The 64,095-nt window shown below is 47.6% G+C and overlaps 2 protein-coding genes across 2 annotated transcripts; one reads left to right on the top strand and one right to left on the bottom strand.

The window, feature by feature from the left end:
- Positions 1–8,093: 8,093 nt before the first annotated feature.
- On the bottom strand, positions 8,094–42,202 carry LOC142369442 (uncharacterized). The gene is made up of 8 exons (XM_075451803.1): positions 41,947–42,202; positions 37,204–37,551; positions 37,029–37,124; positions 36,612–36,938; positions 31,481–31,813; positions 31,066–31,380; positions 11,745–12,080; positions 8,094–10,168 (listed from the first exon to the last, which is right to left on the bottom strand). Exons 1-8 carry the CDS (start codon positions 42,200–42,202, stop codon positions 10,074–10,076), a joined length of 2,106 nt encoding a protein of 701 aa, XP_075307918.1. The 3' UTR covers positions 8,094–10,073.
- Positions 42,203–46,753: 4,551 nt separating this feature from the next.
- LOC142369441 (uncharacterized) lies at positions 46,754–59,181 on the top strand. Its single transcript, XM_075451802.1, has 8 exons — positions 46,754–46,988; positions 47,720–47,752; positions 47,835–48,089; positions 49,198–49,437; positions 49,607–49,798; positions 57,714–57,862; positions 58,250–58,322; positions 58,835–59,181. The coding sequence occupies exons 1-8, from the start codon at positions 46,754–46,756 to the stop codon at positions 59,179–59,181; spliced, it is 1,524 nt and encodes a 507-aa protein (XP_075307917.1).
- Positions 59,182–64,095: the final 4,914 nt, after the last annotated feature.

Raw genomic sequence — 64,095 nt, 5'->3', positions numbered from 1 at the left:
TCCATTGACAGGAGGTAACAGGAGGTAACAGCAGTAACAGCAGGTAACAGCAGGTAACAGCAGGTAACAGCAGGTAACAGCAGGTAACAGCAGGTAACAGGAGGTAACAGGAGGTAACAGCAGGTAACAGGAGGTAACAGCAGGTAACAGGAGGTAACAGCAGGTAACAGCAGGTAACAGGAGGTAACAGCAGGTAACAGGAGGTAACAGCAGGTAACAGCAGGTAACAGCAGGTAACAGGAGGTAACAGGAGGTAACAGAGGTAACAGGAGGTAACAGCAGGTAACAGCAGGTAACAGGAGGTAACAGCAGGTAACAGGAGGTAACAGGAGGTAACAGCAGGTAACAGCAGGTAACAGCAGGTAACAGCAGGTAACAGGAGGTAACAGCAGGTAACAGCAGGTAACAGCAGGTAACAGCAGGTAACAGGAGGTAACAGCAGGTAACAGCAGGTAACAGCAGGTAACAGGAGGTAACAGCAGGTAACAGGAGGTAACAGCAGGTAACAGCAGGTAACAGCAGGTAACAGCAGGTAACAGCAGGTAACAGAGGTAACAGCAGGTAACAGGAGGTAACAGGAGGTAACAGCAGGTAACAGCAGGTAACAGCAGGTAACAGCAGGTAACAGGAGGTAACAGCAGGTAACAGCAGGTAACAGCAGGTAACAGCAGGTAACAGGAGGTAACAGGAGGTAACAGCAGGTAACAGCAGGTAACAGCAGGTAACAGCAGGTAACAGCAGGTAACAGCAGGTAACAGGAGGTAACAGCAGGTAACAGGAGGTAACAGCAGGTAACAGCAGGTAACAGCAGGTAACAGCAGGTAACAGCAGGTAACAGCAGGTAACAGAGGTAACAGGAGGTAACAGCAGGTAACAGGAGGTAACAGCAGGTAACAGCAGGTAACAGCAGGTAACAGGAGGTAACAGCAGGTAACAGGAGGTAACAGCAGGTAACAGCAGGTAACAGCAGGTAACAGCAGGTAACAGGAGGTAACAGCAGGTAACAGCAGGTAACAGCAGGTAACAGCAGGTAACAGCAGGTAACAGCAGGTAACAGCAGGTAACAGCAGGTAACAGCAGGTAACAGCAGGTAACAGGAGGTAACAGAGGTAACAGCAGGTAACAGGAGGTAACAGCAGGTAACAGGAGGTAACAGCAGGTAACAGCAGGTAACAGCAGGTAACAGGAGGTAACAGCAGGTAACAGCAGGTAACAGGAGGTAACAGCAGGTAACAGCAGGTAACAGCAGGTAACAGGAGGTAACAGCAGGTAACAGCAGGTAACAGGAGGTAACAGGAGGTAACAGCAGGTAACAGGAGGTAACAGCAGGTAACAGCAGGTAACAGCAGGTAACAGCAGGTAACAGCAGGTAACAGCAGGTAACAGCAGGTAACAGGAGGTAACAGCAGGTAACAGCAGGTAACAGCAGGTAACAGCAGGTAACAGCAGGTAACAGCAGGTAACAGCAGGTAACAGCAGGTAACAGCAGGTAACAGAGGTAACAGCAGGTAACAGCAGGTAACAGCAGGTAACAGCAGGTAACAGCAGGTAACAGGAGGTAACAGCAGGTAACAGCAGGTAACAGGAGGTAACAGCAGGTAACAGGAGGTAACAGCAGGTAACAGCAGGTAACAGCAGGTAACAGCAGGTAACAGGAGGTAACAGGAGGTAACAGCAGGTAACAGGAGGTAACAGCAGGTAACAGCAGGTAACAGCAGGTAACAGGAGGTAACAGCAGGTAACAGGAGGTAACAGGAGGTAACAGCAGGTAACAGCAGGTAACAGCAGGTAACAGCAGGTAACAGGAGGTAACAGCAGGTAACAGCAGGTAACAGGAGGTAACAGCAGGTAACAGCAGGTAACAGCAGGTAACAGCAGGTAACAGCAGGTAACAGGAGGTAACAGGAGGTAACAGCAGGTAACAGCAGGTAACAGCAGGTAACAGGAGGTAACAGCAGGTAACAGCAGGTAACAGCAGGTAACAGCAGGTAACAGCAGGTAACAGCAGGTAACAGCAGGTAACAGCAGGTAACAGGAGGTAACAGCAGGTAACAGGAGGTAACAGCAGGTAACAGCAGGTAACAGCAGGTAACAGCAGGTAACAGCAGGTAACAGCAGGTAACAGCAGGTAACAGCAGGTAACAGCAGGTAACAGCAGGTAACAGGAGGTAACAGGAGGTAACAGCAGGTAACAGCAGGTAACAGCAGGTAACAGGAGGTAACAGGAGGTAACAGCAGGTAACAGCAGGTAACAGCAGGTAACAGCAGGTAACAGCAGGTAACAGGAGGTAACAGCAGGTAACAGCAGGTATCAGCAGGTAACAGGAGGTAACAGGAGGTAACAGCAGGTAACAGGAGGTAACAGCAGGTAACAGCAGGTAACAGGAGGTAACAGCAGGTAACAGCAGGTAACAGCAGGTAACAGGAGGTAACAGCAGGTAACAGCAGGTAACAGCAGGTAACAGCAGGTAACAGCAGGTAACAGCAGGTAACAGGAGGTAACAGCAGGTAACAGCAGGTAACAGCAGGTAACAGCAGGTAACAGCAGGTAACAGCAGGTAACAGCAGGTAACAGGAGGTAACAGCAGGTAACAGCAGGTAACAGCAGGTAACAGCAGGTAACAGCAGGTAACAGCAGGTAACAGCAGGTAACAGCAGGTAACAGGAGGTAACAGCAGGTAACAGCAGGTAACAGGAGGTAACAGCAGGTAACAGCAGGTAACAGGAGGTAACAGGAGGTAACAGGAGGTAACAGCAGGTAACAGCAGGTAACAGCAGGTAACAGCAGGTAACAGCAGGTAACAGCAGGTAACAGGAGGTAACAGCAGGTAACAGCAGGTATCAGCAGGTAACAGGAGGTAACAGGAGGTAACAGCAGGTAACAGGAGGTAACAGCAGGTAACAGCAGGTAACAGGAGGTAACAGCAGGTAACAGCAGGTAACAGCAGGTAACAGGAGGTAACAGCAGGTAACAGCAGGTAACAGCAGGTAACAGCAGGTAACAGAGGTAACAGCAGGTAACAGCAGGTAACAGCAGGTAACAGCAGGTAACAGGAGGTAACAGCAGGTAACAGGAGGTAACAGCAGGTAACAGGAGGTAACAGCAGGTAACAGCAGGTAACAGCAGGTAACAGCAGGTAACAGCAGGTAACAGCAGGTAACAGGAGGTAACAGCAGGTAACAGCAGGTAACAGCAGGTAACAGCAGGTAACAGCAGGTAACAGGAGGTAACAGCAGGTAACAGGAGGTAACAGCAGGTAACAGCAGGTAACAGGAGGTAACAGCAGGTAACAGCAGGTAACAGCAGGTAACAGCAGGTAACAGCAGGTAACAGGAGGTAACAGCAGGTAACAGCAGGTAACAGCAGGTAACAGCAGGTAACAGGAGGTAACAGGAGGTAACAGCAGGTAACAGGAGGTAACAGCAGGTAACAGGAGGTAACAGGAGGTAACAGCAGGTAACAGCAGGTAACAGCAGGTAACAGCAGGTAACAGCAGGTAACAGGAGGTAACAGCAGGTAACAGCAGGTAACAGCAGGTAACAGCAGGTAACAGCAGGTAACAGGAGGTAACAGCAGGTAACAGGAGGTAACAGCAGGTAACAGCAGGTAACAGGAGGTAACAGCAGGTAACAGCAGGTAACAGCAGGTAACAGCAGGTAACAGGAGGTAACAGCAGGTAACAGGAGGTAACAGCAGGTAACAGCAGGTAACAGGAGGTAACAGGAGGTAACAGCAGGTAACAGGAGGTAACAGCAGGTAACAGCAGGTAACAGGAGGTAACAGCAGGTAACAGCAGGTAACAGCAGGTAACAGCAGGTAACAGCAGGTAACAGCAGGTAACAGCAGGTAACAGCAGGTAACAGCAGGTAACAGGAGGTAACAGCAGGTAACAGGAGGTAACAGCAGGTAACAGCAGGTAACAGGAGGTAACAGCAGGTAACAGCAGGTAACAGGAGGTAACAGGAGGTAACAGCAGGTAACAGCAGGTAACAGCAGGTAACAGGAGGTAACAGGAGGTAACAGCAGGTAACAGGAGGTAACAGCAGGTAACAGCAGGTAACAGGAGGTAACAGCAGGTAACAGCAGGTAACAGCAGGTAACAGGAGGTAACAGCAGGTAACAGCAGGTAACAGCAGGTAACAGCAGGTAACAGCAGGTAACAGCAGGTAACAGGAGGTAACAGCAGGTAACAGCAGGTAACAGCAGGTAACAGCAGGTAACAGCAGGTAACAGGAGGTAACAGCAGGTAACAGCAGGTAACAGGAGGTAACAGCAGGTAACAGCAGGTAACAGCAGGTAACAGCAGGTAACAGCAGGTAACAGGAGGTAACAGCAGGTAACAGGAGGTAACAGCAGGTAACAGCAGGTAACAGGAGGTAACAGCAGGTAACAGCAGGTAACAGCAGGTAACAGCAGGTAACAGCAGGTAACAGGAGGTAACAGCAGGTAACAGCAGGTAACAGGAGGTAACAGCAGGTAACAGCAGGTAACAGCAGGTAACAGGAGGTAACAGCAGGTAACAGCAGGTAACAGCAGGTAACAGCAGGTAACAGCAGGTAACAGGAGGTAACAGGAGGTAACAGCAGGTAACAGGAGGTAACAGGAGGTAACAGGAGGTAACAGCAGGTAACAGCAGGTAACAGGAGGTAACAGCAGGTAACAGGAGGAAACAGGAGGTAACAGGAGGTAACAGCAGGTAACAGGAGGTAACAGCAGGTAACAGGAGGTAACAGGAGGTAACAGCAGGTAACAGGAGGTAACAGCAGGTAACAGCAGGTAACAGCAGGTAACAGCAGGTAACAGGAGGTAACAGCAGGTAACAGCAGGTAACAGCAGGTAACAGGAGGTAACAGCAGGTAACAGCAGGTAACAGCAGGTAACAGCAGGTAACAGGAGGTAACAGCAGGTAACAGCAGGTAACAGCAGGTAACAGCAGGTAACAGCAGGTAACAGCAGGTAACAGCAGGTAACAGCAGGTAACAGGAGGTAACAGGAGGTAACAGCAGGTAACAGGAGGTAACAGCAGGTAACAGCAGGTAACAGCAGGTAACAGCAGGTAACAGGAGGTAACAGCAGGTAACAGCAGGTAACAGCAGGTAACAGCAGGTAACAGCAGGTAACAGCAGGTAACAGCAGGTAACAGCAGGTAACAGGAGGTAACAGCAGGTAGCTTGTCCAGAGACTACCTGTCACAAAAAGGACTGTCAGAAAGTGGTCACAGGAAGCTGAAGAAGCCTTACAGGGTTGTTTTGATGCAACCGATTGGATTTCTCTTTGTAAGCCACATGGAGAGGACATTAATGCCATGACTGAGTGTGTGACTGACTATATAAACTTCTGTGTGGACAACACCATCCCACCAGAACAGTGAGATGCTTCCCTAATAACAAACCCTGGATCACCAGTGAGCTAAAGGAACTATTGAACAGGAAAAAAAGAGCCTTTAGGGAGCGAGACAGGGAGTTACTGAGGAGTATACAGAAGCAGCTCAAAGTCAAGATCAGAGAGAGCAAGGAGGTGTATAGAAAGAAGCTTGAGAGTAAACTGCAGAGGAACAATATCAGAGATGTGTGGTCAGGAATGAAGAAGATCACAGGCCTCAAGCAGAGGGAGGATCGGATGGATGGAAGTCTGGACAGAGCAAATGAGCTGAACACATTCTTCAACAGGTTCAGTTCAGGAACAAGCTCACCATCCTCCCCTCCTGTTCCCAGCCAAAGAGACATCCCACCCTCCTCTGACCCACAGCTTTCCTGTAACATCTCCACCTCCACCTCAGTCATGGATTCTTCTGCTTCCACTAGTTTGTCTTCAACCCAATCAGGAGATGCTGCTGTCCCCTTTGCCTCCCCCTCCCACTTTTCTGTTTCTAGAAGTCAGGTAAAGAGGCAGTTGGAGAGACTGAACCGGAACAAGGCTGCAGGTCCAGATGGTGTCAGCCCCCGAGTCCTGAAGGCCTGTGCAGAGCAGCTCTGTGGGATTCTGCAACACCTTTTCAACCTTAGCTTGACCCAAGAGAAGGTACCACTGTTGTGGAAGACATCCTGTCTGGTTCCGGTACCAAAGAAAACTCACCCCTCAGACATCAATGATTACAGACCTGTTGCCCTGACATCCCACAGTTGCAATGACAATCATTCATCTTTATTTGTATTACTTCATAATTCGCATCCTTTCCCAAAAGATCATCAATCTGATTTAATTTTAAGGTGAGTGGTGAGGTGTATGGACCCACAGGCAAAATGGGGCCCAAAGGCACATGAGGAAATCTGAACTGAGTTCATTGAGTCCACAGACAAAATGGACGAACCAGAGTTTAATGAGTCCACAGCTGGTTAATTTCAAGACGCCTCCGCGCGTCTCCGTGCAAGACACTGAGATACACTGAAAAACAAACTCTTAAATAGTTTTACCCAAATAAGATAGATTTGATATGGGACCTTACAGTCAGACCATATCTCTTGGCTTTACGCCTGGACCAGTGGCCTTGAATCTTCTTTAAAAGTAAGGGACTTTCTCTCCCCAGCAGAGAGTTTTCACATTTGACCACAGGCTCTCCCGGGAAATGCATTTTCTGTAACTGAGACGGACCTGATGACAGAAATAAAGATTTCTTTTGTTCGACTACGTCCGTTTCAGCAGCTTTCTTCATCACTCATTTTTTACACCGGTTTTTGAAGACGACCTCTCTCAGAATTTACTACAGCGGCCTTAGTTTCGTTCTCCTTGCACCAATGTCTTGAAACAATTTATCATCCTCGCTTTTCTCCGCGAGTCCAATACTGGCAGTTTCCTTTCCATTATATTTTTTCATGTCATATTTTTATTTCATCGGGGGGGTTTGAAGTTGTTACTTTGTGTCTTTACAACATCCTTAGATCCATTCATTCATACGCGGAAGCGGCGATCCCGGCTTCCACACATGAGTGTCCAAAATACTCCTCGGCAGCAGTTAATTAATTCTCACTCAATCTTTTCGATTTATCGTAGTAGCACTTTCCACAATCAATAGTTAAGTGGTACTTATCTGGGGGGGCTCAGTAGGGTTTCGATGCGTGTCCACGAAAACATCAATCACTGCATGCCGTCATCTTTATGCTTGTTTATTCCAAGGGCTCAAGGTTTCATTTAACTCAAAACAAACATTTCATTTTCTCACAACTCACGACTCACGGCCGAAAAGATTGCTGCGTGAGGCTCCCCCGGATTCTCAAAAAACTGAACTAAATCACCCACCAACATATATCACCTGTGCCTCTGCCTGGCTCACCGTGGCCAAACCCACCTCCCTCCTACTCCGCCCACGAGCGCAGGAAACACACCTAGGCAGCAATGCAGTCTATACAGTGAGGAGGTGCGTTTGTACAGCAGCTGTACGAAACTGCAGGGAAACAGCACAGGGAGCACGTAAACTCCCCAAAACTGGTGGACAGAGATGGGCAGAACTTTGGGGAAAGAGGGAGAGTTCTGTAAGAATGTGTGGAAGAAGCTACGGGAGAGATACGTGAAGGCAAAGAAGAGGGCAGAGACTCTGTTGATGCCGGGGGCTTCAAACCTTCACCTCTATTAACTGAATTAAAAAATTAAAATGATCCGAAAACTGCAGCAGCATCATTAATTACAGTATTCCTGCTCTTGACAGCGGCATTGTTTTCTTCTCCACTTTCGTGGTTGTAGAGTAGCGCTAACCTTCACGTAGCAGCGCCCCCTCTGTGACGGAGAAAATTGCAACTACTGGCACATCGACTTGCGCCACTATATCATCAACACCGCTTACGCTAGCAGACGCGGCAACCATGCTAGAGCCTTTGCACACTACCTGGGCTGACTAAAAAGAACTTGGGTCATGCAGACCCCTCCCACAGATTAACAGGCAAACTGGCCACTCTTGGCTGAAACTAGTTCCAATGGGGGCTGTTATCACTCAGTGAAACTAAACCAGCAGCAAGCCTACTTAGCAGCCAAAGTATAGCAAAAAGCATCCTGGTACATAAGAAAAACTTTACGTATTTATTCTGGATGAATCAAGGAGTTCACAGTCCCTCTAAAGATTAAAACACAAAACACACACTGAGCTAACACACTACCTGGGCTGACTACAAAGAGCTTTTAGTGATAAAGGCCCCTCCCACAGTTGGCCACTCTTGGCTGAAACTAGTTTCAGGCTACAGCTACACAAAAATTAAACGAGGGTTTTTTTTTTAAACCGAGTACGAAAATTATTGCGACCACACATGGCAATGCCCCGCTTGCTGAAAACGATGCAGTACACACGCCATACCTCCAGGTGCGCTGTAAGCCACCCCCACCGGTTACACCAGAACAATAGAAGAAGCAATGCGCATGCGTGTTCGCCCCTACTTCTACCATCGAATCACCTGTAAATGTTCCTTCAACAACTCCGCTGTAGTTAGCAGTGTCTGCAGCAGTGCTGCTATCAATAGCCCCTTTCACACTGCCGAATAACCCGCGTTTAATTCGCGAATTTAGCGTGTCCGCTGTTGCGTTCACACTGCCGACCCGGGCTGCCGCGTCAACTCGACTCGCCTTTCGACCCGCGTCGGACCCTAGTCTTTTTGCCGAGCCGAGTTTGGTGTGAACACAATCGACGCGGGTCGGACGTGGGCGTGACGTGAGGAGTTTAAAAGACAGAATGGACAGCTGATTCAGAACAACAGCGACAGGTGAGGACAAGTTTTACTCTGTTTTAGCCTACATCAAGTTCGAGACATTTTTTAATATGGCCAACTGGGGAGACAAGGAGGTCCGCGAGCTCCTCAGCCTCCGAGCAGAGGACGTTATTTACCGCCACATGTCGGGGACGGTGAAAGATGGACCTCTGCTGGAAGGGCTGGCGAGAAAGATGGGAGAGCGCGGTTTCCCACGCAGCAAGACGCACCGCAAAGTAACATCTCCATGAACTGCATTGCAAAAATGAGTTCTCAAGGTGTCCCGCCATCGTTTGTTTGAAAAATTTGATGCAGACAGGTGTATTTAACTCTACCTCCGACGCATGGCTTGTGCCTACGTCATTGTACACGCCCAGCATTTTATGTGTTTCGTGTGACGCTCTGCCACTAGGCCACGCCCCCTGAACTCGGCTTCAGGCGACACGGGTCACCCTGACACGCCAAGCGTTCACATTGCTCGACGCGGGTCGAAGGTGCAATTTGGACCCGCTAAGATAGCGGGTCGCAGTGTGAAAGGGGCTAATGTTGTGGGGTCCATGATGATCGCTGTCTGTCCTTGCTGTGTTGTCTTCTTCTTCCGGATTTTGTATGTGTATACGTCACGTGCGTTGGCCATGTGGCTGTGACGCAGATGTAAACAAATCCGTTCTGGCTGTAACAATGAAAACCTAGATCTTGCTTATTCTGGATGAATCTGGATGGATCAAGGTGTTCACAGTCCCTCCAAAAGATAAAACACACACTGAGCTGCAGCCAGATGTTTGAGGCAGATCATCAGATCATCATTACAAACACAGAACTGATTTCACAGCAGTTAAACATGTTTTTATCTGAATCAGGAGTATCAGAGCAGACACACACAATGCTTCGATGTGTTTAAGCTTTTCACAAAAACACTTTCAGCTCATTCTTTTGATAAGTTAATGAATCAGACCGACTCGTGTTTTAATGACATGACAGTTCTATTGATCAGATTAAAGTACACGTTCCACACAGTCAGCCTCCCGTCATGCTTTGTCCAGGCAGACGGACACCCGTCCTGGTTCTGGTTCTGATGGAGGTTTTTTCCTGGTTCTGGTTCTGATGGAGGTTTCTTCCTGGTTCTGGTTCTGATGGAGGTTTCCTCCTGGTTCTGGTTCTGATGGAGATTTCTTACTGGTGCTGGTTCTGATGGAGGTTTTTTCCTGGTTCTGGTTCTGATGGAGGTTTCATCCTGGTTCTGGTTCTGATGGAGGTTTCTTCTTGGTTCTGGTTCTGATGGAGGTTTCATCCTGTTCAAAGGGAGTTTTTCCTCTCCACAGTCGCCTCGTGCACGATCAGGACGGGGGATTGGATCAGAGAGAAGTTTCAGTTGGTTTATAATAATCAAAGCAACAAACTGATCAGACTGATTGATCAGCTATCAGAGGAGTCGGATCAATGGAGCTGCTTCTGTTCCTGATGTCCTCTGTTTGACCCTGGACCTGAACTCTCCCTGCTGAGGAGACAGAAGACAGTCAGACAGACATTTAACCCTTTATGCGGTCTTAACATTGTGTTTACTCTCTTTGTCCTACGGGTCAGAAATGAGCCGCCCTACCAAAGCCCCAAAACAAAGCAACTCAATTGAATTTTAAATCCCAAATCTATTTTGTGTGATGAAACCACCTGTTATTGATCTATTCAGCTCAATGGGCATCCCCACCCCGCTGTGACTGGTGTGCAGTTGGTGAGAGGCTGAGGTAGCTTGTGGCTGTAAAAAGATGGTTGTTGTGGTGTGAGGAGCAGATCTATATAGGGAGTATAGGGAATTACTCACTGAGTCTGGTCCTTTATTTTATTATTTATTTTTTCGTTAGCACAAGTTTCTTGTGTTTACCTTGAATAGGGATGGCTCATGTGATTCTGAAACATCCCATAGTTAAGCTGCTATAGGCCTAGACTGCTGGGGGGGCTCATCTGTCACACCTTTCCTCACTTTACTCTCTTTATGTATATGTGACATTATTGTGGTCATTAACTCGTGTTTCCCTGTTCCAACAGATATCCTTTGAATGGTGTTACAGTGCCGCCGCCGCGGCCCCCCCCCTTTCTGTCCTCTCAAACCCCAGCTGGTGGAGGCGGATGGCCACCCTTCCTGAGTCTGGTTCTGATGGCCACCCTTCCTGAGTCTGGTTCTGATGGCCACCCTTCCTGGTTCTGGTTCTGATGGCCACCCTTCCTGGTTCTGGTTCTGATGGCCACCCTTCCTGAGTCTGGTTCTGCCAGAGGTTTCTTCCTGTTAAAAGGGAGTCGTTTCTCTCCACAGTCGCCTCAGGCACGCTCAGGCCGGGAGATTGGACCGAAAAACAAAAAGTTTTCAGTGCAATCTGTTGGTTTCCTTAGCTAGGAAATTGTTTTTGAATTGGCTCCATATGAACGAATTGGATTATTTTATGAATTATGATTATTATTAATTATTTTAATTCCAATTGGCTTGAATTGGACTTACTATCTAAGTGCCTTGAGATGACATTTGTTGTATTTGGCGCTATATAAATAAAAATGAATTGAATTGAATTGAATTGAACTCAATTCAATACATTTTTTATCATGTATTTTTTGTTACACAATACAAAAAGACCATCATCAGTTTTCAGGATTACACTTTTTTTTTTTTTTTACTGTCAGTTGGACCAACAGTGTTCTTGTTTTCTCAGTTTTCTTTTACATAATAAAGGTTTATTATTGCTATTATATAAATGTGAAGTAATTACTTCTGAATTAATTACATTGAATGGAAAACAAACTGAACTTTTTTCTGGTGTTTAAATGTTTTTATAACTCACGGGTCAAAAATGACCCATAAGACAATCTTTGTAGCCTAGTGGTGTACAGCCCACATGGAAACATAAACACAAATAAAGTCTGACTTTTTCTAATGATGGGGTCCCTTTAGGAAAAGTCAAAACATTTCATAACAGTTGTAAAAAGATAGTTTAAGGTGTTTTTCTACAGCTAAACATGGTGGTGGCTCACTTTGGACCCGCAGGACAGTAGGAAGGGTTTAGTTAGACAGACAGAACAGAACTCACCGCTGACTTTCAGCCTCACTGTTGTTTCTCTTCTGATGTCTTCCTGCTTGCTGATGACTTCACATCTGAACTCTCCACCGTCTCCAGCTGTGGGCCGTCTCAGAGTCAGACTGAGGTCTCCGGTTCTCAGCAGGTCTTCTTTCATCTCTGTTCTGTTTCTGTAAAGCTGGTTCTGTTCCTCAGGCCGGTCGGAGCCGCTCTGATACACGTGGACCACCATGGGTGGTTCCGGTTCAAGGCGCCTCCACAGCACCTCAGCATCTTCAGGCAGGTCAGCTGTTGTTCTGAAGGGCAGCAGGACAGACTCCGCCTCCTCCTCCACCTCCACCTGAGAGTCTGAGAGAACAACAAAACACCATCAGCTGAAGGACAGAAGCAGCCTTTCTGATCATAGGAGCTTGAATCAGGGCAACCTCTTCTTGGATCTCATTACTGAGCAGAAGCAGAACAGCTAACAGCAGCCGTCTTCAGAGCTAAAGCTCCTCCTCCAACCTCACACCTCAGGAAAGGAAGGTTCTCCTTCTACCACAGACTTTACCCTGAGCGGGCACACCGAGTAATATTGCACGCCCCACTTTTCAGTTCTTTATTTGGTAAAAAAGTTTGACACATCCAATAAATTTCATTCCACTCCACGATTGTGCCCCACTTGTTGTTGATTCTTCACAAAAAAAATAAAATTCTACATCTTTATGTAGGAAGCATGAAATGTGGCAAAGATTGAAAAGTTCAAGGGGGGCCGAGTACTTTCGCAAAGCGCTGTACATACGACTGTTTCCACGGCACATCGACTCTGTGAACAGCAACATCGAGCTCAGATCAGAGCTGAAACGTCTTAAGCCTGATTCTTACTCGGCGCAACCGCGCAACTATTCTGGCTCGAGAACCATTAATGACGTCATCGAAAGCGCCAGCCCCTTCACAGTTCCTTCAGCTCATAAGCGCAGTTTGCGCCGAGTATGCGTCACATTTGCAGTTCTTTTCATTTAACAGGGAGCCAATGAAGAGAAGCTAAAACTGGAGAAATATGATCTCTGCTGTTAGTTCTCATCAGAACTCTGGCTGCAGCATTTTGGATCAGCTGAAGGCTTTTCAGAGAATATGTGGGACAGCCCAATAATAAAGAATTACAATAGTCCAATCCTGAAGTAACAGATGCATGGACTAGTTTTTCTGCATCACTCTGAGACAAGATGTTCCTGATTTTAACAATATTACGAAGGTGAAAGAAGGCAGTCCTAGAAACCCGTTTTATATGCGAGTCAAATGATAAGTTCTGGTCAAAAATAACTCCAAGGTTCCTCACTGTAGAACTAGAAGCCAAGGAAATACCATCTAGAGTAACTATATAGCTAGACAATTTCTCCCTGAAGCGCTCAGGTCCAAAGATAACGACTTCAGTTTTGTCTGAATTTAGCAGCAGACAGTTCTGAGTCATCCAGGTCTTTATGTCTTTAAGACATGCTTGTAGTCTGACCAACCTATTGGGTTCATCTGGTTTTATAGATAAGTACAGCTGAGTATTATCAGCATAGCAATGGAAATTTATGCCATGCTGTCTAATAATGTTACCTAATGGAAGCATGTATAAAGTAAAAAGAATCGGTCCAAGCACAGAACCCTGAGGAACTCCATGACTTACTCTGGTGTGTGAGGAAGATTCTTCATTTACAAGAACAAACTGAAATCTATCAGATAAATATGACTTAAACCAGCCTAATGCAGTTCCTTTAATCCCAATAACATGTTCAAGTCTGTGTAATGAGATACTGTGATCGACCGTATCAAATGCAGCACTGAGATCCAACAGGACAAGCACAGACACAAGTCCGCTATCAGAGGCTAAGAGGAGATCATTGGTAACTTTCAGCAGTGCAGTTTCTGTGCTATGATGCACTCTGAATCCTGACTGAAACTCTTCAAACAGATTATTTCTGTGTAAGTGATCACAAAGCTGAGCTGCAACTATTTTTTCAAGAACTTTAGGCATAAAAGGGAGATTGGATATAGGTCTATAATGAGCCAACACTTCTGAATCAAGAGTAGGTTTTTTAAGTAAAGGTTTAATTACAGCAACCTTAAAAGTCTGAGGTACATATCCTGTCAACAAAGACAGATTGATCAAATCCAATATGGAAGTGTCAATTAATGGGAAAACCTCCTTGAACAGTCTGGTTGGGATTGGGTCTAAAACACAAGTTGATGGTTTAGAAGAGACTATTGCTGTTGTTAGTTCAGAGAGATCAACTGGGCAGAAGCCGTCTAAATACAAATCAGGTTCTAAAGATACTTCTAAAGCTGCTGTACTTGATGATACATCACTGATAATAGTGGGAAGGACTCCATCAATCTTCTCTCTGATAGAAACAATTTTATTAATAAAGAAGCTCATGAAATCATCACTGCTGAGAGTTAAAGGAATACCTGGCTCAGCAGAGCTCGGACTCTTAGTCAGACTAGCTACAGTGCTGAAAAGAAACCTGGGATTGTTCTTATTCTCTTCTATCAATGATGAATAATAAGCAGTTCTAGCTTTACGAAGGGCTTTCTTATACGTTATTAAACTATCTTTCCAGACTAACTGAGACTCTTCTAAGTTAGAGGAACGCCACTGTCTCTCCAGCTTTCTTGCAGTCTGCTTTAAAGCACGCAGCTGTGAATTATACCAAGGAGCCAGCCTCTTCTGACTGATTACCTTCCTTTTCAGAGGGGCAACATTGTCCAGTGCTGTACGCATTGAAACTATAGTGCTGTCAACAAGAGAGTCAAGTGCTGCTGGAGTAAAGTTTAGGTAGTCGTCCTCTGTCATATCTGCACATGGCAGTGAAGAAAAGGATGATGGAATTAATTCTTTAAATCTGGTTACAGCATCCTCTGATAAACACCTTCTATACGTAAATTTCTTCTCAGAAACTGTATAGTCAAGTAATGTAAACTCAAAGGTTATCAGAAAATGGTCAGATAAGACAGGGTTATGAGGGAACACTGTTAACTGTTCACTCTCAATGCCATAAGTCAGCACAAGATCAAGGGTGTGATTAGACAGTGAGTCGGTCTGTGAACACTCTGAGAAAATCCAATAGAGTCCAATATAGAATTAAAGTTCATATTCAGGCTGTCATTTTCAACATCTACATGAATATTAAAGTCACCCACTACAATGACTTTATCTGTACTCAGCACTAACTGGGATAAAAACTCTGAGAATTCAGACAGAAACTCAGAATAAGGGCCAGGTGGACGATACACAACAACAAACACAAGAGGTTTCTGGGATTTCCACTTTGCGTGGGAAAAACTGAGAATCAGAGATTCAAAAGAGCTCAAACTAATCTTGGGTCTGGGACTGATGAGTAACCCTGATCTGAAGATAGCTGCCACTCCTCCTCCTCTGCCTGTGGTTCCAGGAACGTGAACATTTAAACAGTCAGAGGGAGTTGCTTCATTAATGCTAACATGATGCTAACATGATGCTAACATGATCCTCCTGCTGCAGCCAGGTTTCTGTAAGACAAAATATATCAATATGATGATCACACATCAACTCATTCACTAACAGAGACTTGGAAAGGAGAGATCTGATATTCAGCAAACCACATTTAATAGTTTGATGTTTATGTTCAGTTAAAGTTTTTTTTTTAATAATTTCTTTTTGCACAAGAGGATTTGCTCCTTTTGTGTTAATCGATTGGGTGGGTAGCAGCAGGTGGGAAGCTGCAGAGAAGTGTGTAAGACTACAACTCTGCATCCTGGTCTGAGCCCTGGGTTGTCATGTTTTAGGGTGGCAAATAAATTCATCCATATTTCTAGAAATGAGAGCTGCTCCTTCCAAAGTGGGATGGATGCCGTCTCTCCTCATCAGACCAGGTTTCCTCCAGAAAGATTGCCAATTATCTCTGTAGCCCACGTTGTTTGCTGGACACCATCTAGACAACCAGCGATTGTAAGACGACATGCGGCTAAACATGTCGTCGCTGGTCAGATTTGGCAGGGGTCCAGAGAAAACTACGGAGTCCCACATTGTTCTGGCAAAATCACACACCGATGCAACATTAATTTTAGTGACCTCCGATTGGCGTAACCAGGTGTCATTAACGCCGACGTGAATAACTATTTTACCATATTTACGTTTATCCTTAGCCAGCAGTTTTAAATAGGATTCTATGTCGCCCGCTCTGGCCCCTGGAATGCATTTGACTATGGCCGCTGGTGCCTCTAATGCCACGTTTCTGACTATGGAGCTGCCAGTTACCAGGGTTTTGTCCTCAGCGGGTGTGTCGCTGAGTGGGGAAAATCTGTTTGAAGCGTGGACAGGTCGATGGTGAACAACGGGCTTGACTTTAGAGCTATGCCTCTTCCTGACAGTCACCCAGCCACGTTGTAATCCTGGCTGCTCAGGTTCTGCTAGGGGGAGGCTAATGGAGCTAGCTACGCTAGGTGGCTCCACACTGGCTAAAGGGGCCTGGCTCGCTATCGGTTGATTTTCAACAGTGCAGAGCCGAGCTTCCAATTCAGATAACCTCGCCTCCAAAACTACAAAAAGACTACATTTGTTACATGTACCATTATCGCTAAAGGAGGAAGAGGAGTAACTAAACATCTGACACACGGAGCAGGTGAAAGCAGGAGAAGGAGGAAGAGAACCGGTAGCCATGCTACGCTAGAGAACCAAACACACCGTTAAAAAGTGAGATTAAAGATCTGTAGGAGTGTGTTAGAACAGAACGGTAAGCTATAGAGTTTAACTATGCAAAATTGTGTAAGTTATAGATCGAAATAAAGTGATTATCAGTACACAAGCAAGGTAACAGGAAGTGATGTAACACGTCTTACCGCAAAGCGTCACAGCGTCATCCTGATCTCTATGATGACTGAGAACCTTCATCAACACACGCCCCTCTGGCTGGTATCTCCAGACTGATCTCTATGATGACTGAGAACCTTCATCAACACACGCCCCTCTGGCTGGTATCTCCAGACTGACCACCATGATGACTGAGAACCTTCATCAACACACGCCTCTCTGGCTGGTATCTCCAGACTGATCACCATGATGACTGAGAACCTTCATCAACACATGCCCCTCTGGCTGGGATCTCCAGACTGATCACCATGATGACTGAGAACCTTCATCAACACACGCCCCTCTGGCTGGTATCTCCAGACTGATCTCTATGATGACTGAGAACCTTCATCAACACACGCCCCTCTGGCTGGTATCTCCAGACTGATCTCTATGATGACTGAGAACCTTCATCAACACACACCCCTCTAGCTGGTATCTCCAAACTGACCACCATGATGACTGAGAACCTTCATCAACACACGCCCCTCTGGCTGGTATCTCCAGACTGACCACCATGATGACTGAGAGCCTTTATCAACACACGCCCCTCTGGCTGGTATCTCCAAACTGACCACCATGATGACTGAGAACCTTCATCAACACACGCCCCTCTGGCTGGTATCTCCAGACTGATCTCCATGATGAGTGAGAACCTTCATCAACACACGCCCCTCTGGCTGGTATCTCCAGACTGACCACCATGATGACTGAGAACCTTCATCAACACACGCCCCTCTGGCTGGTATCTCCAGACTGATCACCATGATGACTGAGAACCTTCATCAACACACGCCCCTCTGGCTGGTATCTCCAGACTGATCTCTATGATGACTGAGAACCTTCATCAACACACGCCCCTCTGGCTGGTATCTCCAGACTGATCACCATGATGACTGAGAACCTTCATCAACACACGCCTCTCTGGCTGGTATCTCCAGACTGATCTCTATGATGACTGAGAACCTTCGTCAACACACGCCCCTCTGGCTGGGATCTCCAGACTGACCACCATGATGACTGAGAACCTTCATCAACACACGCCCCTCTGGCTGGTATCTCCAGACTGACCACCATGATGACTGAGAGCCTTCATCAACACACGCCCCTCTGGCTGGTATCTCCAGACTGATCTCTATGATGACTGAGAACCTTCATCAACACACGCCCCTCTGGCTGGTATCTCCAGACTGATCTCTATGATGACTGAGAACCTTCATCAACACACGCCCCTCTAGCTGGTATCTCCAAACTGACCACCATGATGACTGAGAACCTTCATCAACACACGCCCCTCTGGCTGGTATCTCCAGACTGATCTCTATGATGACTGAGAACCTTCATCAACACATGCCCCTCTGGCTGGTATCTCCAGACTGATCTCTATGATGACTGAGAACCTTCATCAACACACGCCCCTCTGGCTGGTATCTCCAGACTGATATCTATGATGACTGAGAACCTTCATCAACACACGCCCCTCTGGCTGGTATCTCCAGACTGATCTCTATGATGACTGAGAACCTTCATCAACACATGCCCCTCTGGCTGGTATCTCCAGACTGATCTCTATGATGACTGAGAACCTTCATCAACACATGCCCCTCTGGCTGGTATCTCCAGACTGATCTCTATGATGACTGAGAACCTTCATCAACACACGCCCCTCTGGCTGGTATCTCCAGACTGATCTCTATGATGACTGAGAACCTTCATCAACACACGCCCCTCTGGCTGGTATCTCCAGACTGACCACCATGATGACTGAGAACCTTCATCAACACACGCCCCTCTGGCTGGTATCTCCAGACTGATCTCTATGATGACTGAGAAACTTCATCAACACACGCCCCTCTGGCTGGGATCTCCAGACTGATCACCATGATGACTGAGAGCCTTCATCAACACACGCCCCTCTGGCTGGTATCTCCAGACTGATCTCTATGATGACTGAGAACCTTCATCAACACACGCCTCTCTGGCTGGTATCTCCAGACTGATCACCATGATGACTGAGAACCTTCATCAACACACGCCCCTCTGGCTGGTATCTCCAGACTGATCTCTATGATGACTGAGAACCTTCATCAACACACGCCCCTCTGGCTGGTATCTCCAGACTGATCTCTATGATGACTGAGAACCTTCATCAACACACGCCCCTCTGGCTGGTATCTCCAGACTGATCTCTATGATGACTGAGAACCTTTATCAACACATGCCCCTCTGGCTGGTATCTCCAGACTGATCACCATGATGACTGAGAACCTTCATCACCACACGCCCCTCTGGCTGGTATCTCCAGACTGACCACCATGATGACTGAGAACCTTCATCAACACACGCCCCTCTGGCTGGTATCTCCAGACTGACCACCATGATGACTGAGAACCTTCATCAACACATGCCCCTCTGGCTGGTATCTCCAGACTGATCTCCATGATGAGTGAGAACCTTCATCAACACACGCCCCTCTGGCTGGGATCTCCAGACTGACCACCATGATGACTGAGAGCCTTCATCACCACACGCCCCTCTGGCTGGGATCTCCAGACTGACCACCATGATGACTGAGAACCTTCATCAACACACGCCCCTCTAGATGGTATCTCCAGACTGACCACCATGATGACTGAGAGCCTTCATCAACACACGCCCCTCTGGCTGGTATCTCCAGACTGATCTCTATGATGACTGAGAAACTTCATCAACACATGCCCCTCTGGCTGGGATCTCCAGACTGATCACCATGATGACTGAGAACCTTCATCAACACACGCCCCTCTGGCTGGTATCTCCAGACTGATCTCTATGATGACTGAGAACCTTCGTCAACACACGCCCCTCTGGCTGGTATCTCCAGACTGATCTCTATGATGACTGAGAACCTTCATCAACACACGCCCCTCTGGCTGGTATCTCCAGACTGATCTCTATGATGACTGAGAACCTTCATCAACACACGCCCCTCTGGCTGGTATCTCCAGACTGATCACCATGATGACTGAGAACCTTCATCACCACACGCCCCTCTGGCTGGTATCTCCAGACTGACCACCATGATGACTGAGTACCTTCATCAACACACGCCTCTCTGGCTGGTATCTCCAGACTGACCACCATGATGACTGAGAACCTTCATCAACACACGCCCCTCTGGCTGGTATCTCCAGACTGACCACCATGATGACTGAGAGCCTTCATCAACACACGCCCCTCTGGCTGGTATCTCCAGACTGATCTCTATGATGACTGAGAAACTTCATCAACACATGCCCCTCTGGCTGGGATCTCCAGACTGATCACCATGATGACTGAGAGCCTACATCAACACACGCCCCTCTGGCTGGTATCTCCAGACTGATCTCTATGATGACTGAGAACCTTCATCAACACACGCCTCTCTGGCTGGTATCTCCAGACTGACCACCATGATGACTGAGAACCTTCATCACCACACGTCCCTCTGGCTGGTATCTCCAGACTGACCACCATGATGACTGAGAACCTTCATCAACACACGCCCCTCTGGCTGGTATCTCCAGACTGATCTCTATGATGACTGAGAACCTTTATCAACACATGCCCCTCTGGCTGGTATCTCCAGACTGATCACCATGATGACTGAGAACCTTCATCACCACACGCCCCTCTGGCTGGTATCTCCAGACTGACCACCATGATGACTGAGAACCTTCATCAACACACGCCCCTCTGGCTGGTATCTCCAGACTGACCACCATGATGACTGAGAACCTTCATCAACACATGCCCCTCTGGCTGGTATCTCCAGACTGATCTCCATGATGAGTGAGAACCTTCATCAACACACGCCCCTCTGGCTGGGATCTCCAGACTGACCACCATGATGACTGAGAGCCTTCATCAACACACGCCCCTCTGGCTGGGATCTCCAGACTGACCACCATGATGACTGAGAACCTTCATCAACACACGCCCCTCTAGATGGTATCTCCAGACTGACCACCATGATGACTGAGAGCCTTCATCAACACACGCCCCTCTGGCTGGTATCTCCAGACTGATCTCTATGATGACTGAGAAACTTCATCAACACACGCCCCTCTGGCTGGTATCTCCAGACTGATCTCTATGATGACTGAGAACCTTCGTCAACACACGCCCCTCTGGCTGGTATCTCCAGACTGATCTCTATGATGACTGAGAACCTTCATCAACACACGCCCCTCTGGCTGGTATCTCCAGACTGATCTCTATGATGACTGAGAACCTTCATCAACACACGCCCCTCTGGCTGGTATCTCCAGACTGATCACCATGATGACTGAGAACCTTCATCACCACACGCCCCTCTGGCTGGTATCTCCAGACTGACCACCATGATGACTGAGTACCTTCATCAACACACGCCTCTCTGGCTGGTATCTCCAGACTGACCACCATGATGACTGAGAACCTTCATCAACACACGCCCCTCTGGCTGGTATCTCCAGACTGACCACCATGATGACTGAGAGCCTTCATCAACACACGCCCCTCTGGCTGGTATCTCCAGACTGATCTCTATGATGACTGAGAAACTTCATCAACACATGCCCCTCTGGCTGGGATCTCCAGACTGATCACCATGATGACTGAGAGCCTACATCAACACACGCCCCTCTGGCTGGTATCTCCAGACTGATCTCTATGATGACTGAGAGCCTTCATCAACACACGCCCCTCTGGCTGGTATCTCCAGACTGATCTCTATGATGACTGAGAACCTTCATCAACACACGCCTCTCTGGCTGGTATCTCCAGACTGACCACCATGATGACTGAGAACCTTCATCACCACACGTCCCTCTGGCTGGTATCTCCAGACTGATCTCCATGATGACTGAGAACCTTCATCAACACACGCCCCTCTGGCTGGTATCTCCAGACTGACCACCATGATGACTGAGAACCTTCATCAACACAAGCCCCTCTGGCTGGTATCTCCAGACTGATCTCCATGATGACTGAGAACCTTCATCACCACACGCCCCTCTGGCTGGTATCTCCAGACTGATCTCTATGATTTCTGAGAACCTTCATCAACACACGCCCCTCTGGCTGGTATCTCCAGACTGACCACCATGATGACTGAGAGCCTTCATCAACACACGCCCCTCTGGCTGGTATCTCCAGACTGATCTCTATGATGACTGAGAACCTTCATCAACACACGCCCCTCTGGCTGGTATCTCCAGACTGACCACCATGATGACTGAGAGCCTTCATCAACACACGCCCCTCTGGCTGGTATCTCCAGACTGATCTCTATGATGACTGAGAACCTTCATCAACACACGCCCCTCTGGCTGGTATCTCCAGACTGATCTCTATGATGACTGAGAACCTTCATCAACACACGCCCCTCTGGCTGGTATCTCCAGACTGACCACCATGATGACTGAGAGCCTTCATCAACACACGCCCCTCTGGCTGGTATCTCCAGACTGATCTCTATGATGACTGAGAACCTTCATCAACACACGCCCCTCTGGCTGGTATCTCCAGACTGATCTCTATGATGACTGAGAACCTTCATCAACACACGCCCCTCTGGCTGGTATCTCCAGACTGACCACCATGATGACTGAGAGCCTTCATCAACACACGCCCCTCTGGCTGGTATCTCCAGACTGATCTCTATGATGACTGAGAACCTTCATCAACACACGCCCCTCTGGCTGGTATCTCCAGACTGACCACCATGATGACTGAGAGCCTTCATCAACACACGCCCCTCTGGCTGGTATCTCCAGACTGATCTCTATGATGACTGAGAACCTTCATCAACACACGCCCCTCTGGCTGGTATCTCCAGACTGACCACCATGATGACTGAGAACCTTCATCACCACACGCCCCTCTGGCTGGTATCTCCAGACTGACCACCATGATGACTGAGAGCCTTCATCAACACACGCCCCTCTGGCTGGGATCTCCAGACTGATCTCTATGATGACTGAGAACCTTCATCAACACACGCCCCTCTGGCTGGTATCTCCAGACTTAGACTGTGTTTGAAACCGCATACTTACCCTACTTCTCCTACTACTCCTACTAATTTGAACTTTTTTTAAGTTCCCGGATGCATACTAGATTCTCCTAAATGTTGGGTATGCATCATGAGGTTACTGCTCATACTCAACCTACCCAAGATGCAACTTAACGTGACGTTGCCGATCGTCATTTCCTGTCAAAACGGCAGTTTCAAGCTAGCTACAACGAGGGTAGGTTCACTTCCTGTTTTCAAAACAAAAGCACTGATTGTATCGTAATGGCTTTCCCTATGATAAAAGGCAACGGGTATTTTATTTTGTGAAAATAACCGGAAGTGTGTCGCTCACTGCGGCTAGCTTTAGTAGCGCCGAATTCTTTGGAACAAAATTGTAAACAGCCGGTATTTTGTCAGGTTGTCAAAAGGTTGGGGATCGAAACGACTACTTTCTCACCTGAAAATGTTTCAAATGTTGCTAAAGTTTACAAAGCTTAGAGCTTAAGAGAAATCAGCTTCAGGCCGGCTGATTTTGGCTCGGGCAGGAGCGAAATGCATTGTGGGTAAACGCTCTGCATACTGATTGATCGATGAGTATGTAGTATGGAAGTATGCAGTATGTAGTATTCAGTATGCAGTATGCAGTATGCAGTATGTAGTATTCAGTATGCAGTATGCAGTAAGCAGTATGTAGTATGTAGTATATAGTATGTAGTATGTAGTGTGTAGTATGTAGTATGCAGCATGTAGTATGTAGTATGTAGTGTGTAGTGTGTAGTATGTAGTATATAGTATGCAGTATGTAGTATGTAGTGTGTAATATGTAAGATGTGGCATGTAGTATGTAGTATGTAGCATGTAGCATGTAGTATGTAGAAGGCCGTATGTAGTATGTAGTAGGGGAGAGTGGGGTGATTTGTGCCAGTGGGGAAGTTGTGCCACCACCTGTTTCTAGGGAACCATAGAAGAAATTGGTCATGTGACCACACATTTTTGAAGAGTCAGCCATTTTACTCATCCTGCAAAGAAGAGAGCATCATTGCATGAAAGGTAAGCACATTTAAGTTCAAAAAACAGTTTTTTGCCTTTCAATGTAAAATATCTATGATCAATGTTTTTTTATTGTTGTGTCTGAACAGTTATAGACAAGTTTAAAAACATTTCACACATGTTTTATTGCTTTGGTAAGCTACACTATGAGTCTATACAGCTAGCAAGATGTTACCTCAAAACTGCTGGATGATGCATTTTTTACAAAATGGTAGGGTTGGGGTGATTTGTGCCAAAGGGCCTGGGTTAAGTTGTGCCAGTGGCACAACTCACCCCCACTTATGAATATTTTAAACATATTATTTTATTGTAATTGTACATTGTATTCTTACATTTTATCACTAAAACTATCTGACATTCTTAATTTTAGACCAAAAGAGAAATAGACCATCATGCCACGGAGTTATAAGAGGAAGACAGGCAGGGCCTCCACTCCTCTAGAGGACATGGACAGAGCAGTGAAAGAGGTGGAGAAGGGGAAGTCCATTCGTCAGGTGGCGAGGCAGATGAACATATGCAGGATGACATTAAAACGATACATGGAGAAGAAAAAGAAAGATGGAAAAGACATAAGGCCAGGATATAAAAGAACTGGACTTGCCAATCAAGTCTTTGATGAACATATGGAGAAAGAGCTGGCAGAACATATAAAGGCACTAGCAGCAATGTTTCATGGTCTAAGTCCCATGAAATGCTGTGAACTGGCTTTTGAGTACGCCCGAAGAAATGAAACCGATATCCCTGCCAGCTGGATCAGAGAGGAAAAAGCAGGTTGGGTTAAGTGTGCATTTATTAAGAAAAAGTAATAGGGAGCATTAAAAATTATTTTCCCAGGGAATGCTTATTATCAGTTATCACCATGCATATAGCAACAGAGAAGCAAAATTAGGTACTTATTCAGAGTGTATAACTTAAACTTACAGTAGGCCTATGTAAAAATGAATGTAAACTGCAATGACTCAATAAGGGACAAATGCTAATAAACTTTAATCTTTTCTAGGGCGTGATTGGTTTGCGGCCTTTAAAGCACGCCACCATTTGTCATGCCGCACTCCTGAAGCAACTTCTCTTGGTAGAGCTACTGCCTTTAATAGGCACAACGTGGGGGAGTTCTTTGATAACCTCTCTAAAGTGATGGACAGGTAATAATCATGGCCTTGACATGTCAGCCCCAGAAAGACACTCCTGTACAGTGTACTCTCTCACACTGACCAGGAATCCTGGGAAGGAGAGGGGGAACATCATCTATAGTGGGTTCCCTGTTCTCAGTAGCAGAGTTGACATTTACATAACCACATCCATGTACCTAAAATTGCTGTAAACTTCTCTGATCAACAGAACGTTAATCTCATTTCAGGTATAACTTCCCTCCACACAAGATCTACAACATGGATGAAACTGGTGTGACAACGGTACAGACACCCAAGCAGATTGTCACAGAGAAAGGGAAGAAACAAGTGGGTTCAGTGACATCAGCTGAAAGAGGAGAGCTTGTAACTGTGGCCTGTGCAGTGAATGCCACAGGAAATGCAATCCCACCCATGTTTGTTTTCCCGCGTGTACGTTTCAAAGAACAGTTCCTGAATGGATCACCAGCAGGATCTATAGGTCATTCTACAAGGTCTGGTTGGATGAATGAAGAAGCCTTCACCATCTTCATGGAGCACTTCATCCACCAAACCAACTGCTCCACCAATCACCCAGTCCTGCTCATTCTGGACAACCATGAATCTCACATCTCACTGAAGGCAGTGACAACTGCTAAAGAAAATGGTGTTGTTATGCTCACCCTGCCACCTCATACCTCACACCGCTTGCAACCTTTAGACAAAACAGTCTATTACTCACTGAAAACCTACTACAACAGTGCGATGGATGGATGGATGCGCACTAATCCTGGTAGAACCGTAACGATTTACGAGGTCCCAGAACTTGTAAACCAAGCATTCATGTCGGCAATGACACCCAGAAACATCACATCAGGTTTCAGAGTGACAGGCATATTCCCATTCAACAGGGATATCTTCCCAGATGAAGATTATGCCCCATCAATGCTAACAGACAGGCCAAACCCAGAAGAGCTGTCCACCAGTGTTGTTGCTGACCTGCCTGGACCATCACAGGAGCCAACCCATGCCACAGGTCTTGAAGCAGGTCCAGACCCAGGGCAGCCACCCAATCTTCTGGAACCAAATCCCGAGCAGTCATCAAGTGGCGAAACTGTTTTTTCTGCCCATTTGGGTTATGTATCTCCAGAAGCCATACTTCCCTTGCCAAAAGCCAGAGCAAGAAGGCCGAAAATTAGAAGAAAGAAAGTCAAATCAAAAATCGTGACTGACACACCTGAGAAGATGGAGCTGGAGAAGGCACAAAAAGAAAAAGAAGACAAAATGGCTGAAAAAGAAAAGAGAAAGAATGAAAGGCAGAGGAAAATGGCTCTCAAAGAATCAAATCAACGTAAACGTAAAGTCATGATTGACGATGATGAAGTAGAAGATGACCTGGAGAACACACACGACAATGAAAATGAAAGGGGTGAAAAGGAGAAAAGGAATGAAAATAAGAAGAGAGGGGCTCTGAAAGGGTCCAAACCAAAAAAGAAAGTGGTTGTCTCCAGTAGCTCAGAAGAGAGTGACATTTGCGTTCCACTTAACGACACCACTGACTATGAGAGTTCAGATGTCCAGAATGATGATGATGATGATGGTGAGAAGGATCTGTCTGCTGGGGACTTTGTCATTGTGAACTTTGCAGGCAAAACCAAATCCTACAACTACATTGGATTGGTTGAGAAGGTTGATGGTGCCGACATCAGCGCAAAGTTTCTAAGGCAAAGTAGTAAGAGGTCTGTGGATGGAAAGCCCATCTTCACTTTCAAAGAAAATGATGAAGGAGTCATCCCTAGAGAAGATGTGCTGAAGAAACTACCCACACCACAAAAACTTGGTGGTACAGCCAGAAGGGAGCAGAAATTTATATTCCCCTGTAGCATCGACAAGTGGGATGTTATATAGTAGGCCAGATCTGTGAAGAGAATTGCAGTCACTTTGGTCTTCATTTGAATTTCATTTAGTTCTAAACGTGTTCATGTGGCACTAGGCCTTGTTTAAGAAAATTGACCTTTGATGTGCTCATGTGGCGCAATAGGCTTGTAGAAAATTAGCTTTTGATGTTGTAAAATAACTAAATAAACCTTAAATGAGTAATTTTGTATTGACTTTGTCTATCTTTTATATAGCATTACTGTTTCTGAGATCAAAATATACTGTTTTACTTCAATAATCAATGGCACAATTTACCCCAATGTATTCTCTCCAAAGGCACAACTTACCCCGCACTGGGGGCAAGTTGTGCCACGAGACCACTTTTTTTCAGAAAGCCATATTTCTTAAATACTATATTTCAGATCCAAAGTGATTGTTCCCAGGGATGCACCTCATCCTGAAATATATGTACATATTTTAGATGGAAGCATTACTGTCATGGCCTCGTTTTAAAGTCAATTTAAGTAAAAACTGGCACAACTCACCCCACTCTCCCCTATGTAGTATGTAGTATGCAGTATTGAAGTATGCAGTATGTGGTATGTAGTATGCAGTATGTAGTATGTAGTATGGAAGTATGCAGTATGTAGTATGGAAGTATGTAGCATGTAGCATGTAGCATGTAGTATGTAGTATGTAGTATGTAGTGTGTAGTGTGTAGTGTGTAGTATGTAGTATGTAGTATGTAGTATGCAGTATGTGGTATGTAGTATGCAGTATGTAGTATGCAGTATGCAGTATTGAAGTATGCAGTATGTGGTATGTAGTATGCAGTATGTAGTATGTAGTATGGAAGTATGCAGTATGTAGTATGGAAGTATGTAGCATGTAGCATGTAGCATGTAGTATGTAGTATGTAGTATGTAGTGTGTAGTGTGTAGTGTGTAGTATGTAGTATATAGTATGCAGTATGTAGTATGTACCAGGCCTGGAATTTCGTCATTTTAGGGGCAAGGCCACTTGGCCTTTTGAGTTGTCAATTTTTTAAGGGCACAAAGGCCATAAATTAAAACAATGATTTAACATATGATATGAAGTGACTGCGATTGTATATGCATTTACAATACTTTTATATATACACTTATTAAGCATTCAATGGACCAAATTGCAATTAAACTTATGTGCATACAAAACTTATTCAAACATTTCATTACTCCTCAACCCTCGCATACTATTCAGGGTCACATTTTTTGTACATAAAAAAAATAACTTTAAAACTGATTTATATTCATTTGAACCCTGAATCTACAAAAATGGAAATATTTAACAACTTTCCAACCATATTTTAGTGCAGATAATGCACAAAATTAAACACAAAACTATGTGCACAGACTAATTATGGAATTATGGATACTGTGAAATGCTTAAACATCGTCCGAGCTCTCGGAACTGTCTTCGGATCCATCTAAATCAGTTCCATTTTTCCCTTTTCTCACAAAGTGTGGCCGGCGTGTGCGCAAGCTGTCACCATGCCAGATTCAATACATTCAAAATATCATCCTCCTCCCCTCCTTTGGCAGGCATATCTTTTCTCTTCACGGCCGGCTGTCCCAACCATCGCCACATTTTGTCAGTGTTTGCGTCTGTATTTGTACCAACAACACGCTGTCAAATAATGCTCCCCCTTCTCAATGCATTCATTCACAATGATGGAGCAGAGTCACCTAAGACAGAAGTGTCCCAAATACAAAAATCAAATGGTGAATGACACCCCATTTGTGCATGTTAAGCTAATTGCTTGTTAATACGATAGGCCTAAGTGTTTTATTACTTTGCATGTCTTCCAAAAGAGAAAATAATCAGACGCAGGGTCGCAAAACATTATTGGCGTGAAAACGAAACTTAGAAAATCGGCTCGGCGCATGCACAAAGTAGTAATTCTCGACAAGTAGGAGAAATCGACTGAACACCGGCGTCTATCGTATTTCCCAACCAGAGTGACCCGCTCCCCTAGTACGGCAGCCTCGGCGGTTTCTATGCGTTCCCATAGAAACTGCGCTCGCACGTCCCGCGAAATAGATGGTAAAGTTCCTCATTTATCATCGGCCAAGCCGGCTAGTGAGTTTTTTTTAATACACGCCAAAAATAACTTTCACTCGCATTTGGCGGGTTGGCGGGTGTTAAGTTAGAGCCCTGGATAAACGAGCAGCAAACAAACCTAGTCTGCACAGAGGTCTTTGACAGCTAACAACACAGCGCTAACTGCCTAGTTGTTAGCTAACTGCAATGTAACTTATCCAAGTAGTAACAAAAACACTTCAAACACTTTTTTTTTTCTCAACCAGATGCTCATTGATCATTGAAGCCGTGTCAGAAAAGAGGCAGACTGCTAAACCGCAAAACTTAGTCAGAGAGGGCATCAAGGCCACTGTGGCCTTATGGCAGATATAATTTTCAAGGGCACAAGGCCAAAGTGAAAAATTCCTGCCTTGTAGTATGTAGTGTGTACTACGTAGTATGTAGTGTGTAGTATGTAGTATGTAGTATGTAGTATATAGTATGTAGTATGCAGTATGTAGTGTGTAGTATGTAGTATGCAGTATGTAGTATGCAGTATTTAGTATGTAGTGTGTAGTATGTAGTGTGTAGTGTGTAGTATGTAGTATGTAGTGTGTAGTATGTAGTTTGTAGTATGCAGTATGTAGTATGTAGTGTGTAGTATGTAGTTTGTAGTATGCAGTATGCAGTATGTAGTATGTAGTTTGTAGTAAGCAGTATGTAGTATGTAGTATGTAGTGTGTAGTATGTAGTTTGTAGTATGCAGTATGCAGTATGTAGTATGTAGTTTGTAGTATGCAGTATGCAGTATGTAGTATGCAGTTTGTAGTAAGCAGTATGTAGTATGTAGTATGTAGTGTGTAGTGTGTAGTATGTAGTATGTAGTGTGTAGTATGTAGTTTGTAGTATGCAGTATGTAGTATGTAGTATGTAGTGTGTAGTATGTAGTTTGTAGTATGTAGTATGCGGTATGTAGTATGTAGTATGTAGTTTGTAGTATGCAGTATGTAGTATGTAGTATGTAGTGTGTAGTATGTAGTTTGTAGTATGTAGTATGCGGTATGTAGTATGTAGTTTGTAGTAAGCAGTATGTAGTATGTAGTATGTAGTGTGTAGTGTGTAGTATGTAGTATGTAGTGTGTAGTATGTAGTTTGTAGTATGCAGTATGTAGTATGTAGTATGTAGTGTGTAGTATGTAGTTTGTAGTATGCAGTATGCAGTATGTAGTATGTAGTTTGTAGTAAGCAGTATGTAGTATGTAGTATGTAGTGTGTAGTGTGTAGTATGTAGTATGTAGTGTGTAGTATGTAGTTTGTAGTATGCAGTATGTAGTATGTAGTATGTAGTGTGTAGTATGTAGTTTGTAGTATGTAGTGTGCAGTATGCAGTATGTAGTATGTAGTTTGTAGTAAGCAGTATGTAGTATGTAGTTTGTAGTATGCAGTATGCAGTATGTAGTATGTAGTTTGTAGTAAGCAGTATGTAGTATGTAGTATGTAGTGTGTAGTGTGTAGTATGTAGTATGTAGTGTGTAGTATGTAGTTTGTAGTATGCAGTATGTAGTATGTAGTATGTAGTGTGTAGTATGTAGTTTGTAGTATGTAGTATGCGGTATGTAGTATGTAGTATGTAGTTTGTAGTATGCAGTATGTAGTATGTAGTATGTAGTATGTAGTGTGTAGTATGTAGTTTGTAGTATGTAGTATGCGGTATGTAGTATGTAGTTTGTAGTAAGCAGTATGTAGTATGTAGTATGTAGTGTGTAGTGTGTAGTATGTAGTATGTAGTGTGTAGTATGTAGTTTGTAGTATGCAGTATGTAGTATGTAGTATGTAGTGTGTAGTATGTAGTTTGTAGTATGCAGTATGCAGTATGTAGTATGTAGTTTGTAGTAAGCAGTATGTAGTATGTAGTATGTAGTGTGTAGTGTGTAGTATGTAGTATGTAGTGTGTAGTATGTAGTTTGTAGTATGCAGTATGTAGTATGTAGTATGTAGTGTGTAGTATGTAGTTTGTAGTATGTAGTATGCGGTATGTAGTATGTAGTATGTAGTTTGTAGTATGCAGTATGTAGTATGTAGTATGTAGTGTGTAGTATGTAGTTTGTAGTATGTAGTGTGCAGTATGCAGTATGTAGTATGTAGTTTGTAGTAAGCAGTATGTAGTATGTAGTATGTAGTGTGTAGTGTGTAGTATGTAGTGTGTATTATGTAGTGTGTATTATGTAGTATGTAGTATGTAGTATGTAGTAAGTAGTATGCAGTATGCAGTATGCAGTATGCAGTATGTAGTATGTAGTATGTAGTATGTAGTAAGTAGTATGCAGTATGCAGTATGTAGTATGTAGTATGCGGTTTCAAACACAGACTTACTCATGACTCTGAGCAGCACGGTTTTCTTCCTCCAGTTCTTCTTGCCGGTCACTCTGCAGATGTATCTGCCCGTGTCTCTGTCTGTTGGGAACATGAGGGTCAGACTGAAGTCTCCCGTTTCCTCGTTCAGCTTCGCCCGACCTCTGTAGAACGAGTCCTGCTCAGGGCTCCCACTGGCACCCTGATGTTTGTAGACCGTCATCAGGGGGTCGGGGTCGTAGCGCAACCAGTCCACGGTGGCCTCAGACAGGTCACCTGAGGTTTGAAAGGGCAGCCGGACAGACTCCTCCCCCTCCTCCACCTCCACCTGACAGACTGAGAGAACAACACAACACCATGATGACGAACATGCTCCTGGACCACTCGACAGGTGTAAGGTTTTCAGGAGGGAGTGCTTTGTGAGTTCGGCTCTGACCTTTGACCTGAACCTTCACCTGTTTCCTCATCAGGATGCTCCCCTCCCTGCTGTAGACGCTGCAGGTGTAGATGTAGTTATCTCCATCCGTGGGCCGTCTCAGAGTCAGACTGAGGTCTCCGGTGTTCAGCAGGTCTTCCTTCATCTCCGTTCTGTTTCTGTAAAGCTGGTTCTGCTCTTCGGGTCGGTCGGAGCCGCTCTGATAAACGTGGACCTTTGTGATCCAGATGTGGTTGAAGCTCCACTCTACCATCATGTCCTTAGACAGGTGAACTGAGGAGGTGCAGGGTAGCAGGACGGACTCCACCCCTGAATCCACCTCCACCTTAGGAACTGAGAGGACAGCAAGCACCATCAGCTGTACAGGCAGCAGCAGCAGTGCACCTGTTCTGTACACCTGTTCTGTACACCTTTTCATAGCACCTGTTTTGTACACCTGTTCTGAGCCCCTTTTTCTGTACACCTGTTCTGAGCACCTGTTCTGTACACCTGTTCTGTACACCTGTTCTGTACACCTGTTCTGAGCACCTGTTCTGTACACCTGTTCTGTACACCTGTTCTGTACACCTGTTCTGTGCACCTGTTCTGTACACCTGTTCTGTACACCTGTTCTGTACACCTGTTCTGTACACCTGTTCTGTACACCTGTTCTGTACACCTGTTCTGTACACCTGTTCTGAGCCCCTTTTTCTGTACACCTGTTCTGAGCCCCTTTTTCTGTACACCTGTTCTGTGCACCTGTTCTGTACACCTGTTCTGTACACCTGTTCTGTACACCTGTTCTGAGCCCCTTTTTCTGTACACCTGTTCTGAGCACCTGTTCTGTACACCTGTTCTGTACACCTGTTCTGTACACCTGTTCTGTACACCTGTTCTGTACACCTGTTCTGTACACCTGTTCTGTACACCTGTTCTGAGCACCTGTTCTTTGTACCTGTTCTGTACACCTGTTCTGTACACCTGTTCTGTACACCTGTTTTGTACACCTGTTCTGAGCACCTGTTCTGCACACCTGTTCTGTACACCTGTTCTGTGCACCTGTTCTGTGCACCTGTTCTGTGCACCTGTTCTGTACACCTGTTCTGTGCACCTGTTCTGTACACCTGTTCTGTGCACCTGTTCTGTACACCTGTTCTGTACACCTGTTCTGAGCACCCGTTCTGTACACCTGTTCTGTACACCTTTTCTTAGCACCTGTTTTGTACACCTGTTCTGTACACCTGTTCTTTGCACCTGTTCTGTACACCTGTTCTGAGCACCTGTTTTGTACACCTGTTCTTTGCACCTGTTCTGTACACCTGTTCTGTACACCTGTTCTGTACACCTGTTCTGTGCACCTGTTCTGTACACCTGTTCTGTACACCTGTTCTGTGCACCTGTTCTGTACACCTGTTCTGTACACCTGTTCTGTACACCTGTTCTGTGCACCTGTTTTGTACACCTGTTCTGTATACCTGTACTGTACACCTGATATGAGCATCTGTTCTGTACACCTGTACTGTACACCTGTCCTGAGCACCTGTTCTGTACAGCTGTTCTGAGCCCCTTATTCTGTACACCTGTTCTGAGCACCTGTTCTGTACACCTGTTCTGTACACCTGTTCTGTACACCTGTTCTGAGCCCTTTTTTCTGTACACCTGTTCTGAGCACCTGTTCTGTACACCTGTTCTGTACACCTGTTCTGTACACCTGTTCTGTACACCTGTTCTGTGCACCTGTTCTGTACACCTGTTCTGTACACCTGTTCTGTACACCTGTTCTGTACACCTGTTCTGAGCACCTGTTCTTTGTACCTGTTCTGTACATCTGTTCTGTACACCTGTTCTGTACACCTGTTTTGTACACCTGTTCTGAGCACCTGTTCTGTACACCTGTTCTGTACACCTGTTCTGTGCACCTGTTCTGTGCACCTGTTCTGTACACCTGTTCTGTACACCTGTTCTGAGCACCCGTTCTGTACACCTGTTCTGTACACCTTTTCTTAGCACCTGTTTTGTACACCTGTTCTTTGCACCTGTTCTGTACACCTGTTCTGTACACCTGTTCTGTGCACCTGTTCTGTGCACCTGTTCTGTACACCTGTTCTGTACACCTGTTCTGAGCACCCGTTCTGTACACCTGTTCTGTACACCTTTTCTTAGCACCTGTTTTGTACACCTGTTCTTTGCACCTGTTCTGTACACCTGTTCTGAGCACCTGTTCTGTACACCTGTTCTGTACACCTGTTCTGTACACCTGTTCTGTGCACCTGTTCTGTACACCTGTTCTGTACACCTGTTCTGTGCACCTGTTCTGTACACCTGTTCTGTACACCTGTTCTGTACACCTGTTCTGTGCACCTGTTTTGTACACCTGTTCTGTATACCTGTACTGTACACCTGATATGAGCATCTGTTCTGTACACCTGTACTGTACACCTGTCCTGAGCACCTGTTCTGTACACCTGTTCTGAGCCCCTTTTTCTGTACACCTGTTCTGAGCACCTGTTCTGTACACCTGTTCTGTACACCTGTTCTGTACACCTGTTCTGTGCACCTGTTCTGTACACCTGTTCTGAGCACCTGTTCTGTACACCTGTTCTGTACACCTGTTCTGTGCACCTGTTCTGTACACCTGTTCTGAGCACCTGTTTTGTACACCTGTTCTGAGCACCTGTTCTGTACATCTGTTCTGTACACCTGTTCTGTACACCTGTTCTGTACACCTGTTCTGTACACCTGTTCTGAGCACCTGTTCTTTGTACCTGTTCTGTACATCTGTTCTGTACACCTGTTCTGTACACCTGTTTTGTACACCTGTTCTGAGCACCTGTTCTGTACACCTGTTCTGTACACCTGTTCTGTGCACCTGTTCTGTACATCTGTTCTGTACACCTGTTCTGTACACCTGTTCTGTACACCTGTTCTGTACACCTGTTCTTTGTACCTGTTCTGTACACCTGTTCTGTACACCTGTATTGTACACCTGTTTTGTGCACCTGTTCTGTACACCTGTTCTGTACACCTGTTCTTTACACCTGTTCTGAGCACCTGTTCTGTACACCTGTTCTGTACACCTGTTCTTAGCACCTGTTCTGTACACCTGTTCTGTACACCTGTTCTGAGCACATGTTCTGTACACCTGTTCTGTACACCTGTTCTGTACACCTGTTCTGAGCACCTGTTCTGTACACCTGTTCTGAGCACCTGTTCTGTACACCTGTTCTGTACACCTATTCTGTACACCTGTTCTTTGTACCTGTTCTGTACACCTGTTCTGTACACCTGTTCTGAGCACCTGTTCTGTACACCTGTTCTGTACACCTGTTCTGTACACCTATTCTGTACATCTGTTCTGTACACCTGTTCTGTACATCTGTTATGTACATCTGTTCTGTACATCTGTTATGTACATCTGTTCTGTACATCTGTTCTGTACACCTGTTCTGAGCACCTGTTCTGTACACCTGTTCTGTAAACCTGTTCTGTACACCTATTCTGTACATCTGTTCTGTTCACCTGTTCTGTACATCTGTTATGTACATCTGTTCTGTACATCTGTTCTGTACACCTGTTCTGAGCACCTGTTCTGTACACCTGTTCTGTACACCTGTTCTGAGCACCTGTTCTGTACACCTGTTCTGTACACCTGTTCTTTGTACCTGTTTTGTACACCTGTTCTGTACACCTGTTCTGTACACCTGTTTTGTACACCTGTTCTGTGCACCTGTTCTGTACACCTGTTCTGTACACCTGTTCTGTACACCTGTTTTGTGCACCTGTTCTGTACATCTGTTCTGTACACCTGTTCTGAGCACCTGTTCTTTGTACCTGTTCTGTACACCTGTTCTGTACACCTTTTCTGAACACCTCTTCTGAGCACCTGTTCTGTACACCTGTTCTGAGCACCTGTTCTTTGTACCTGTTCTGTACACCTGTTCTGTACACCTGTATTGTACACCTGTTCTGTGCACCTGTTCTGTACACCTGTTCTGTACACCTGTTCTGTACACCTGTTCTGTACACCTGTTCTGTGCACCTGTTCTGTACATCTGTTCTGTACACCTGTTCTGAGCACCTGTTCTGTACACCTGTTCTGTACACCTGTTCTGAGCACCTGTTCTGTACACCTGTTCTGAGCACCTGTTCTGTACACCTATTTTTTACACCTGTTCTGAGCACCTGTTCTGTACACCTGTTCTGTACACCTGTTCTGTACACCTGTTCTGTACACCTGTTCTGTACACCTGTTCTGAGCACCTGTTCTGAGCACCTGTTCTGAGCACCTGTTCTGTACACCTGTTCTGAGCACCTGTTCTGTACACCTGTTCTGAGCACCTGTTCTGTACACCTGTTCTGTACACCTGTTCTGTACATCTGTTCTGTACACCTATTCTGTACACCTGTTCTGTACACCTGTTCTGAGCACCTGTTCTGAGCACCTGTTCTGTACACCTGTTCTGTACACCTGTTCTTTACACCTGTTCTGTACACCTGTTCTGTACACCTGTTCTTTACACCTGTTCTGTACACCTGTTCTGTACACCTGTTCTGTACACCTGTTCTGAGCACCTGTTCTGAGCACCTGTTCTGTACACCTGTTCTGTACACCTGTTTTGAGCACCTGTTCTGTACACCTGTTCTGTACACCTGTTCTGTACACCTGTTCTGAGCACCTGTTCTGAGCACCTGTTCTGAGCACCTGTTCTGAGCACCTGTTCTGTACACCTGTTCTGTGCACCTATTCTGTACACCTGTTCTGTACACCTGTTCTGTACATCTGTTCTGTACACCTGTTCTGTACACCTGTTCTGAGCACCTGTTCTGTACACATGTTCTGAGCACCTGTTCTGTACACCTTTTCTGTGCACCTGTTCTGAGCACCTGTTCTTTACACCTGTTCTGTACACCTGTTCTGTACACCTGTTCTGTACACCTGTTCTGAGCACCTGTTCTGTACACCTGTTCTGTACACCTGTTCTGTACACCTGTTCTGAGCACCTGTTCTGAGCACCTGTTCTGAGCACCTGTTCTGTACACCTGTTCTGTACACCTGTTCTGTACACCTGTTCTGTGCACCTGTTCTGTACATCTGTTCTGTGTACCTGTACTGTACACCTGTTCTGAGCACCCGTGGCACTGCAGCACTGACCTCTGACCTCCAGTTTCACTCTCTTCTTTGTCAGGATGTGTCCCTCCAGGCTGAAGACGGTACAGATGTAGGTCTCCATGTCTCTGTCTGTGGGATGTTTCAGTTTCAGACAAAGGACTCCGATCTTCATCAGATTACGTTTGAACTCTGTTCGTCCTCTGTAAGACGGGTGCTGGTGTTCGAGCTGATTGGAGCCGCTCTGAGACACATGGACCACCCTGTCTTTACCGACTGTCCACTCCACTTTAGCGTCTTCAGGAAGACGAACTGTGGTTAGAAGGGGCAGCAGGACATAATTTACCCCTGAATTCACCACCACCTGAGGGACTGAGAGGACAAGGGACATCAGCAGCTGGACAGAAAGACAGCAGGACAGACAGTAGCTGGACAGACAGTAGGACAGACAACACCACCCACCTTTCCTGAAATAGTCCCTGAAGCGCGCAGCAACGGCCACGATGACAGCAGCAGCAATAACCAGGAGAACCAGGACAACTGGGACCCAGGTGGGAACTGAGAGCACAGACGAATGACCGTTACTTCCTGATGAACCCGAATGAAACTGGGCTCTGAGCACCAGCTGCAGACTGACCTCCGTCCCTTTGGACCTCCAGCAGAACCTCCGTCTTGCTCAGGTCTTCCCCCAACCTGCGGACGCTGCAGGTGTACCTGCTGCTGTCGTAGATGTTGGGCTTGGTCAGGGTGAGAGCGAGCTCTCCGGTTCTCAGAGCGTTGGCGTCCATGGAGGTGCGGCCGCTGTAATGCTGGTTCTGGTTCTGGAGGTCGTCGCCACCCTGTCTGCGCAGGTGAACTGTGGGGGGATTCAGATCGTCCCGGCTCCACACCACCGTGGCCTTGTCCATCTCAAACTGAGAAACACAAGGCAGCAGGACGGACTCCGCCCCCTCTCGCACTTCCACGCCAGAGGCATGCTGGGAAACTGTGAGGATACAGACACAGAGAGAAGTGATGTTGGTATGACTGACAACCCGCCGGCTGGTTCTGGTCCCGCCTCTCTGAGCCTTACCACCAGCAAGGTTCTGGTTCTGGTCTGGGCAGAGCCTTCAGTTATCAGGCCCCTCTCTGTGGAACCAGCTGCCAGTTTGGGAGGCAGAGCCTTCAGTTATCAGGCCCCTCTCTGTGGAAGGAGCTGCCAGTTTGGGAGGCAGAGCCTTCCGTTATCAGGCCCCTCTCTGTGGAACCAGCTGCCAGTTTGGGAGGCAGAGCCTTCAGTTATCAGGCCCCTCTCTGTGGAACCAGCTGCCAGTTTGGGAGGCAGAGCCTTCAGTTATCAGGCCCCTCTCTGTGGAACCAGCTGCCAGTTTGGGAGGCAGAGCCTTCAGTTATCAGGCCCCTCTCTGTGGAACCAGCTGCCAGTTTGGGAGGCAGAGCCTTCAGTTATCAGGCCCCTCTCTGTGGAACCAGCTGCCAGTTTGGGAGGCAGAGCCTTCAGTTATCGGGCCCCTCTCTGTGGAACCAGCTGCCAGTTTGGGAGGCAGAGCCTTCAGTTATCAGGCCCCTCTCTGTGGAAGGAGCTGCCAGTTTGGGAGGCAGAGCCTTCAGTTATCGGGCCCCTCTCTGTGGAACCAGCTGCCAGTTTGGGAGGCAGAGCCTTCAGTTATCAGGCCCCTCTCTGTGGAACCAGCGGCCAGTTTGGGAGGCAGAGCCTTCAGTTATCGGGCCCCTCTCTGTGGAACCAGCTGCCAGTTTGGGAGGCAGAGCCTTCAGTTATCGGGCCCCTCTCTGTGGAACCAGCTGCCAGTCTGGGAGGCAGAGCCTTCACTTATCGGGCCCCTCTCTGTGGAACCAGCTGCCAGTTTGGGAGGCAGAGCCTTCAGTTATCAGGCCCCTCTCTGTGGAACCAGCTGCCAGTTTGGGAGGCAGAGCATTCAGTTATCAGGTCCCTCTCTGAGGAAGGAGCTGCCAGTTTGGGAGGCAGAGCCTTCAGTTATCAGGCCCCTCTCTGTGGAACCAGCTGCCAGTTTGGGAGGCAGAGCCTTCAGTTATCAGGCCCCTCTCTGTGGAACCAGCTGCCAGTTTGGGAGGCAGAGCCTTCAGTTATCAGGCCCCTCTCTGTGGGACCAGCTGCCAGTTTGGGAGGCAGAGCCTTCAGTTATCAGGCCCCTCTCTGTGGAACCAGCTGCCAGTTTGGGAGGCAGAGCCTTCAGTTATCAGGCCCCTCTCTGTGGAACCAGCTGCCAGTTTGGGAGGCAGAGCCTTCAGTTATCAGGCCCCTCTCTGTGGAACCAGCTGCCAGTTTGGGAGGCAGAGCCTTCAGTTATCGGGCCCCTCTCTGTGGAACCAGCTGCCAGTTTGGGAGGCAGAGCCTTCAGTTATCAGGCCCCTCTCTGTGGAACCAGCTGCCAGTTTGGGAGGCAAAGCCTTCCGTTATCAGGCCCCTCTCTGTGGAACCAGCTGCCAGTTTGGGAGGCAGAGCCTTCCGTTATCAGGCCCCTCTCTGTGGAAGGAGCTGCCAGTTTGGGAGGCAGAGCCTTCAGTTATCAGGCCCCTCTCTGTGGAACCAGCTGCCAGTTTGGGAGGCAGAGCCTTCAGTTATCAGGCCCCTCTCTGTGGAACCAGCTGCCAGTTTGGGAGGCAGAGCCTTCAGTTATCAGGCCCCTCTCTGTGGGACCAGCTGCCAGTTTGGGAGGCAGAGCCTTCAGTTATCAGGCCCCTCTCTGTGGAAGGAGCTGCCAGTTTGGGAGGCAGAGCCTTCCGTTATCAGGCCCCTCTCTGTGGAACCAGCTGCCAGTTTGGGAGGCAGAGCCTTCAGTTATCGGGCCCCTCTCTGTGGAACCAGCTGCCAGTTTGGGAGGCAGAGCCTTCAGTTATCAGGCCCCTCTCTGTGGAAGGAGCTGCCAGTTTGGGAGGCAGAGCCTTCAGTTATCGGGCCCCTCTCTGTGGAACCAGCTGCCAGTTTGGGAGGCAGAGCCTTCATTTATCAGGCCCCTCTCTGTGGAACCAGCGGCCAGTTTGGGAGGCAGAGCCTTCAGTTATCGGGCCCCTCTCTGTGGAACCAGCTGCCAGTTTGGGAGGCAGAGCCTTCAGTTATCGGGCCCCTCTCTGTGGAACCAGCTGCCAGTCTGGGAGGCAGAGCCTTCACTTATCGGGCCCCTCTCTGTGGAACCAGCTGCCAGTTTGGGAGGCAGAGCCTTCAGTTATCAGGCCCCTCTCTGTGGAACCAGCTGCCAGTTTGGGAGGCAGAGCATTCAGTTATCAGGCCCCTCTCTGTGGAAGGAGCTGCCAGTTTGGGAGGCAGAGCCTTCCGTTATCAGGCCCCTCTCTGTGGAACCAGCTGCCAGTTTGGGAGGCAGAGCCTTCCGTTATCAGGCCCCTCTCTGTGGAACCAGCTGCCAGTTTGGGAGGCAGAGCCTTCAGTTATCAGGCCCCTCTCTGTGGAACCAGCTGCCAGTTTGGAAGGCAGAGCCTTCAGTTATCAGGCCCCTCACTGTGGAACCAGCGGCCAGTTTGGGAGGCAGAGCCTTCAGTTATCGGGCCCCTCTCTGTGGAACCAGCTGCCAGTTTGGGAGGCAGAGCCTTCACTTATCAGGCCCCTCTCTGTGGAACCAGCTGCCAGTTTGGGAGGCAGAGCCTTCAGTTATCAGGCCCCTCTCTGTGGAACCAGCTGCCAGTTTGGGAGGCAGAGCATTCAGTTATCAGGCCCCTCTCTGTGGAACCAGCTGCCAGTTTGGGAGGCAGAGCCTTCCGTTATCAGGCCCCTCTCTGTGGAAGGAGCTGCCAGTTTGGGAGGCAGAGCGTTCCGTTATCAGGCCCCTCTCTGTGGAACCAGCTGCCAGTTTGGGAGGCAGAGCCTTCGGTTATCAGGCCCCTCTCTGTTGAACCAGCTGCCAGTTTGGGAGGCAGAGCCTTCAGTTATCAGGCCCCTCTCTGTGGAACCAGCTGCCAGTTTGGGAGGCAGAGCCTTCAGTTATCAGGCCCCTCTCTGTGGAACCAGCTGCCAGTTTGGGAGGCAGAGCCTTCAGTTATCAGGCCCCTCTCTGTGGAACCAGCTGCCAGTTTGGGAGGCAGAGCATTCAGTTATCAGGCCCCTCTCTGTGGAAGGAGCTGCCAGTTTGGGAGGCAGAGCCTTCAGTTATCAGGCCCCTCTCTGTGGAAGCAGCTGCCAGTTTGGGAGGCAGAGCCTTCCGTTATCAGGCCCCTCTCTGTGGAAGGAGCTGCCAGTTTGGGAGGCAGAGCCTTCAGTTATCAGGCCCCTCTCTGTGGAACCAGCTGCCAGTTTGGGAGGCAGAGCCTTCAGTTATCAGGCCCCTCTCTGTGGAACCAGCTGCCAGTTTGGGAGGCAGAGCCTTCAGTTATCAGGCCCCTCTCTGTGGAACCAGCTGCCAGTTTGGGAGGCAGAGCCTTCAGTTATCAGGCCCCTCTTTAAGATCAGGCTTAAAACTTTCCTTTCTGATAAAGCTTATAGTTAGGGATGGCTCAGCTGACCCTGGAACATCCCATAGTTAAGCTGCTATAGGCCCAGCCTGCTGTGGGAGCTCCTATGATGCACCTCTCCATGAACATGTGACATCATTGTTGTCATTAACTTGTGTTTCTCTCTCTCAGCAGGTGTCCCTGGCCTGGTGTTACGCTGCTTGTTGTCCCCTCTTTCCTGTCCTCTCAGACCCCAGATGGTCCAGGCAGATGGTTCCTGGTTCTGGTTCTGATGGAGGTTTCTTCCTGGTTCTGGTTCTGATAGAGGTTTCTTCTTGGTTCTGGTTCTGATGGAGGTTTCTTCTTGGTTCTGGTTCTGGTGGAGATTTCTTCCTGGTTCTGGTTCTCATGGAGGTTTCTTCCTGTTCAAAGGGAGTTTTTTCTCTCCACAGGGGGAGTGGATCAGACAGAAGTTTTAGTTAATCTGTGGGTTTCCTGACCTCGGCTGCTTTTATAAAATCGGACTTTGCATGAACTGGACTAATTTGGAGTTGAATGAATTGGATTATGATGAATTATACCTGGAATCTATCTTTGAATAGCCTTGAAATGACATTTATCATGATTTTGTGCCGCAGAAGTAAAACCAAAGTGGATAAAATTGAATTAAACGCACCTGAAGAACGTCAAACACCTGAAACTGTGTGATTACAGGTGTGATTACAAGTGTGATTACAGGTGTGATTGTATTTCAAACGGGTGAAAGCTCAGCGCTGTGTTTACATCTCACCTGTCTGAGGAATGCACACCAACCAGTGGTCACACCTTTACCTGGAAGAGTGTGAGTGTGTGTGTGTGTGTGAGTGTGAGAGAGAGAGTGTGTGTGTGTGTGTGTGTGTGTGTGTGTGTGTATTGTTTAGTAAATGAGTTTCAATAATCAGAACGAAGAAGCTTTTCTTACCGTGCAGGACGACCACAAACAGCACAAACATCTTCTTCTTCTCTGCTTCTTCTCCTTTTTCTTCTTCTGCTTCTTCTGTGCTTCTTCTTCTTCTTCTCTGCCTCCACTGAGCGACTGCACCAGCGTCAGATCCAGTTGGTTCACTAACAGCCGTCACAGAGACGCTCCTCTGCTCCGGTTTCCCTGGAAGCAGGAAATCCAGTTTCGCTGTCACAGTTTGTTGGAGATTCTTCGTTGGAACCAGAATAACAAACATTTCACTGTTTGGAGGCTTTTCAAAGCAGAAAAAGAATAAATAAATGAGTGAATTGTTCATTTTTCTGAATGGTTTCCAGTGTCTGACCAGTTAATCTCCTCTGCAGATATATTCTCTGAGCGCTTCTTTGCGGTTTCTGCTTCTGTCTTATCATATATATTTATTATATATCATATATACTTATATATATACATATATATATTATATTTCTGACCTCTGCACATCACCACCAGCCTTCACTTGAAACCATTCAAACATTCTCTGAATTTCTTGAATTATTAAGCATTTTATCATATTTCAGAGCATTAAAAGATCATTTGAATGAACCTTGATGTGTGGCCACCCATGTTTGTTGTTCTTCACGGTAAAAATCTCATCTAAACAATTTTCAGCAGATTAAAATGAATTCATTCAGCATTCGCACACATTTACATTGTTTCCTCTTTAATTATCTTATTGTTATCATTTCCATCCCATAAAGTCTGATTTGATTGTTTTATTGTGTTGAACTCACAGATTTGTTCTTTGTTGTTGTCTTTACTTTGCGGAGTTTTTATTTTTAATTGTGCTGAATATCTTTATAAATAAAGTTTATTCCAACCTCCACTCATTTAGCAGTCCTGTTTTTTATCAGGTCCTCAGGTAAAATCCTTGATAATCCTTGATAATCCTTGATAATGGCTGAAGTCAGGGGTGCAGTTCCTCAGATGAACACTAGGGGGCATACACGTATGTGTCATACTCAGAGCCGTATATGTAGACCGTGAGCCAGGGCCTAAAAATATGGAAACTGTTACCAAAAAAGTGGCAAAGGCTGCCATACCTTTTCTGAAAGCCTGGAATCTCAACTTTTCAATGATGTATGATGGCCATCTGACAAGAGTAGCTGTTTTGAGTTATCACACATAATGTAAACTAAGGCAAGGCAAGGCAATTTTATTTATAGAGCACAATTCATACACAGGGCAATTCAAAGTGCTTCACAGCTACATAAAATCACAAGAAGGCAATAAAATCATTAAAAAGAAAAAAAAAGAAAATAAAGAAATTAAAAACCCATTAAAATAATCATTAATGAATTAAAAAGTGAAGAGTGCAGATAAAATTGCAGAGAGTGCAGAGAAAATAATGCGTATAAAAAAGCAGAACACTGACATAGCTGACAATCTGAAAACAGTTTCACAAATAACAAATGAGACCTGGATTCCTATGTTTTAAGGTGTGGTAAACCCAATTATGACATTGCCATTACTGTAAGAGGTCAAGGTCATGACTTTTAGGCATGGTCAATGACATTTTATGACATTTTCGCAAAGATTGCATCATTCAAGGCCACGACACTAATCAAACTCCTCGTCGGAATCCTCATCAGAGGAATAGGATTGTTCCTCATCAGCAAGGTCATCCTTCTGGTTTTTGCACTGCCTTGCATGGCATAGGTCAGTGCAGGCCAAGTTGTTGGCAGCACACTGACATGATGGAGTGACACAGTCCCTTTTGCCATGAGCAGGACAGAAACTCAAGTACTGCTTGAGGACCAATGGAGACATTGAACCAGTCTATGGAGAGCTGCAAGTCACCATCTTGGTCCACTCCAGACCGCCCATGCTCAACTGGGGAAGGAACTTCAGGGTTGTTCTCGAGGCATCTTCTCCAGATAGCACCTTGATAGTTAGCTCTGAGACAGTGCTTCCTGAGAGAATCTGAGCATGGAGGTAACTGCCAGGATTCTATGCCTTTCTTTGCACAAAAAAAGTGCATACCTCATTTCATTGATGTTGGTGATTCTGGACTTGGAGCTGTACATTTGACATGTGAACTCCTGTAAGGCTGCATACAGCTCAGGTGTCATTGTCCAGTCTGCCCCAAACCTTCTGAGAGGTCTCACAGAAGTTTTCGTTCTTCTGAAGAAGTCTTAGGGCGGACACTTTACCACGACCTGCAAATGCACTTACAGTGTCGCAGCCTGTATATGTGTGTAAACCAGGCAAAGCCTGATACAACTGTGAACCCAGAACACGAGCGAGTTGTGAGATGTTTATGTAACTGGTGCGATTCTTTGTCCCCGTCTTCAGGAACAGGTCACATGTGAGTACGTCTCTGGTAGCCAGGCTTATCACCAAGACAACAGTGTCATCAGACACAAGGATGACAGATCTGTGACCAGTCCTTGCAAGGCAAGGCAATTTTATTTATAGAGCACAATTCATACACAGGGCGATTCAAAGTCCTTCACAGCTACATAAAATCACAAGAAGGCAATAAAATCATTGAAAAGGAATAAAAAAAATAATAATAATAATAAAAAAAAAAAAAAAAAAATAATAATAATAATAATAATAATAATAATAATAATAATAATAATAATAAAATAAAAACAATTAAGAATTTAAAAAAAAAATTTGGAGTAGCATACGGGTGTCAGCCTCTTCCTGAGTGGACGACAGGTCTGCTACCTTGTGCACTCCCTGTTGGGTCAGCTTGTAACACTGATCTTTGGCTGTAGTGTACAGAACCTTTTCACAGTCTTGTTCTAGACTGTTCTTTGCCCCACTCTTTGAGCAAGAAGGTAACAAGATTTGTTTTGTTCTTGTTGCTTTGTAGGAATTTCTTCCATTGCTGAACTGTGTGCCCTGCAGTGATCTGTTTGACCTCTGTGCCTGAGTCTGCACCTCTGGCCACTCTCTCCATGTGTTTGATAGAAGCCTCATCATATACATCAGAAACAATGTCAACACGAGTGCTGCGGCTTGCTTCAGCTAGCACAGTGCACAAGGCATAGTCTGCAATATCAGCAAATGCCTTCACCGTTACGCTTCTGAACAAGTGCCATCTATTACGCAGGTAGAATTTAATGGCAATGATTCAGCAACAAATAGGAACTTGAGCAGTTGCTTGGCAAGTGAGGATTTGCAAGTCTTCCTCACATTGCCGTCTGATGAAGCAAGAGCCCACGGAAGTGGTCCAAGGGGATGAGAGAACGCCTCCTTCAGGTTGAGCCGTCTACTCTGTGCAATCAGTACCATCTGGGCAAATATTCGATCATCAGCTTTGAGGATAACTTCTTTATTCCCAGTTTTGCACGTCTTTGCCTTTTGTGGCATTTAGGAGAACGTTTTCAGTTTCATCTTGGAGAGTGGTGCATGGAACTGCTTTGCAGGAGGATTACTCTCAACACGCTCGGCAGAGAAGGTTCTGTAGGCATTCTCACCAAATGGTGTGTGCATTCAGAAGGTCCTCAGCAACATCTGCAGGTGCTGTACTTCCAGTAGACAGAGAAACAAGGGACTCACCACCCGCAAATGGATTTATCCAACTAGAATCCAACAGATCCACAGTGCTTGTAATGTGTTCGTCATCTTTGGCAATTCTGCTTTGTCCAAAGTCCTAGTGAGAACAGTCACTTTGTTGGAGTCCCAGGGAGCTTTTCGATATACACAGGTAAGTGCTTTTGTACTCAGCAGTAAGGCAATGTGAGGAGGACTTGCAAATCCTCACAAGCAACTGCTCAAGTTCCCATGTGTTACCAATACCCGTTGCCTTTTATCATAGGGAAAGCCATTACCATACAATCGGTGCTTTTGTTTTGAAAACAGGAAGTGAACCTACCCTCGTTGTAGCTAGCTTGAAACTGCCGTTTTGACAGGAAATGACGATCGGCGACGTCACGTTATGTTGCATCTTGGGTAGTTTGAGTATGAGTAGTAACCTCATGATGCATACCCAACATTTAGGAGAATCTAGTATGCTAACTTTAACATACTAACTTTAACTTAAAAAAAGTTAAAGTTAGTATGAGTAGTAGGAGTAGTAGGAGTAGTAGGAGAAGTAGGCGGTTTCGAACACAGCCTCTCTCTGGTATAAACCAGCCTGAACGGCCTGCACTTTTGTTGGCAATGGAAGACCATAGACATGCCACGCCACAGGAGAAGGGATCATCATCGCCAAAAAAGCCAAAAAGACAATCTTGACACATACCGCCTGCCGTAGTTCAACAAGTTGCAACGCACATTTGAAAACGCGAGAGAGCAAATTCACTCGAGTTTGCAAAATAAAATTGCACCACTAGATCAGGGGAAGAAATTACACAGTGTGCCTTTAAGATAAAGTCGCTTGGTGCTGGCTGTCTTAGTAGGAAAACTGTGTGATGACGTGCAGCAGCGGAGGTTTAAAACGTGAGATATAAAAAGAACATGGATGATGATGGACGAACAAAACACAGAAAGCGTGTATCTTTATTCAAAACTTTATCTGAGTTTTCTTCTTCTTCCTCCATGCTGTCTTCTTCTGCATCGCTCATCCTCTCCGCATCATTCATTGGTCTTTCTGCTCTCTCCCTGTTTCAAAGGGGAGAATCCCGTCAGATAAGACAAGAACTGGACTCAGACTGAACTGAACTGAACTGGACTCAGACTGAACTGAACTGAACTGAACTGAACTGGAACTGGAACTGGAAACTCAAAAACTCTGATTTTGGATCGCGGGTTCCGTGGTTTGAAAGGCGGAGGCGGGGCGTGACGTATTTTGTTCAGCTGAAGTTCACAGGAAGTGATGGAGCTGCAAGCAGACAGACGTTCAGACGACATGAAGAAGCTGGTGCTCGGTGAGTCAAACACAGCACTCATCCATCATCCACCCATCATCCACCCATCATCCACCCATCATCCACCCATCATCCACCCATCATCCACCCATCATCCACCCATCATCCACCCATCATTTCCACACTCTCACGATTACTACGGAGCAGAGACGGTAAATGGCATCATGAGAGCTTCATGTGTCGGTCAGCTGAGAGGATGAGCCCGCGTTCGGTCCTCTGAAAGCTGCTTTCAGCAGACTGTTGGCAGTGAAGTCAGATGGAAACATGTTGAAACGGGTGATCTGACCTGCTTTCATCACCACATGTTCTTACAAAGGAAGCCGCAGCAGAGCGCAGAAACCTCAGGGTGCTCTCATTACGCTCCGTTTCTGGCTTACTCTGTTGGGTGCAAAGTTTCCATCGCGTGGTCTGAGTCTAATGAGCTTCTTAGTCCGTGAGCCAGAGCGGTTGGTCGTCACCGAAAAAGTTGCAAAGGCTACCATACCTTTTCTGGAAGCCTGGAATCTCAGCTTTTCAATGATATAGATCTGTTGTGGATCTGTTACAGATCTGTTATGGATCTGTTATGGATCTGTTATGGATCTGTTAGATCTATTATGGATCTGTTTTAGATCTGTTATTGATCTGTTATTGATCTGTTATTGATCTGTTATTGATCTGTTATAGATCGTTTACGGATCTGTTATGGATCTGTTACAGATCTGTTACGGATCGTTTATAATCTCTTGAAGTCCAGTGGAAAACAATGGAGTGTGTTCAGCCAGAGGCTTCTTCAGCTCTGCTGTAACAGAGCAGCAACAACCAAACATGATGAAAGCCTATCGTGGCTGATTAGAACGAAACGATGTGATTTAAATTGGGCAGCAAACAGATGAGGGATGTGCACTAACCATCTCTCTGCCCTCCCGCTGCAGGTGTGTGCGTACTGCTGCTGTCTGCACCCACAGGTGAGTTTACGCAGGAGAAACGTCAGTAAATGCCTCTCAGATGACCATAAAGCCCCCTGTCCCGTGTCTGTCTGTCCCACAGACGGTCTGAGCGTCCGTCCAAACCTCCAGCAGTTCTTTCCAGGTGAGCCCGTCTCCCTGAGCTGCGAGGGTCACATGGTCTCTGACGGCCGGCCTGTGAGGACACGAGGAACCCAGGTGGAGTCGTGCGGAGCAGGATTTGGAATTTGGAACGGTTTGTCCTGTTTTCTCAATAATTACAACCCGAACTCTGGAGTTTACTGGTGTGAAGGTGGAGCTGGAGAGAGGAGCGACTGGGCCAACGTCACGGTTTCAGGTAAACACCCACCTGCCTCCGTCTGGGCTCCCTGAGAGGGGAACCCCAGAGTTCTACCTGCTCATCGGGTTTCCACATGACTCTGGCTGTGTCCGAAACCGCATACTACTTGCTACATGCTACATGCTACATACTGCATACTTCCACACTACATACTGCATACTACATGCTACATACTAAATGCTACATGCTACATGCTACATACTTCCATACTACATACTGCATACTACATACTGCATACTTCCATACTACATACTGCATACTACATGCTACATACTGCATACTTCCATACTGCATACTTCCATACTACATACTACATACTACATGCTACATACTACATGCTACATGCTACATGCTACATACTGCATACTTCCATACTACATACTGCATACTACATGCTACATACTGCATACTTCCATACTGCATACTTCCATACTACATACTACATACTACATGCTACATACTACATGCTACATGCTACATGCTACATACTTCCATACTACATACTGCATACTGCATACTACATACTACATACTGCATACTTCAATACTGCATACTACATACTACATACTACATGCCACATCTTACATACAACATACTACATAATGCATGCTGCATACAACGTACTACATAGTGCATACTACATGCTACATGCTACATACTGCTTACTACATACTACATACTTCCAAACTGCATACTACATACTGCATACTACATACTGCATACATCCTACTAATTCGGTGCTACTAAAGCTAGCCGCAGTGAGCTAACGCACTTCCTGTTATTTTCACAAAATAAAATACCCGTTGCCTTTTATCATAGGGAAAGCCATTAAGATACAATTGGTGCTTTTGTTTTGAAAACAGGAAGTGAACCTACCCTCGTTGTAGCTAGCTTGAAACTGCCGTTTTGACAGGAAATGACGATCGGCGACGTCACGTTACGTTGCATCTTGGGTAGTTTGAGTATGAGTAGTAACCTCATGATGCATACCCAACATTTAGGAGAATCTAGTATGCATCCAGGAACTTAAAAAAAGTTCATGTTAGTAGGAGTAGTAGGAGAAGTAGGCGGTTTCTAATACAGCGGCTGTGTCTCTGCTGCTCAGGTGGTGCTCTGATCCTGGAGGTCCCTGCACTTCCTGTCAGGGCAGGAAGTGAGGTCACTCTGCGCTGCAGACAGAGGAGCAGGGGCGCGGTCGCAGCTTATTTCCTCTTTAATGGACGTTCCGTTGAAGATGAACCCAAAGAGCTGCTCGTCCGTGAGGTCCAGCCGTCCGATGAGGGTCTCTACATGTGTGCGACAGATGAGTTCGGATCGTCTCCTCAGAGCCTCCTGAGGGTCAGAGGTCAGGACGCTAACAGTGTTTCCTCAACTTTATCTATGTCGCACGTTTGGAACAAATGTTCCCCGCTGTGTGCTGTACCCAACAATCGGTGTGAGGGTACGGCTAGAATGAGTGCTCTCCTCAGGGTTCACAGTAGGAGGATTGATGGGATTGGGTGTCTCTCCTGCAGGTCCTCCTCCAACAACCTGTCCTCCAGCTCCTCTCACCTCCAGTCCTCCTCCTGCAGCCTCCATCACCTCCCCTCTTTCCCCTCCGGCCTCCTCCACCTTCGTCCCTGTTGTGGCAGCTGTTGGTTTTCCGGTGGTTCTGGTTCTGGTTCTGGTTCTGGTTGTGGCTCTGTGGCTGAGGAGGAAACGGACAGGTAGGACGTCTTTCTGCCTCCGGGTGAAGCATCAGATTTCTGTCAGGTGACCTCAGAGTGATTCCTCCTGTCTGCTGTCTGCAGGATCAAAAGACAGATTTCATGTTTTAGTTTCTTACAGACCACCGAGTCCTGAACTCAGACTGAGGCGTCTCCTCATCGAGTCCAGAACTCAGACTGAGGCGTGTCCTCATCGAGTCCTGAACTCAGACTGAGGCGTCTCCACACCGAGTCCAGAACTCAGACTGAGACATCCTCACACCGAGTCCAGAACTCAGACTGAGGCGTCTCCACACCGAGTCGAGTCCAGAACTCAGACTGAGGCGTCTCCACACCGAGTCCAGAACTCAGACTGAGGCGTCTCCACACCGAGTCCTGAACTCAGACTGAGGCGTCTCCACACCGAGTCCAGAACTCAGACTGAGGCGTCTCCACACCGAGTCCAGAACTCAGACTGAGGCGTCTCCACACCGAGTCCTGAACTCAGACTGAGGCGTCTCCACACCGAGTCCAGAACTCAGACTGAGGCGTCTCTACACCGAGTCCAGAACTCAGACTGAGGCGTCTCCACACCGAGTCCAGAACTCAGACTGAGGCGTCTCCACACCGAGTCCTGAACTCAGACTGAGGCGTCTCCTCACCGAGTCGAGTCCAGAACTCAGACTGAGGCGTCTCCTCACCGAGTCCAGAACTCAGACTGAGGCGTCTCTACACCGAGTCGAGTCCAGAACTCAGACTGAGGCGTCTCCTCACCGAGTCGAGTCCAGAACTCAGACTGAGGCGTCTCCTCACCGAGTCGAGTCCAGAACTCAGACTGAGGCGTCTCCTCACCGAGTCGAGTCCAGAACTCAGACTGAGGCGTCTCCTCACCGAGTCCAGAACTCAGACTGAGGCGTCTCCTCACCGAGTCGAGTCCTGAACTCAGACTGAGGCGTCTCCTCACCGAGTCGAGTCCTGAACTCAGACTGAGGCGTCTCCTCACCGAGTCCAGAACTCAGACTGAGACGTCTCCTTACCGAGTCCTGAACTCAGACTGAGGCGTCTCCTCACCGAGTCGAGTCCTGAACTCAGACTGAGGCGTCTCCTCACCGAGTCCAGAACTCAGACTGAGGCGTCTCCTTACCGAGTCCAGAACTCAGACTGAGGCGTCTCCTCACCGAGTCCAGAACTCAGACTGAGGCGTCTCCTCACCGAGTCGAGTCCTGAACTCAGACTGAGGCGTCTCCTCACCGAGTCCTGAACTCAGACTGAGGCGTCTCCTCACCGAGTCCAGAACTCAGACTGAGGCGTCTCCTCACCGAGTCGAGTCCTGAACTCAGACTGAGGCGTCTCCTCACCGAGTCCTGAACTCAGACTGAGGCGTCTCCACACCGAGTCCAGAACTCAGACTGAGGCGTCTCCTTACCGAGTCCTGAACTCAGACTGAGGCGTCTCCTCACCGAGTCCAGAACTCAGACTGAGGCGTCTCTACACCGAGTCCAGAACTCAGACTGAGGCGTCTCCTCACCGAGTCGAGTCCAGAACTCAGACTGAGGCGTCTCCTCACCGAGTCCAGAACTCAGACTGAGGCGTCTCCTCACCGAGTCCAGAACTCAGACTGAGACATCCTCACACCGAGTCCAGAACTCAGACTGAGGCGTCTCCACACCGAGTCCAGAACTCAGACTGAGGCGTCTCCACACCGAGTCCAGAACTCAAACTGAGGCGTCTCCACACCGAGTCCTGAACTCAGACTGAGGCGTCTCCACACCGAGTCCTGAACTCAGACTGAGGCGTCTCTACACCGAGTCCAGAACTCAGACTGAGGCGTCTCCTCACCGAGTCCAGAACTCAGACTGAGGCGTCTCCACACCGAGTCCTGAAGTCAGACTAAGGCGTCTCCTCACCGAGTCCTGAACTCAGACTGAGGCGTCTCCACACCGAGTCCAGAACTCAGACTGAGGCGTCTCTACACCGAGTCCAGAACTCAGACTGAGGCGTCTCCACACCGAGTCCAGAACTCAGACTGAGGCGTCTCTACACCGAGTCCAGAACTCAGACTGAGGCGTCTCCTCATCGAGTCGAGTCCAGAACTCAGACTGAGGCGTCTCCTCACCGAGTCCAGAACTCAGACTGAGGCGTGTCCTCACCGAGTCGAGTCCAGAACTCAGACTGAGGCGTCTCCTCACCGAGTCCAGAACTCAGACTGAGGCGTCTCCTCACCGAGTCGAGTCCTGAACTCAGACTGAGGCGTCTCCTCACCGAGTCCAGAACTCAGACTGAGACGTCTCCTTACCGAGTCCTGAACTCAGACTGAGGCGTCTCCTCACCGAGTCGAGTCCTGAACTCAGACTGAGGCGTCTCCACACCGAGTCCTGAACTCAGACTGAGGCGTCTCCTCACCGAGTCGAGTCCTGAACTCAGACTGAGGCGTCTCCTCACCGAGTCCAGAACTCAGACTGAGGCGTCTCCTTACCGAGTCCTGAACTCAGACTGAGGCGTCTCCTCACCGAGTCCAGAACTCAGACTGAGGCGTCTCTACACCGAGTCCAGAACTCAGACTGAGGCGTCTCCTCACCAAGTCGAGTCCAGAACTCAGACTGAGGCGTCTCCTCACCGAGTCCAGAACTCAGACTGAGGCGTCTCCTCACCGAGTCCAGAACTCAGACTGAGGCGTCTCCTCATCGAGTCCAGAACTCAGACTGAGGCGTCTCCTCACCGAGTCGAGTCCTGAACTCAGACTGAGGCGTCTCCTCACCGAGTCCAGAACTCAGACTGAGACATCCTCACACCGAGTCCAGAACTCAGACTGAGGCGTCTCCTCACCGAGTCGAGTCCTGAACTCAGACTGAGGCGTCTCCACACCGAGTCGAGTCCAGAACTCAGACTGAGGCGTCTCCTCACCGAGTCGAGTCCTGAACTCAGACTGAGGCGTCTCCTCATCGAGTCGAGTCCAGAACTCAGACTGAGGCGTCTCCTCACCGAGTCGAGTCCTGAACTCAGACTGAGGCGTCTCCTCACCGAGTCGAGTCCAGAACTCAGACTGAGGCGTCTCCTCACCGAGTCGAGTCCTGAACTCAGACTGAGGTGTCTCCTCACCGAGTCCTGAACTCAGACTGAGGCGTCTCCTCATCGAGTCCTGAACTCAGACTGAGGCGTCTCCACACCGAGTCGAGTCCTGAACTCAGACTGAGGCGTCTCCTCACCGAGTCCTGAACTCAGACTGAGGCGTCTCCTTACCGAGTCCTGAACTCAGACTGAGGCGTCTCCACACCGAGTCCTGAACTCAGACTGAGGCGTCTCCTTACCGAGTCCAGAACTCAGACTGAGGCGTCTCCTCATCGAGTCCTGAACTCAGACTGAGGCGTCTCCTCATCGAGTCCAGAACTCAGACTGAGGCGTCTCCTCACCGAGTCGAGTCCTGAACTCAGACTGAGGCGTCTCCACACTGAGTCGAGTCCTGAACTCAGACTGAGGCGTCTCCTTACCGAGTCCTGAACTCAGACTGAGGCGTCTCCACACTGAGTCGAGTCCAGAACTCAGACTGAGGCGTCTCCACACTGAGTCGAGTCCAGAACTCAGACTGAGGCGTCTCCACACTGAGTCGAGTCCTGAACTCAGACTGAGGCGTCTCCTCATCGAGTCGAGTCCAGAACTCAGACTGAGGCGTCTCCACACCGAGTCCAGACCTCAGACTGAGGCGTCTCCACACCGAGTCCTGAACTCAGACTGAGGCGTCTCCACACCGAGTCCAGAACTCAGACTGAGGCGTCTCCACACCGAGTCGAGTCCAGAACTCAGACTGAGGCGTCTCCACACCGAGTCCTGAACTCAGACTGAGGCGTCTCCTCACCGAGTCCAGAACTCAGACTGAGGCGTCTCCACACCGAGTCCAGAACTCAGACTGAGGCGTCTCCTCACCGAGTCCAGAACTCAGACTGAGGCGTCTCCTCACCGAGTCGAGTCCTGAACTCAGACTGAGGCGTCTCCTCACCGAGTCCAGAACTCAGACTGAGGCGTCTCCTCACCGAGTCGAGTCCTGAACTCAGACTGAGGCGTCTCCTCACCGAGTCGAGTCCAGAACTCAGACTGAGGCGTCTCCTCACCGAGTCCAGAACTCAGACTGAGGCGTCTCCTCACCGAGTCCAGAACTCAGACTGAGACGTCTCCTTACCGAGTCCTGAACTCAGACTGAGGCGTCTCCTCACCGAGTCCAGAACTCAGACTGAGGCGTCTCCTTACCGAGTCCTGAACTCAGACTGAGGCGTCTCCTCACCGAGTCCAGAACTCAGACTGAGGCGTCTCTACACCGAGTCCAGAACTCAGACTGAGGCGTCTCCTCACCGAGTCGAGTTCAGAACTCAGACTGAGGCGTCTCCTCACCGAGTCCAGAACTCAGACTGAGGCGTCTCCTCACCGAGTCCAGAACTCAGACTGAGACATCCTCACACCGAGTCCAGAACTCAGACTGAGGCGTCTCCTCACCGAGTCCTGAACTCAGACTGAGGCGTCTCCACACCGAGTCGAGTCCTGAACTCAGACTGAGGCGTCTCCTCACCGAGTCGAGTCCAGAACTCAGACTGAGGCGTCTCCACACCGAGTCGAGTCCAGAACTCAGACTGAGGCGTCTCCTCACCGAGTCGAGTCCAGAACTCAGACTGAGGCGTCTCCTCACCGAGTCGAGTCCTGAACTCAGACTGAGGTGTCTCCTCACCGAGTCCTGAACTCAGACTGAGGCGTCTCCTCATCGAGTCCTGAACTCAGACTGAGGCGTCTCCACACCGAGTCCTGAACTCAGACTGAGGCGTCACCTCACCGAGTCCTGAACTCAGACTGAGGCGTCTCCTCACCGAGTCGAGTCCTGAACTCAGACTGAGGCGTCTCCTCACCGAGTCCTGAACTCAGACTGAGGCGTCTCCTCACCGAGTCCTGAACTCAGACTGAGGCGTCTCCTTACCGAGTCCTGAACTCAGACTGAGGCGTCTCCACACCGAGTCGAGTCCAGAACTCAGACTGAGGCGTCTCCACACCGAGTCCTGAACTCAGACTGAGGCGTCTCCTCACCGAGTCCAGAACTCAGACTGAGGCGTCTCCACACCGAGTCCAGAACTCAGACTGAGGCGTCTCCTCACCGAGTCCAGAACTCAGACTGAGGCGTCTCCTCACCGAGTCGAGTCCTGAACTCAGACTGAGGCGTCTCCTCACCGAGTCCAGAACTCAGACTGAGGCGTCTCCTCACCGAGTCGAGTCCTGAACTCAGACTGAGGCGTCTCCTCACCGAGTCGAGTCCAGAACTCAGACTGAGGCGTCTCCTCACCGAGTCCAGAACTCAGACTGAGGCGTCTCCTCACCGAGTCCAGAACTCAGACTGAGACGTCTCCTTACCGAGTCCTGAACTCAGACTGAGGCGTCTCCTCACCGAGTCCAGAACTCAGACTGAGGCGTCTCCTTACCGAGTCCTGAACTCAGACTGAGGCGTCTCCTCACCGAGTCCAGAACTCAGACTGAGGCGTCTCCTTACCGAGTCCTGAACTCAGACTGAGGCGTCTCCTCACCGAGTCCAGAACTCAGACTGAGGCGTCTCTACACCGAGTCCAGAACTCAGACTGAGGCGTCTCCTCACCGAGTCGAGTCCAGAACTCAGACTGAGGCGTCTCCTCACCGAGTCCAGAACTCAGACTGAGGCGTCTCCTCACCGAGTCCAGAACTCAGACTGAGACATCCTCACACCGAGTCCAGAACTCAGACTGAGGCGTCTCCTCACCGAGTCCTGAACTCAGACTGAGGCGTCTCCACACCGAGTCGAGTCCAGAACTCAGACTGAGGCGTCTCCTCACCGAGTCGAGTCCAGAACTCAGACTGAGGCGTCTCCTCACCGAGTCGAGTCCTGAACTCAGACTGAGGTGTCTCCTCACCGAGTCCTGAACTCAGACTGAGGCGTCTCCTCATCGAGTCCTGAACTCAGACTGAGGCGTCTCCACACCGAGTCCTGAACTCAGACTGAGGCGTCACCTCACCGAGTCCTGAACTCAGACTGAGGCGTCTCCTCACCGAGTCGAGTCCTGAACTCAGACTGAGGTGTCTCCTCACCGAGTCCTGAACTCAGACTGAGGCGTCTCCTCACCGAGTCCTGAACTCAGACTGAGGCGTCTCCTTACCGAGTCCTGAACTCAGACTGAGGCGTCTCCACACCGAGTCCTGAACTCAGACTGAGGCGTCTCCTTACCGAGTCCAGAACTCAGACTGAGGCGTCTCCTCATCGAGTCCAGAACTCAGACTGAGGCGTCTCCTCATCGAGTCCTGAACTCAGACTGAGGCGTCTCCTCACCGAGTCGAGTCCTGAACTCAGACTGAGGCGTCTCCTCACCGAGTCGAGTCCTGAACTCAGACTGAGGCGTCTCCACACCGAGTCCAGAACTCAGACTGAGGCGTCTCCTCACCGAGTCGAGTCCTGAACTCAGACTGAGGCGTCTCCACACTGAGTCGAGTCCTGAACTCAGACTGAGGCGTCTCCACACTGAGTCGAGTCCTGAACTCAGACTGAGGCGTCTCCTTACCGAGTCCTGAACTCAGACTGAGGCGTCTCCACACCGAGTCCTGAACTCAGACTGAGGCGTCTTCTTACCGAGTCCAGAACTCAGACTGAGGCGTCTCCTCATCGAGTCCAGAACTCAGACTGAGGCGTCTCCTCATCGAGTCCTGAACTCAGACTGAGGCGTCTCCTCATCGAGTCCTGAACTCAGACTGAGGCGTCTCCTCACCGAGTCGAGTCCAGAACTCAGACTGAGGCGTCTCCTCACCGAGTCGAGTCCAGAACTCAGACTGAGGCGTCTCCACACTGAGTCGAGTCCAGAACTCAGACTGAGGCGTCTCCACACTGAGTCGAGTCCTGAACTCAGACTGAGGCGTCTCCACACTGAGTCGAGTCCTGAACTCAGACTGAGGCGTCTCCTCACCGAGTCCTGAACTCAGACTGAGGCGTCTCCACACAGAGTCCAGAACTCAAACTGAGGCGTCTCCACACCGAGTCCTGAACTCAGACTGAGGCGTCTCCACACCGAGTCCTGAACTCAGACTGAGGCGTCTCTACACCGAGTCCAGAACTCAGACTGAGGCGTCTCTACACCGAGACCTGAACTCAGACTGAGGCGTCTCCACACCGAGTCGAGTCCAGAACTCAGACTGAGGCGTCTCCTCACCGAGTCCAGAACTCAGACTGAGGCGTCTCCACACCGAGTCCAGAACTCAGACTGAGACATCCTCACACCGAGTCCAGAACTCAGACTGAGGCGTCTCCACACCGAGTCCAGAACTCAGACTGAGGCGTCTCCACACCGAGTCCAGAACTCAGACTGAGGCGTCTCCTCACCGAGTCGAGTCCAGAACTCAGACTGAGGCGTCTCCACACTGAGTCGAGTCCTGAACTCAGACTGAGGCGTCTCCACACCGAGTCCAGAACTCAGACTGAGGCGTCTCCACACCGAGTCCTGAACTCAGACTGAGGCGTCTCCACACCGAGTCCTGAACTCAGACTGAGGCGTCTCCTCACCGAGTCGAGTCCAGAACTCAGACTGAGGCGTCTCCACACTGAGTCGAGTCCAGAACTCAGACTGAGGCGTCTCCACACCGAGTCGAGTCCTGAACTCAGACTGAGGCGTCTCCACACCGAGTCCTGAACTCAGACTGAGGCGTCTCCACACCTAACAGAGATGAACACCAGTTCTTGGCCACTCAAACACTGAAGAATCAGAATCTGATTGAAGACGTTTCACTGATTCTTACTGAGGTTCTTTTTCCTGATTTTCTGTTGTTTTTACGCGGATAAAATGACAGAAAACATGAAAAAGACCACGCAGCTTCTTCATATAACTGCAGTATGTTAAATGTGTGAGTAAAATGGCCCCACGATGCTCTGATGCTCGTCCCGTCTCTGCAGGAACAAACCTTTCCTCACCTCCAGCTGACTGCACCTACGCTGATGTCACCTTCAGACACACGGCCGGTCCCATCCCAGCCAGCCAATCGGATGTCCGACCCCTCCAGTCTGTGCACAACACAAACTGCACCCACGCTGTGATGCAACAGGTGATGCTCTTCGATCACATCTGATAAGTTAGATCGATCATACTGAAGTCTGTGTTTGTTCACACTGAAGTTAAAGCTGGAGAAGTTTTCATCTGAGGAAACCAGGAGGCGAGTCCTACCCCGTTATCCTGCTGCTCCTACCCCAGAGTTCGGTTCTGGTTCTGAGCTCTTATGTCTGAACAGCTCGAAATCAAAGAATCTGTTTGGAACGTTTGGAACTCTTGTATTGGGTCCGGCTTGCGTTCATATTTCAGTTGAACCCGTCTCATCTCGTCTCGTCTCTTCAGGGGTTCTGATCCACACCAACAGAGTCAGTGAACCGGAAGATGTTCTGATCAAACTGAATCACTGTGCTGAGAACCGATGTCTGTTTTTGTGTCCGAACAGCAAACTGAGGACCGACCCGCAGAACTCGGCCCGACCGTCGGCCCCAAACTGAAGGAGCAGAGTGTGGCCGGTGGTGCTTTACCTCCTTCGATGACACGATGAAACCCAGAAACTAAAGTTCTGTTTGTGTTGCTTCATTCTTGTCATGTCTGTGGGTTTTTGCCATGTTTTTAGTTTCTGCTTAAGTTCTTAGTTTTCTCGTGTTTAGGTTCAGGTCTTGTGTTTAGTTTTTTCCATGTCCTGCCACCCTCTCCTGCCCTGCCATCAGCCTCACGTCCCTCACCTGTGTTTTCCCCATCAGCTGCACTCTATCATTATTCACCCTCCACAGTATTTAGTCCCCAGGTTTTTCCATGTTCATTGCCAGATCCTTCTCCGTCATCTATGGTCCATGTTACAGCCAGCTAAGTATTTTCATGCCAAGTCAAGTCCTTTGTTTTGTTTTCACAGTCTCGTTTAGATTTTTTTATATATTTGGCTCAGCCGCGCTTTCTGTTAAAACCTTTTGTGAAAATAAATTAAGTTTTGATTTCCAAGGATCTGCATCCGCATCCTTTCTCCCCACACCCTAACCCTTATTGACAGAAGGATCTGACCACAAATGGATGCGGCAGACTCCTTTTGGGAGCTGGTCGGTGCCCTCTTCTCCCTGGGGCTGGAGGAAGTTGAAGGTGGCAAATAAAGTATTGGACTGTCTATCACAGAAGTCACTCCAAACGTGGGCGCTGGATGTGTCCAACATCAGGGAGGAGGCACGGGGTGTACAGCATGCTGCCATGATGGCCCTTTTTGGCATGGAACCAGAAAAGGTGGCAGCACTGTACACCTCCTCCCTCGTCTCCCCGGCCACCTCATCTTCAGCATCCCAGGACCCCCAGCCTGAGCTGGACCCAGCCACAGTGTCCAGCGACCATACATGTATAAAGTACTAGTGATTCAGACTTGAAGTACAAGTACTCCATCAAAAAAGTGACTTGAGTAGAAGTGCTCTTTAAGCACCGTACTTAAGTGGAAGTACTAAAGCATTAAACATGTTTTGTACTTAAGTATTGAAGGTAGTTTATTTGTTAAATTACTACTCAAGTACTGAAAGTAAAAGTAAAAGTATTGTGTAATGTAGTTATTAAAGAAATCAGTCGAAAGTTTGAAAATCAAATTGTTTATATTATTCGAAATATTTGGCAGCTAAAGCTGCGTCGACGTCACTTCCTTGATCTGGGAGCTTCAAAGTAAGATGAGGGTTGATCTACTACTGTAGACAACAAAGTATATGCTATATTCTACATGAATTTTTATGTTGTAGAGTTGTGAATTTATTTTATCAATGGAGAAATTGAGCAGCCTTGCTTTGTTGTCTACAGTAGTAGATCAACCCTCATCTTACTTTGAAGCTCGAACGCTTGAACGCGAAAAAGAAAAGAAAAACACATGGAAATGTGTTCAGAATCCAACGTGATATCATCTGTGATGTCATCAGTGATGTCATCACATGTAAATCAGGTGATTAAATGGACTCCCTTCATAAACTTTGGGTCAGACTCAGTATTTTAACGTTTAGAGCATCTTTTTTTTTTATCTCTTATTGTTTTTCATTTGCAGCCTGTTGAAACCTGGATGTTAAAATGTGAAGTTTTCTTTCACTGATCATTAACACACTTAGGCCCAATCCCAATTCACCCCTTACCCCTTCCCCTCCGTTTTGCTCGTTCACGTGTAGAGGTAGTGTTGTCCCAATGCTCTTCCAAAGCCCTTCCCCTTACCCCTTCCCCTCCGTTTTGCTCGTTCACGTGTAGAGGTAGTGTTGTCCCAATGCTCTTCCAAAGCCCTTCCCCTTACCCCTTCCCCTCCGTTTTGCGCGTTCACGTGTAGAGGTAGTGTTGTCCCAATGCTCTTCCAAAGCCCTTCCCCTTACCCCTTCCCCTCCGTTTTGCGCGTTCACGTGTAGAGGTAGTGTTGTCCCAGTACTCTTCCAAAGCCCTTCCCCTCAGCCCTTCCCCTCCGTTGTAGCCCTTGAAACGGAGGGGTTCGGCCAGGCAGACTCCGTTTGAAGGGGTATGATATATTTCCCAGAGTACAACGCGACTACCGGGAGATCGCGAGTCTTTTTAAAAATGGCGGAAGCATGAGCACCACACAAATGTAAGTTCTTGTATTTTTTTTGCCATAATTGAACTGTTTTAACCGTTTTAGGTTGTGATAACTGGTGTATTGTGTGAGTTTAACATGGTGGCAATGTGTAGTTATTTTCTGCTATAAACGCACATGGGAAAAGTCGCTATTTCCATGGAGTAATCAATCAATGCATGTGAAGGTGCTGCGAAAGTCGTAAAACAACGTTTTTGAAATTGTAACTCGAGTGTTTACAAGCAATGTAGTTGGTTAACCATAGAGAAGTTCCCTTTGAGTGACATGAGCGTCATTTCACTACCTATTATCACAAGTATTCATATATGTGACTGATTCACAGGGACTCAAGCACAAACAAAGAGCCTGATCAGGTTTAGCGCCCCAAACGAAGATCTGTTTCTAAAGTCATCCCCATCCCCAAAAAGAAGTAGGAAGTCCAATCCCATAATGGATTACCTGATACAGGAGAGCCTGAAGGAGCAGAAGCACCACGAGCAGAAAACGGAGCGCTTTTTAGCTCGGTTTGAGCGCATGATAGACAAACTTTACGGTGAGTTGATGCGCCATGCACCCATTGTACACACAGCCACCACTACCGCATTCTGAAACACCTTTTTTAATTTTTTACAATGGATGAAAGTGCATGCTATAATGTCATGTCGTGTCTTGTTCCCCCAGGACATCACTGAGCCCATGCAGCACCTCCGATGTGCCATGCGCTGTTCCTGCTCCGGTCATCTCGTTCTTGATGATTGCACTGTTGCCCGTTTATATTCATACTGTTTATATTCATATTGTTTATATTCATACTGTTTATATTCATACTGTTTATTGTCCATATTTGCACCACACACTTTACAGCAGACACTTTAAGCTGTTATTTCTGAAAATAAGCTGCTTTACCAGTCTGTAATGTGAGCCTAATAAAAGATATTAAGGACAAAAGGTTTGTGAGCATGATTATCACATCAACATCATATGAACGACTGGAACGGATATTGGTATGAAGAGATTTATTATACAAGGGATAACAAAAAAGTTGGGGTACATGTTGTGGTCCAATGGGCAATAATTTGTAGGACGACCCGTCTGCTGGAAAGAAAAACATGGAAAGATCAGGCTTTCATCCTCCCAAACCAACACATTGATAGCACACACAATGCAGTGCATTTATTTATGTCATCAAATCTGAACCTGGTACAAAGAAAACCGCTTCAAAAACGCATGAGCTGCATGTTTATCCCAAACGGAACGAGGCGAGTAACAAAGGCTAAACGTTAATGTTTTCAGCTAGGTTAGCCAGGTTAGGATACTACTCCAGTCAATAAATCAGCAAATCCAACGAGACAAGCAAATTGTTTCTATATTACACGATATCACAAATGTACAGTTAGAAGCACTTTCAAACACACACACACATCATATTCACACGCCGGCTCTGGAAGCTACCAGCTGCTCAGTCACACGCGTTATTTGCATTAATTTCTTATTCTACATACCGTAACAAGATCCAGCAATGCTCCCAGATGTCGAAGACGCCTTCGCCTGATGGCACTCCGTCGATTCGACGCAGATATTTCTAAAAATATCCGAATAGCCCAGGACAGCGCGAACACCACTGCAGCAGGCATGTTTGTTTACTTCTAAAGCTGTTGCTTTTGGTTACGTAACAACTGACGGCGCAGACTTATTACGTTCGTGAGTGTGAAGTGCTATCCCAATTCTAAAGGGTGACATTCCTAGCCCTACGTTTGAAGGGGCGAGGGGTAGAAAATAGAATTGGGATTGGGCCCAAATGTTCTGTTTCCCATGATGCAGTGCAGCGCGGCACCAGCAGGGGGCAGCAGCGTTTCATGTATTTCATCATAGTTAATCTTCATTTATCAGTGAATTCTGTGAACTTTGGGGAAAGTTTCTGTTAACTCCAGATATAAACGTCTGAAAAAGCAGGATTATCGTTCAAATGAAGGTGACAAAGAATCCAACCACCACCCATTCCAGACAGGTTCACACCAACAGCTTTTATTCTATTGAGAGTTAAGTGATGAACAAATCTATGGTGGTATCCAATGGATTTGTGTTTAATCCGTCAGTTTATAACGCTGGAAAACATTTGAGCCATCCGACCTGAGGAGCGTTTGAGTAAGAACACAAAATATAAGGACATCTGAGTCCAGCTGAGAGTTTCCATGCAGGAGGGATCCAAACCCAGCTGGACCATCTTTGGTTCTGGTCCGGTTTAACACAACGGACACAGTTATTCTCTCTCTTAGTATATATATATATAGATATATATATCATATAAACAGTTGAGTGTAACCAGGATGGTGTGAAGTTTCCTCTGCAGCCACGAAGAAGAAGAAGAAGAAGAAGAAGATTTTTGATTTTACAAAAACATTTATTCACATTTTAACATACTACATCACACTGTGTCAATCTGTAAAACGGGATAAATTAGTGCTCAAGAAAAGGTGCAAACTGCAGTTCATATTAACATCAATGGAACAAAGAATATCGTTAAAACACCAGATGCTTTTAAAATGTTGGAGATCGTCTGTGAGTTTGTAAAAGTAAAACTCCAGCCTCAGTCTGCACCTGAGGTTGCAGCACCACACAGAGGCCGCCTCCTGACCCGCTTTGTCCGTCACTTTGTTCTTTCTAGAAACATAAATAGCCAACTTAGCTTCACCCAAGATAAAATTTAAAAGCTGAAACTTCTGTTTGTCTGTTTTTTTATATCCTGCGCCATAGATAAAACGTGTGATGCTAAAAGACTCATTAAATAGGTTAAACACTGTGGTTAAAAGAGTGAAGAGCACTGTGAGTCTCTGACACTCGCTAAAAACGTGATAAACTGTCTCCCGAAGGAGACAGAAAGGGCACTGGTTAGACACAGCCGGGTTTAAAACAGAGATAAAAGCATTGGAGGCGATGGCACCATGTAAAATCCTCCACTGGAGGTCGGCAGTCCGTTTCTTTATGGGAGGCTTGTAGAGAACTCGCCACTGTGGACCGGCTCCATCGGCTCCCAACCTGCCGGTCCACACGGTGGGCTCCCTGTCGCAGAGCCCCCTCCTGTTGAGCACTGTCACACAGAGGCGGTAGAGAGTCCTCCTTCCAGCCGTGCAGAATTCGATGCTCCCGGGGTTCCCGAGTAGAGGCCCACTGAGTTCCCCAAGCTGGGGACTCACGTTGACCCCAGGAAAAGGGTCCCCAGGGTCCGGCTCCACCCCTCTGCCGTAGTCCAGGAGGAGGCCTTTCTCCTTGCCAGAGAGCCTCCGCCTCCAGAGCTCCAGGACCCGCTCTGCCACCCTGGCGGACCTGATGCCGAGGAGAGAGCCCACGGCCTGCGAGTCCGTCAGCGCCGGCCCCGCATTGTCCACCAGCTGCTGGAACACCAGAACCTTTCTCCTGCACAGCGCTGTTCCCAGTCCAGGCGTAGCTCCGCTGGACACGTCCAGACGGGCCCCGTGCACCAGTGGCTCCTGCAGCAGCCAGAACAGGGAGGCAGAGCTTTGTCGCGAGTCAAGTTTAAAAAGGACCCATGACTTAAAAACACTGTGATAAAAAGGAGGCAACCCGTTTAAAGTTAATAAATTGCAATCGGTTAAAAACAGAGCAGCATCCAGTCCCAGGTCACCCGCACGTTTAAAAATGCAGCCGGCCACTTCTCTCCACACCAAGTCCGCTGGACCTGTTAAAAACCTTTGGACAAACTG

This window comes from Odontesthes bonariensis, chromosome 19 (assembly GCF_027942865.1).
Source record: "Odontesthes bonariensis isolate fOdoBon6 chromosome 19, fOdoBon6.hap1, whole genome shotgun sequence".
NCBI lineage: Eukaryota > Metazoa > Chordata > Actinopteri > Atheriniformes > Atherinopsidae > Odontesthes > Odontesthes bonariensis.
The sequence above is the reverse complement of the archived record's forward strand: the minus strand, read 5'-3'. Positions and strand labels throughout refer to the sequence as shown.

Bases quoted from the DNA above. Each gene is read 5' to 3' on its own strand.
- LOC142369441 (XM_075451802.1), top strand. From the start codon at position 46,754: ATGGAGCTGCAAGCAGACAGACGTTCAGACGACATGAAGAAGCTGGTG. The intron at 46,989-47,719 runs GTCAGCTGAGAG...CTCCCGCTGCAG, and splicing joins CATGAGAGCTTCATGTGTCG to GTGTGTGCGTACTGCTGCTG. The intron at 58,323-58,834 runs GTGCTTTACCTC...CCTTATTGACAG, and splicing joins GGAGCAGAGTGTGGCCGGTG to AAGGATCTGACCACAAATGG.
- LOC142369442 (XM_075451803.1), bottom strand. From the start codon at position 42,202: ATGTTTGTTATTCTGGTTCCAACGAAGAATCTCCAACAAACTGTGACA. The intron at 12,081-31,065 runs GTAAGTCTGTGT...TTGTTCTCTCAG, and splicing joins CGTGCTGCTCAGAGTCATGA to ACTCTCAGGTGGAGGTGGAG. The intron at 10,169-11,744 runs GTGAGTTCTGTT...CTGTCTCCTCAG, and splicing joins AGTGAGGCTGAAAGTCAGCG to CAGGGAGAGTTCAGGTCCAG.